The following is a 72,089-nucleotide window of genomic DNA, read 5'->3' as shown; positions in this document are numbered from 1 at the left end:
ACGGGAAGCTACCTTACACAGATTGGGCAAAAGTTATTAGAAAAGCTCTCTCAGAGGAAGTGACAGAGAAAAAGGAAAAGGAAATGGATTTTGCAATGCAAAAGGAAAGAAAAAGAATTCTAACTCAGACAGAACAATCCAAGTAAAATCACAGAGGCTTGAAACAACATGGCAAGTGCAGGGAACTATGATGTGTTTGGACCATAAAGTGCGAAAGGGGGTGGGGGGAGGTGAGCCTAAAGAAAGAGATCCCAGCCTGGCCCCAAAGGCAAGTCATTTCAAAGCCTTTTTGCACCACACTTTTTCTCCCTCCTTTCCTTCTTCCACAAACAAAAGAAAAGTATTTCCCAATGCAGACCGCCAACTGAAATCTGCACTTTAAAGGCTAGATTGGGCCGGGTGCGATGGCTCACGCCTATAATCCCAGCACTTTGGGAGGCTGAGGCAGGTGGATCACTTGAGGTCAGGAGTTCAAGACGAGCCTGACCAACACGGTGAAACCCCATCTCTATTAAAAATACAAAATTTAGCCAGGCGTGGTGGTGTGCACCTATAATCTCAGCTACTTGGAAGGCTGAGGCAGGAGAATGGCCCGAACCCGGGAGGTGGAGGTTGCAGTGAGCTGAGATCACACTATTGCACTGCAGCCTGGGAAACAGAGCGAGACTCCATCTCAGAAAATAAGTAAAATAAACAAAAGGCTAGACTGTGTTGGTTTTCTCCCCCTCTTATTTTCTGAGGTCCTGCTACGTTCTGATCATGGATCCTCTTTTGTTTGAGCGACATCGCGTTTTCCTCTGAAATCCTTTCTGTCTCTCTTCCATCCGGTTGTTTCTTTAACTGAAAAAGGAACCTGCCGGGGAAACATGTTGGGGTCTTGACAGCCTCTAATGTCTGTGTATATTTCAAAACACATAAAAGAGATCCTGAGTCACTGAGGGACATCCTCCTGTTTCTTATGTTTTCTGTTTCAAAGATTGTCTCCAAAGCTCACCTCTCAGTGCTGAGAGTTTTGGGGCTTCTTCATGGAATTGTCTGGAATCTTAAGAAAAAAATATACACTTGTAAATCAGTGCTGTGTTCACAAAGCAAAAGATCACACCCTAAGAACCAGGCTTTCCCTGTTGTTTAGGTCAAATCCCTTTTGACCTAATTCTTAGGGTCCTATAGGTCTGGACTCTTCTGGGCCAGACTTGAACTCTATAGTTTACCCCCTAGAAACACTGGACTTCCTTGTGCATCAGTTCCTGCAGTTGTAAAATGCAAGCATTGAACCAGATCATCCTGGAAGTTCTGTTCCACTCTAATAGCCTAGGATTTTGTAAATTATTTATGATTTAATTAGTACTTCTGCCAAATATATTCCATAAACCTTCACCCAGCTTTTGAAAAACAACAGATCTTTCTAGATTTCACCTTCTTACATGAGTATTACTTAGGCTTTCTACATCGGCACAACCTAGATAATTGGAAAAGAAACGGTGTTAAGAATGCAGGCTCGATGGCTGGACTTGGATCTAATGAATCCTAATATCTCGGAGTGGTGCTTGGGGATCTGTACTCAATAAGCCACTTGGGTGATTCTGATCCACCATTAGTGCATCCGATGTTTCTGCACGTAACACATTGTATTAGTGTCCTATTGCTGCTGTGGAATATTACCATAAACTTTGTGTCTTAAAACAACACAAATCTGTCATGTTTACAGGTCTGTATGTGTTTAGAAGTTCTAAATTATTTTCATCGAGTGAAAATGAAGGTGTCAGCAGGGCCTCCTACTGGAAGAATCCCATTCCTTGCCTTTTCCAGCTTCTAACAGCTGCTCATATTCCTCGGCTTATGGTCCTGCACGGCTCCTATTGGTTTCCTTTGTCTCATCCCTTTCACTGACTCTGAATCTAACTCTCCTGCTTCCCTCTTTTAAAGGCCCCTGTGATTACTGTGAGCACTCTCGGATAATCCAGGATAATCTCCCTGTCTCAAGATTCTTAACTCCATCGTGTCTGCAAAGCCACTTTTGCCATGTAGGTAGCATATTCATAGGTCTAGGTATTAAGGTAAAGACATCCTTTGGATGCCCTTATTCAGCCTATATCCCATACTGCCTTGATTTTGCTGAAGCTGATACAAGGGGCCCCAGAATTTGTTGCTGCAAATTTTCTCTTATAAAATCCAATAAACTGACTCTAGGAGATGTCACTGAAACACTTGCTAAAAATAATCTATGTTCTACCAGCTCATCTGCAATCACCTGCATCATTAAGAACCCTCCATTTCATCATACAATTAATTTTTATATATGTATATACTTGCATTATTCACCTGTTAACTCCATAACATGCCAGTCATGAGCTAGTTTGCAGCAGTTACATACATCCCCTTGATCACGGCTGCATGAGGATGTGATTAACTGGAAAACAGGGAGACCAGAGACATGACCAGAAACGACGTCATGCAGCCCATGCCATCGCAATACAATTGTCAGGTTCACTGGCGGTTTGGTAAAGCTGATTCAGTTCTATTCCATTTGTCAGGGATTCCCACGTGTGTGAAAATTGGACCAACAGTGGTGGGGTTCCATTTCCTGTGTTCTTCTCAGAAGATAGAATACTGTCTATTAAGACAAGATGGCTTAGGAGGTGGACTGACCTGAATTCACATTCTGCCTTGGCCACTTACTAGCTGCATTGGGTTTGGCACGTTAATTAACCTCTGTGTGCCTCAGTTTTATAATCTGAAAAATGGGATCTCATAGCTATTAACTAGCAGCAAAGACTAGACCCCTAGGCCTACCTCTTCTCATTCCTGCACCCATGTTTTTCTTGGTGTGAGGTGTAGTGGGCTTTTTTATTCTCTAAAATGCCTTAATTTGTTTTGAGCCTCAATTCTAATATGCAGAGAAAACAAGGCTTGGGCTATTTAGGGTTTTTATTCTCTCTTTTCTCAAGCGGTTCAGGCTAAGTTCTGGTGCATGTGGAGTGACATCATGCTGAAGACGTCATTAGCAGTCGGTGCCAGCTCCTCCTGAGAACTGCTCTATTTCATCTGGTCAAAACCAGGACCACTCCAGGCCTCAGTCACTCTTGGCCTCTTTTGATTACAGGAAATATTTGGTAGCTCTTTCTCTAGGCTTGGGGAACAGGGAGAGAATGCACTCCCCACTGTGTCAGCGTGCAGCTTGCTGGTCACTCAGAACCTTGAGGTTCCTGGCGCATCTATCCCAGAACAACTGGTCAGGGCAACCCCACTTTCATTTTTCCTCTGCTATTCCCTAATGACACAGGAGGGGGCATGCTAGGGTCTTGCCATTTTTCACCTGTGCTTTTTCTACCACATGATGTTTTGCACCCTCTGGAGCAAACCATATCAGCCTCTCATCCAAGCTGCTTTGGAAGCTTTCTTTCATAGGCAGCCAGAAATAAGGGGCTGAGAATGGCGCAAGAAAACCACCAAGAGTAGAGCTCCTAAAACCAGTGATCCCTTTGCTAGAAGACAAGCTATATGTGCGTCCATCCCCTGCAAATCACTCCTTGGCAGAAGAAACTCAGAAGGCGGTGGAGGGGTTGTAGACAGGATAAAACACTTATGTTTCATTGCCTTGGGAGGGTCAGAAACAAGTCTCTGTTCAGTTTTGTCAAGCTAATTTGTTAGAAAAGAATGTGCTCAGCATATAAACAAAAGCCTTTTTTCTATAAGCAATTAGGAACCACCCTAATCTTACTCATTTAAACACACACCCAACCACAAAGCTGGAAAGACACCAAAGAGTTGGAAAGACACCAGAGTTGGGGCTGAACAACCGCTTTTGCTAAGCTTCAAACCTTTGCAATTAAAGAGTGATCTTCCTTTCTGAAAAGCTTCTAGTCTTTGCGAACCCCTGAGCATTCATTTCCAATTTGTTTTTGGCCAGGCAGTATTCTCTGTGTACTTTATTTACATGATTTAGAATTTTCATGACATTCTTGCATTTTTCCCCATCACCCAAGTATTTATCATATTTATCATTTCTATATGTTGGGTACATTGAAGGTCTTCTAGCTATCTGGAAAAAGTACAACTCTTTTTGTTAACTATAGTCACTCTGCTGTGCTAGCAAACATTACAACGTACTCCTTCCATCTGACTGCATGTTTTACTCATTCACTTTTAACTTTAGCAGTGATGGTGTCAGGCTGTCCTCAACCGTGCTGTAGAGGTGCATCCCGTCTGCTTCCACTACAGCCTCCTGTCCTTTCTCCGTCTCACATTCACACGCTGTGTTGTAACTGACAGCTTATGTATCTCTGCCCTGTAAACACTGTGAGACCAGTCTTATGTCTACCACTGTGTCCTCAGTGCCTTGTACCATGCCCGGCACATAGATGCTACTGGGTAAATTATTGTTAAGTAAATGAATGAATGAATGAGTGAATGCCTTCTCTGGGAGGGAAGGTCAAAGGTGTCAGAGGTCATGGCCACGGTGATGAGGATCTGCAAATCTGCAAAGCAAATAACACTGAAAAAGGAAGCTATCTTTCCCCCAAATTTCTATGAAATTGAGTGTCAAAATTGAAGTGGAAATGAATCACAAGATGGTAGATCTCTCATTAAGAGAGATCTCATTAGGAGATCTTATACATACTTTGATTGAATAATCAGGGCCAATATTTTTTGAACACTTATCACATGCCAACCACTGACACAGCACTCTTTATATGCATTCCTTCCTCCTTTGGGTACTTGAGCTGAATGTCTTCCACTGGCCCTTCCAGATCCACATCTGTGCTTTTTCCATCCCTGCCCTGGTGCTGGAATGCTAACCTGTACAGACTGACTAGGTCCTCTTGCTCTCCAGCTTCTAGATGGATTCAACCATCAGGAGGCATCAGCAGAAGTCAGAGAAGAGGGTAAAATGCAGTCCGGGTATTTAGTCTGCTGGCTCTTTCCCTGCCAAGTCAACCTGGGTGAGTTAACGGTATCTACTGAAGACCATAGTGCCTGTCTTGCAGCCTTCTCCATACAATTGCCTTTTCTGGATGCCAGTAACCACCTCTTCCTCTTGCCCTTGCAGGCTTAGAGACGTATCAGCTGCCTTTTGTGATTACCCCAGAGGTATTCACCATGCCATGCGGGTTTCCTTAAATCCTGTCACCCTTTTCTCATAACAACAGTATGTCATTAATAGCTCCATTTTAAAGAGAGGACACTAAGTCTTAAAGAGATTAAGAGACATTTCGAGGCCAGGTGTGGTGGCTCATGCCTGTAATCCTAGCACTTTGGGAGGCTGAGGCAGGAGGATCACTGGAGCCCAGGAGTTCAAGACCAGCCTGAGCAACATGGCAAGACCCCATCTCTACAGAAAAGTAAAAAATTTAGCTGGGTGTGGTGGCACATGCTTGTAGTCCCAGCTACTCAGAAGGTTGAGGCAGGAGAACCACTTGTGCCCAGGAAGTCAAGCCTGCAACGAGCCCTTTTCATGCCACTGCATTCCAGCCTTGGCAACAGAGCAAGATCCTGTCGCTAAAAAAAAAAGAAAAAAAAAGAGAGAGACATGTCCAAGGTCACAGAGTCAGTAGGAGCAGATCCTCCAACCTAGATCTGTCTAACTCTACTGCTCATGCTTCCCTTCTGTGATATTTAAGGGGAGAGAGTGGCTGGCGCCCCAAGGCTTAGATGTAACTCGGAGAAAAACTCACTGGAGCAATGTTTACTGGGAGCCAAGAGCAGAATTCTCATTTCAGACCTCCGCTTCCACAGATGGGCACTTAGAGTTTGGCCCTGAGGGGTGGTGGTGGTTCACGGAGAGTTCAAACCCCATCACAGACACATGTGGGTGAATAAAGTGGCAGGGTCTTTGCTTTTTCCAAGTGCCTATCGATACAGGCTTGCAGATGCGTGGGGGTGTGAACAAGAGAGCCTCAAGTGGATTTCACTCTTGGATGTAGCCTATAAATATGTATGTTGGGCACCATGAATCATTTAGGGCTGGAATGGTTGCAGTTTTTCATTTTTTAAGGGATGGTTTCGTGACTCAGAGATACTGGCATGCACCCCCGAGGCCAGAGTGGAACCAAACACTTTACAGAAATTGGAAGGAAACAAAATATTTGCTGCCTAGCTTTATTCTGAGAACTTTTTCTAAGTTTGAAAAGATACAAGGGAGCAGAGAGTGGGTCACAAATGAGCTTCATTCAGGGTTGTAGTGTTTTGATATATATTTTACTGGGTTTTGATCGCAATCCATGGCTCATAGCTTCCATAGCCATTTTCCAGTCTTTTTTTAGAATGTCAGGTGTGCCAGGCCTCAGGAAACAGAAGCTCTCTGACTTTTCCCAGCCTTCCTCTCACTCTAATCCTTCCCCGGTCTTTCTGAGTGTGGGTCTTAAGACCAACCATCCCCAGAGAGAGTCCTGCCTTATATCCTGGGGAAAGGAATGCTGAGGTCATGAATCTTCCCTAAAATCACAAGAGAACTGGGTCCAGAGATCTTCTGGATAACTGAACATGTGGAGGTTTCTGAAGGGTGGTCCCCAGGGAGAGCATGGAAGCTCTGTGTCCCTTCTCCCAAACCTCACCCTACACGTCTCTTCATCTGGATCCTTTGCAATATCTTTCACAATAAACTGATAAGTGCATTTCCCTGAGTTCTGTGAGATGCTCCAGTAAATTAATTGGATTCAAGGAGGGATTCTTGGGAACCCCAGTTTGAAGCCAGTCAGAAATTGCAGAGGCCTAGACTCACGACTGGTGTCTGGGGTAGGGGTGAGGGGGCAGTCTTAGGAACTGAGCCCTCAGTCAGTGGCATCTGATGCTATCTCCAGGTAGATGGTGTCAGAATCGAATTAGAGGACACCCAGCTGGTGTTCCCTGCTTGGCGTGTGGAGGAAAAAAACCCACATATTTGGTCACAGAAGCCTTCCATGTTGATGATTGTTGTTGTGGTGGTGTGAGACTAGAGGAGAAACACGGTTTGAGAGTTTTTCCGAAACAAGTGTGATAAAAGCTTTGGAAATTGTACAGCTTTTATAATGTTTTTCACCACTTGTACAATTGTAACTTCACCTCTCTGAGCCTCAGTTCCCACATCAGCACAATGGGCATAAGAGCTCAACGAGATGTGTGCTTCTAAAGCACCAGTACAGGACATGGACTTCACATGCATAACTGGTGGTCTTCCTCCTCTTCCTCTCATGTGGCTCCAACTCACAGCCAAATCTGAGTGCCTAGCTTGCTTCCAGCCAGCCCTCAGAAATCAGCAATTGTTAATTGGTGAATGTTGCCTCTCTGGTTGTATAGTAAGTGTATTAGTCCATTCTCGCATTGCTGTAAAAAACTATCTGAGATTGGGTAATTTATAAAGAAAAGGGATTTAATTGGCTCACAGTGTGGCAGGTTGTACACGAAGCATGGCTGGGGAGCCCTCAGAAAACTTACAATCATGGTGGAAGGTGAAGAGGAAGGAGACAGGTCTTACATGGCTGGATGAGCAGGAAGAGTGGGGAAGAGTTGCTATACACTTAAACAACCAGATCTCAGGAGAACTCACCTGCTATCACAGGAACAGCGGCAAGGGGGACGTCCACTCCCATGATCGAATCACCTCCCACCAGGCTCCTCCTCCAACACTGGGACCTATAATTCGACATGAGATTTGGGCAGGGACACAGAGGCAAACCATAGCAGTAAGCTCCTGCATGGTATGTGTATCAGTCAAGTGATGCTGCAGTAACAACACTAAGCCTCTTGTTCTTTTTTTTTTCTCAACTTTAAGTTCTGGGATACATGTGCAAAATGTGCATGTTTGTTACATAGGTATACATGTGCCATGGTAGTTTGCTGCACCTATCAACCCGTCATCTAGGTTTTAAGCCGCACATGCATTAGGTATTTGTCCTAATGCTCTCCCTCCCCTTGCCCCGCACCCCCTGACAGGCCCCGGTGTGTGATGTTCCCCTCCCTGTGTCCATGTGTTCTTATTGTTCAACTCCCACTTATGAGTGAGAACATGCAGTGTTTGCTTTTCTGTTCCTGTGTTAGTTTGCTGAGAAGGATGGCTTCCAGCTTCATCCATGTCCCTGCAAAGGACATGAACTCGTTCTTTTTTATGGCCGCATAGTATTCCATGGTGTATATATGCCACATTTTCTTTATCCAGTCTATCATTGAGGGTAAGCCCTTGTTCTCATACCATATTGCTTCCCTTTTTCCTTTTTTATTGATATATAACAGTTGTACATATTTTAATGGTACTTGTGGTATTTCAATACCTGTATAAAATGTGTAATTATGAAACGAGGGTAAATAGAACATTCATCACCTCAAACTTTTATCTGTTCTTTGTGTTGGGAACACTACAATTCTTCTCTTCTAGCAATATACAATAAGTTATTGTTAACTATAATTTCCCTATGTGCTATCAAATACTAAAACATTGCTTCTGTGTTTTCATACCCCATAACCAACTTTTCTTCATCTCTACACACTCCCTTTTCTTCCAGTCCTCTGGTAACCAGCATTTTACTCTCTATCTCTATGAGATCCACTTTTTAAGCTCCTGTATATGAGTGAGAATCTGAGATGTTTATCTCTCTTTACCTGACTTACTTCACGTAACATAATGATCTTTCGTTCCATCCATATTGCTGCAAATGACAGAATTTTGTTATTTTTTATGGTTGAATAATATTCTATTGTTTCACTCCCATACTGTCTGCCTAGACACCCTTTCTCCACTTCATCCAGAGGGTTACCCTAGAGGCTTCCATGTTAGAAACAGGGGACCCCATTCCTGCACGGAGTTGATTCCAGATGGTTCATGGATGGGCATCTGATCCAGGCAGAGTCCATCCCTGACAATGGGGATCTAGAACTCAGAAAGAGACTTGGAACATGTTGGTATCTATGTATGCTTTCACATGGACCAGCGAAATGGTGAAAGCTAGACTGGGTAGAGAGATTGAAAATAAAACAGCCCTTAAGATAAGAGAAGGATTGAGAGAAGAGATTTTCATGAGAGCACTCAGAAGTCCTTGATTCCGATTAGACTTGAGGCCCAGCCACATTACTTTCTTGGCTTCCAGGAATAATCCTAGTACCCTAATTCTCTGAAAATCCTTCAGTTTCTGTCAATTGCAACCAAGAGTCCGCATCCAGGTGGCAGACTAACATCTATCAACTTGGTTTAACTTATTATTTTGAAATAATTTTAGACTTCTTGCCGACACATTTTTACTCCATATCATTTCTGATTTCATTTTGCCCACTTATAAAATGGAAATAAATATTTCCTGGAACCATTCTTTTTTTTAGTAGAATGCATATAAAAATCTACTTTAGAGCCTAGCATAGCAAATGCTCAGTGGGGATCCGCAATAATCCTCTCTATACCTTCTTTCTCTTTTTTTTTTTTTTTTTTTTTGAGATGGATTTTTGCTCTTGTTGCCCAGGCTGGAGTGGAATGGCATGATCTCAGCTCACCGCAACCTCCATCTCCCAGGTTCATGTGATTCTCCTGCCTCAGTCTCCCGAGTAACTGGGATTACAGGCATGCACCACCACACCCAGCTAATTTTGTATTTTTAGTAGAGATGGGGTTTCTCCATGTTAGTCAGGCTGGTCATGAACTCCCGATCTCAGGTGATCCACCTGCCTTGGCCTCCCAAAGTGCTGGGATTACAGGCTTGAGCCACCGCACCCAGCCCACTTCTTTCCCTTAAAGATATTTGCTTCTTGGTTCTGCACCAGGCTAGGCTAAATAGTTGCCAGCCCATTTTTCTGGTTCCTTTACTGAATGAATGATTTCCACCTCTTTCTTCATTGCTTGTACAGTCATCCCTTGTTATCTGAGAGGGATTTGTTCCAGGACCCTGGCAGATACCAAAATCTGCAGATGCTCAAGTCGCATATATGAAATGACATAATATTTGCATATAACCTATACATATCTCTGTGTATTAGGCCATTCTTGCATTGCTACAAAGAAATACCTGAGACTAGGTAATTTATAAAGAAAAGAACTTTAATTGGCTCACAGTTCTGTAGGGCATACAGGAAGCATCACATAGGCATCTGCTTCTGGTGAAGCCTCAGGAAGCTTACAATCATGGCAGAAAATGAAGGGGGAGCAGGTGTCTCACGTGGTGGGAGCAGGAAGGAGGCAGGGGCTGCCATAAACTTTTAAATGGCCAGATCTTTCAAGAACTCAGACAGAGAGCTCACTTATCACCAAGGGGACGGCCCAAGCCATTCATGACGGATCTGCCCCCATGATCAAAAAAGCTGCCACCAGACCCCATCTCCAACATTTGGGATTACAATTCAACATGAGATTTGAGTGGGACATCCAAACTTTATCACTCCATATACTTTAAATCATCTCTAGATTACTTATAATACTAATATAATGTAAATGCTACGTAAATAGCTACTATACTGCATTGTTTTTAAGTTTCCATTATTTTCATTGTTATATTGTTATCTGTTTTTCCCGGATATTTGCTACTGTGGTTGGTTGAATCTGCAACATGTAACCCTTGGATACAGAGGACTGGCTCCATGTGCATTTGGGCCAAGACAGTTTGGGTTGGGCCAATGCAATTATTTGGGAAAGTGCTGGATGGCAGGGACTTTGGAATCAGAAAGGAGAATCTCTTTTAAAGCAAGGGATCTCACTCAATGAGACCAAAGAGAACTTTTAACAAGGTCAATACTTGAACTTGACTGACATCCAAAGTAATAAATGCTAGTGCTCATTCAAACCCTTTCATCTGATGTTTCAGGAAGATAATGCACCACCAGGGAGGTTTGTTAGCCAGTGAACTTGGCCTCCACAGTCATCCTTCCCCGCTCTTCCCACCTGAGCCCCTAGTGGCTTTACCTCCCAACCATTCTTCCCTCCAAATTAAGTATATATGGTCAAAGGGTATCAAAATTCCTCAAAATGAAAAAAAATAAGGAATTAGTTATAATTTTATGTCAAAGAATGTGAAATGTCTATTTAAGGACAGTGTTTTAGTTATTAATTATAAACTGTTATTGACCCACTGTCATACTTCAACATAAATGCTGCATTTTTCTCTATCATCTGGGAAGCTTTCATATGAAGTCTTCTTTATTCTCACGACTAATAGCTGATCTTATAAGTACCCTCTTACATATACATTACTGTTGCATATACAACATTCCCATAAGATTATAATATTCTCTTTTTACTGTACTTTTTCTATGTTTAGATATGTCTAGATACACAAATACTTACCATTGTTACAGCTGCCTACAGTATTTCATATGGCAACATGCTATACAGATTTGTAGTCTAGGAGTAACAGGCTGTACCATATATCCTGAGTATGTAGTAGGTGATATCATCTAAGTTTGTGTATGTAAAAGTTACAGTGTTTGCACAATGATCCAATCACTTAACAATGCATTCTTATTTATTTATTTTTAATTTATTTTTTTTTTTGAGACGGAGGCTCGCTCTGTTGCCCAGGCTGGAGTGCAGTGGTGCGATCTCAGCTCACTGCAAGCTCCGCCTCCTGTGCTCACGCCATTGTCCTGCCTCAGCCTCCTGAGTAGCTGGGACTACAGGCACCTGCCACCACACCTGGCTAATTTTTTGTATTTTTAGTAAAGACTGGGTTTCACCATGTTAGCCAGGATGGTCTCCATCTCCTGACCTCGTGATCTGCCCGCCTCAGCCTCCCAAAGTGCTGGGATTACAGGTTTATTTTTTTTGAGGCAGAGTTTCACTCTTGTCACCTAGGCTGGAGTATAATGGCACTATCTCAGCTCACTACAACTTCTGCCTCTTGGGTTCAAGCGATTCTCCTGCCTAGGCCTCCTGAAGTAGCTGGGATTACAAGCACATGCCACCACACCCGGCTAATTTTTTTGTATTTTTAGTTGAAGCAGGGTCTCACCATGTTGGCCAGCCTGGTCTTGAACTCCTGACCTCAGGTGATTCACCCACCTCAGCCTCTCAAAGTGCTGGGATTACAGGCATGAGCCACTGTGCTCTGCCTAACAATGCATTCTTTAGACTGTATCTCTGTTGTTAAGCGATGTATGACTGTGTGTGTATATTTTTTTTTTCTCACTTGATCCCTGATATAGCTTGGCTGTGTCCCCGCTCAAATCTCATCTTGAATTGTAGCTCCCATAATTCCCACATGTTGTGAGAGGGATCCAGTGGGAGATAATTGAATCATGGGTGCAGTTTCCCCCATACTGTTCTCGTGGTAGCGAATAAGTCTCACGAGATCTGATGATGTTATAAGTGGTTTCCCCTTTTGCTTGGCTCTCATTCATTCCTTGCCTTCCACCATGATTGTGAGACATCCCCAGACATGCGGAACTGTGAGTCAATTAAACCTGTTTCCTTTCTAAATTACCCAGTCTCAGGTATGTCTTTATTAGCAGAGTGAGAACAAACAAATACAATCCCCCGTGAATACTATGAGATAGATTCTATTATCTGCATTACATAAATGGGGAAACTGAGGCACAGAGTGGTTAAGTAACATTCCCAAGGTCACAGTGCAGGTAAGTAGCAAATCTGGGATTGAAACAAGGAAGTCAGACTCCAGAGCCTACATATGTACACCATTGCCTGTGTCGACACTGCAGTGCACAGTGTAAAAAGAAGCGTGCATGGGATACTGGAGGTCTGGTTAAATCGAATGACATTGGCAATATTCAACCACTTTAACCTAAAAGATGTCAATTTCATATGGTAGGAATATAGTAGACATACAAGATAGTAAGTCAAAAAGGGCATCCCTGGGAGATGTTTGGCTGCAGCTGAGTTTGTGAAGATAAAGAGGCAAAGAAGGTTTAGGAACAGACGATGTTGGCAGAAGCCATAGCAGGAGCAGTTACTGGGGCATGGAAGAGCACAACACAATATTCTGGCTGGAATGTTGGGTGTTTGTCGAACAATAGTGGGAAATGAGGGCCAGGCACAATGACACACACCTGTAATCCCAGCACTTTGGGAGGCTGAGGCGGGCGGATTGCCTGAGACCAGCCTGGGTGACATGGAGAGACCCTATTTCTACAAAACAAACAAACAAACAACAACAACAACAACAAAAAACAGAAAAATTAACCAGATGTGGTGGTGTGCACCTGTAGTCTCAGCTCCTTGGGAGGATGACGTGGGAAGATCACTTGAGCCCATGAGGTCAAGGCTGCAGTGAGCCATGATTGTGCCACTGCACCCCAGCCTGGGCAACAGAGCAAGAGCCTGTCTCAAAAATAAATAAAGCAAATGACGACAGAACCTGAAGGCCCTTTGGGTAAACTAAGTCTTAGTCTTTCATCTGGAAACTACAGGCTTTCTGATTCTCTGCCCAATTTTCTTCTTGGTGTGATGTATGTATTGATCCACTCAAGCTCTTTGGGACGTTCTGTGTCTTCTTCCCTTCTGTAGTGTGCCAGGCAAAGCATTTAGTACTTAGAAGGTACTGATCGGCCAACTGACTGCCCAACACTATACTGTGCTGATGACAATATTACATGGCAAAGAAACCAACCAAAGGTTAACTTTATTTCAAACAAGTTGTAATATATTCTCTGCTTTTCACTTTTTGGGAGAGGGAAATGTTCTTATTTTTTCTTTAATTATAAAGGCCCTTTCAAGTTTTAGCAGTGGAAGCAGCCCTAAAATCAAAGGCTATATTGCTGCAAGATGTATATTGAAGTTCAGGTTCAACTAATTTGTGTTAAGCACTTATAATACACCCAATACTTTCATGTAACTATGTTCACTGAATCTTAAAAACCCTGAAAAACAGACTGTATTGTCTCCATTATTTACATCAAGAAACTGAGAAAGATGCATTAACAGACTTGCTTATAAACGGTGAATTCAGAATTTGAACTCTGCTCTCTTTGTTCTTTGCCATGGCTTTTCCCTCTACAAAGATGCTACTGGGAATCCATTGGTGATAATGATGATAACGATGATGATGATGGTAATGAGGATGATGGTGCCGGTAGCCACAAAACTAGAAAACACTGATTACCATGTCGTGTAACAGATATTGTCCTAAGCACCTCAAGGAATACTTATTTACTTTTCAGAACCTTTTTTTTTTTTTTTAACCTTTAGGAGACTTTCCTGATAGTGAAACTGAGGCTAACAAGTGTTAAGTAACCTGTTGAGATTACGTAGCTTACTCATAAGAGGGCTGGATTGTTTGTTGTTGTTGAGACTGAATCTCACTCTGTCACCGAGGCTTGAGTGAAGTGGCACCATCTCAGCTGCTACAATCTCCACCTCTGGCGTTCAAGCAATTATCCTGCCTCAGCCTCCCAAGTAGCTAGGATTACAGGGGCACGCCAGCAGGCCTGGTTCATTTTTTGTATTCTTTTTTTTTTTTTTTTCATTTTTTGTATTCTTAGTAGAGTTGGGGTTTCATCATATTGGCCAGGCTAGTCTCAAACTCCTGATCTCAAGAGATCCACCTGCCTTGGCCTCCCAAAGTGCTGGGATTATAAGCATGAGCTACTGCACCTGGCCTGGGATTTTTAAATATTTATTTATGTACTTTTTTTTTTTTTAAGAGATAGGGGTCTCTCTATGTTGCCCAGGCTGGTCTTGAACTCCTGGGCTCAAGCAGTCCTCCTGCCTCAGCCTCCCAAAGTACTGAGATAACAAGCATGAGCCACCATGTCCAGCTAAGGGCTGGGATTTTAAACCAGAGCTAGTGACCTTTTGAATAGAAGTATCTGCCTGTTTTAGATTGCAGACCCCACCTTTGTCCCTACCCACCTCACTCCTCCTGCACCAAGAAGGAAAAACAAAGAAAACCTTCCCTTGGAGCATGAGGCAAGGCTCTCTGTTCTGGTGTCACCATGATAACCAGCCCTAGTCAATTTCCTCACAAGGAAGGGAAAAGTAAATGTCAAATACAGCTTCCCCAGCAACATTCTGTGGGCGAGCACTGGGGAAAATGTGCTGGAGCCTCTGTGTTCTCACTTAAATAAGGTGAATCACTCCTGGAATTGGAGCTGGGAAGCAGGCCATGTTCCTAAACAGGTGAGGTTAATGGTGTTCTTAGAGAGCCTCTGGGTCACTTTGAAAATTAATCCTTTTTACTTCAGAATCTGAGCTCCTAAATGAGCAGATTAGAAATCAAAGCGGGGAAATAAATGGGTGTTCTCGGCAAGGGATTTTTAGAGCATTAGAGCATCCTTTTTAGGCTGACATCATCTTATCTCACCTCTACTGCCCACCTTTTGCTGAGGTCTTATCTGTTTGAAGACTGTCAGCTACCAAAAGCATGTAGACTCCAAGAAGCCGGGGCCATGTAAGCCATTCACCACTGTGTCCACAGTATCTAACATAGCACCTGACTCAGAGTGGGAAACTTACTAATTATTGTTCAACTAATGGACTGATTGCAGCTATCACAAACAGTACTTTCGTTGGGGCAAAATGCTTTTGTTTCCAATATTTGATCATTTAAAGCAGAATATTTTGACCTTTCTGGCAGGAGACATTTAAGCTGAGATTTGAATGACATGAAACAGTGAGTTATATGAATATGAAAAAAGAGCATTGCAGGGTAAAGGAATAGCAGGTTCTGGGGTTGGAAGGAGTTTAGTATGTTTGAGAAATAGCCAGAGGCCTCTGTGGCTAGAGAGAAGTGGAGAATGAACAGAGTGTGCAGAGATGAGATTGGAGAGATAGAAAGGGCCAGCTCCTGCTGCAAGAGGATAGATCTGAATTATTTTTCTAAGTGTTATGTAAAGCTATTGGAGAGTTTTAAGGGGGAAAAGTGGAGGAGAGGGGAATGTGTCATTCACTCTGTGTCCTATTGCTTGGCACATAACAGGTGCTCAGAAACTGGATGAATGAGCTGAGATAATGCATATAAAGTGCTTTTGAAACAATGAAGTGTTTCAGAAATGACACTCATCATCAGTCGGAGGAGAATAAGACACTGCCCCCAATACCATTCTTTTAGATCACAAAGCTATTACAGATTTCTGAGTAATGAGGGTGGAAATCTAGAGGCACCTGATTTTTTATAGTGCCTTATTTCTGTTAAAATAATTTCAACCACAACAAGATGCAGGATTGCAATAGCACTGGCCAGACACCAGACAAAATTCCTGTGAAGATTTCACTCTTGGCTACCTGAGGCAGAACAGCGAAATCAGGAAGGGAAAAGGTAATGGTTTTTCATGACCCCTGATATCTGAGACACATGGGGCTCTGATAGGTAGGAGGTACATTCTAATGAGGTCATGGCTCTTTTATTGACCCAATGTCCCAAATACTGTGTTTCTTACTACTTTTCACTTGGAGACTGTGATGGCTGGAGTTGTGACATGGTGGAGGATGCAAGAGAAAGAGAAAACAGTGGATGCTTATTGCAACCTGAGAACCAAGATGTGAGAACTAAGTGGGAGGAATGAAGAAGAGAGAAGGAGTGGTAGAAACAGTGTTCCCTGGGTAAGATTTAATGCACCCCTATGTGGTAAGTGCTTTGCCTGGCACATTATAGAAGGGAAGAAGACACGGAAGGTCTCAAAGGGCTTCAGTGGATCAATACATACATTACACCAGGAATATAATTGGGCAGAGAATCAGAAGAGCTCATAGATCCCAGGTGAAAGTTCCAGACTCAGTTTACCCCAAGGGCCTTCAGGTTCTGGTCTCTGGTCTGGAGATTCTGATGGCTGGAGTTGTGACATGGTGGAGGATGCAACAGAAAGAGTAAACAGTGGATGCTTATCAGAACCTGAGATGCAAGATGTGAGAACTGAAGTGGGAAGAAAGAAGGATAGAGAAATAGTGGTAGGAACAGTGTACTCTGAGTAAGATTTAATGTGCTGGTGCTGATGAGACAAGAGCTAGACACATGTTAAACAATCCATAAATAAATTCCCACTGTATCATCAGTGGGGCAACTATTTCTCCTCTGCCCACACTCAATACATAGCCAGCAGGCTTCAGAAGTCTGGCCAACAGCAGAATAGATTAATCAACCTTTCATCAAAGGTCTGAGGGATGAGGATGCAACAGGATACAGGTGAACAATTAGGGACACTAAAAAAACCCCAAAAACCCAAAAGTCTACCCAATGTGTTGATAGACAAACACCAAGACTGCCTAAATGTTTTCTTATCTTTAAAAAGAAGGAAAAAATTAAAATAAAAAACCAACAACCTGGAATCTGAGAAACAACTTCCAATCATAAATGAAAAGGAATATTGCACTCAAAATGCATAGAAAGTACACCCATTTTAAAGAATTCGTTATGAGAAAGAGAAGAAAATTCTACAAAGCATCTGGTATGCTGCCAGTAAAATTAAAGAAAACATGAACTTATAGGGGAATGGTTAAATGAATTGAGATACATCCATATGGCAGAATATTTTACAGCCATTATAAACCACGTTTTCAGAAACTAAGTAATGACATAGAAACATGCTTACAATAGAATGCTATATTTTAAAAGGGGAATTTAAAACCAGTGAATACCAGAAAATCCCTGTCTGTGCATGAATGTTCATAGAAGCTTTATTCACAATAGCAAAAAACTGAGAACAATCCAAATGTCCTTTAATAGGTCAATGGTTATATAAACTCTGTTCTGTCTATACACTGATACATGCAACACCCTGCATGAATGTCCAGGATGTTGCGCCTTGCAAAATAAGTCAATCTAACAAGATTACATACTGTATGATTCCATTTATGTAACATTCTTGAAACGACAAAGCTATACAGAGGAGACATATTATTAGTTGTTGCCAAGGTATAAAGACAGGGTGGAAATATAAAGGGGTAACATGGGGTACCTTTATGATGATGAAATAGCTCTGTATTTTGAGCGTCGTCGTGATTCCATGAATCTCTATATGGGATAAAATTGCACAGAATGATACACATATGCACACATGTGGTAATACATGCATGTAAAAATTGGTGAAAACTGAGTAAGATCTGTAGTGTAGAAAACAGTATTTTAGTAGTGGTCAATTTCCTAGTTTTGATATTCTGCTAAAGTTACACTGGATGGTACCTGAGGAAGCTAGGTGAAATAGACATTAAACTCTATGTTGTATTTTTGCAATTTCCTATAATTATTTCAAAATAAAAATTAAGAAAGATAACATATACCAAAGAATCCCAATTTCGTTTAAGAACTATAAAGAAAGAAATCCAAATTTTGACTAGAAGAAAATACTCCATTATATTGGCAGTGACTTTTCTTTTCTGGTTAACAGGATAATGGTCATTTTTATATTCTTCTATGTATTTTTCTGTACTTCCAAAACTTTCTGTAGTAATATATGTTACTTTTGTAATCTGAAAAGAACTTATAAGTTCTGATTTTAAATATTTGGTGAATGTAAAAAGTAAACATTTAAAGGAAAAAGTATATAATAATATTATAAAAGGGAATTGAGAAAAAGAAGGGCAAAAAAGAAAATGACTTGGTAAGATATGAAAACATGGCAAGGAAATACAAAATGTAATAGCAAAGTTAAATCATACATTGAAACAGTACAAAACACTTTAGAAACTAAACCAATGGTATGTAGGACAAACACACAAACCCTGCCCAGAATGCAGAGTCAAAGATCAAAGACATGAAATAGAGACAAAATAAAAGATGTGGATAACCAATCATAAAGATTCAGCATAGCACTAGCTGGTGTTTCTAAAAAAGCTGTCCTAAAAAATAGGACAAAAGCAATAATCACAGAGACAAAATAGCAAAACACTGTCCAGATTTATGGATGACCTGAATTTGTAATTCAAATAGATATACTAAATGCCACTGTCTGGAAATATACATGATAAGGTTTCAGAATTTCAAAGATCAACTTTTATATTCTGCATGTAGCCAGGCAGAAAACAAAACAAAACAACTCAAAAAATGTTTTACCTGGAAAGATGAAAACATCAAACTGGTCTCATTTTTTTTTTCCTCCATAACATCAAGTTTTGAGAAAGAATGACTATGACCTAAGCATCTCCACCAAATTTCCAAGTTATTACAATAATAATAAAGTAATGAGGTAATCATAATTGTTACTTATGATTAAGTAACAATAAGGCACTTGATAACTCAACCGTCATAACTAATTAAAATTTAGTACAACTAGAATAAGATGAAAGTGCCTCAACATAATTATTTAGCCATCTCAAGTCAATGGTCAACATCATATAAAGAGAGTTTTCATTTATTAATAAGATAAGGAAACCACTATTATTTATTACCATTATGGATTTTCTAGTAAATCCAATAGGTCACGAGAAAAAAATAAGGATGTTCATCACTACTTCCATAAGACATGATTGCTTACTTAGAAACAAAATGAGCTGGAAAAAAATTGGAAATAATAATTATGGTCTGGAGGTGATGAGTTACAAAATCAGTATGTCTACATTTTTCCTGTGTAGTATTTGACATAAAGCAATTAGAAAATACAAAAAAAAAAATCCATTCGCAGTAGAAATAATGAAATAAAAATAAAACATCCAGAACTAAAGGACAAAATACACACACACAATCTTGGCCAAGGGATGAAGATATATCAATATCTATCTATCTATATATAAAGATTTGAAGAGCTCAATATGCCATTTTCCTAAATAGGAAAATTTAGTATTATTAAAATGTCACTTCTTCCAAAGTTAATTAATGCATTTAATTCAATGCTAACCAGAATTCTAAAAAGGATTGCTTCAAAGCTTAATACAATTATTCTGAAGTTTATTTGAAAATATAAGCAGGTAAGACTGATCAAGAGATATGAGGAAAAACAGGACAAGTAAAAGGAACATCTTGTCCTGCCAGATATTACAATTTTTGTTGTTATTCATCTTTTTTAAAATTTTATTTTTAATTGACAAATAATAATTGTATATATTTATGGGGTACAGTGTGATAGTTTGATACATGTTTACAATGTGGAATGATTAAATCTGTCTAACAAATATGGAAGCAACCCAGGTATCCATCATCATATGAATCAATAAAGAAAAGGAGAGGGGCTGGACGTGGTGGCTAACACCTGTAATCCCAGCACTTTGGGATGCTGAGGCAGGAGGATCACAAGGTCAGGATTTCAAGACCAGCCTGGCCAGCATGGTGAAATCCCATCTCTACAAAAAATACAAAAAATTAGCTGGGCATGGTGGCACATGCCTGTAGTCCCAGCTACTCAGGAGGCTGAGGCAGGAGAATTGCTTGAACTCGGCAGGCAGAGGTTGCAGTGAACCGAGATTGCGCCACCACGCTCCAGCCTGGGTGACAGAGTGACACTCCATCTCCAAAAAAAAAGAAAGAAAGAAAAGAAAAGAAAAAAAAGAAAGGGACAAATTAAAATTTTAATTTTAATAAGATACTACATAAAATATCCTAGCAGACAAGTTGACAGACAGATACATGAAACATAAAAGATGCACCAGTTACCAGTGAAAGAAAAGATAAATGGTGCTGGGACAATTAACTATCTATTTGTTACAGGAGAAAACAAGCTTTAAATACCAAAATAAATTCCAATCAGATTAAAGTAAGTGCAAAAACGTGAATAAAATCTTAAAACATTAAAGATTTTGCATCTGAAGAGGAAGAAATTTGTGAGCAATAAAAAAAAAATCACAAAGCAAACACTCAACAAATTTGACAATATAGACTCTATTTAAATTACAAACAAAATAAAACAACAAATTAAAAAATATCAGATAAAAGTTTAATGTATTTAGCATATGAATCCATGGGAAAATATTAACATTCAGCAGAAAAAATAGACAAAGGATGTGAACAGACAATGTAGAGGAAAAGGATCCTAAATGACAAACTGACACCAAAAAAATCAGTTGCATTATTATTCAGATAAGCAAAAATTTTTTTAAAAGGCTGCCTTTAAAAATCAAATAGAAGGAAAGCTTTAAATTGTTACCCCTCAATGCTAGTGTAAAGACAGTGACATGGTCAACTACACACATTGCCGTTGGAGTAAACTTTGCAGTAAACAAGTTGGAACTAAGTTTCAAAAGTCTTAAAAATATTCAATTTCCTTTACACAGTAATTCTTCCAGAAATTTACCTTAAGAAAGTAGTCACGGCTGGGCGCGGTGTCTCACACCTGTAATCCCAGCACTTTGGGAGGCCGAAGTGGGAGGATCACCTGAGGTCAGGAGGTTGAGACCACCCTGACGGACAAGGTAAAACCCCATCTCTACTAAAAATACAAAAATTAGCCGAGTATGGTGGCGGGCACCTGTAATCCCAGCTACTTGGGAGGCTGAGGCAGGAGAATCACTTGAACCTGGGAGGTGGAGGTTGCAGTGAGCCAAGATCACACCATTGCACTCCAGCCTGGGTGACAGAGTGAGACTCCATCTCAAAAAAAAGAAAAGAAAGTAGTCACGGATTTGTTTTCGAAGATGTCCAATGTAGTAAGATGGAAGACATCCACCAGGGTATTACTCCTTGGTTGTGCCAAGGAAAGGGGAAAGGTCAGTCTGGTTTGTGAATTTAGCAGACACTGATCTGGCCTGTCCTGCCTTCTTTTTCCACCTCCTTTTGGAAAGAATCTGCCTTCTTGCTGAGAGGATACCTACGGGTCTGTTCTCCAGACATAAGGTGAGAGGTCTGCCCCTGAGCAGGAGGCCTGAGGTTTGCCAGCAATGCTCATGCCTTCCCTGGATAAACCTGTGCACTTCTGGGGTACAGTGTCAGAGAACTCTGTTTCCCCACCTATGCAGCATCCTCTAAAGTAGAAACCAATCAGTAACCAATCAGTAACTAAGTTGACAGTTTGATCTCCACCTGTCTGAATTTCCTGGGTCTAAACCTCATTGTGCTCTGAAGTTGGGCAGGAACAAGAAAAGTGTTATTTTATCACCACCCACCAAAAATAGGAAAATGACATAGTTTTGGCAAAGAAAGAGATGGATTAAATCAACATTATCTTACCTATAAGGTGGAATAGTATGCAGATTCTAAAAGCGGTGCTCTGTAAGAATACACAAAGGAAAATGAGTGTTATTTAAGATTAAATGAGGGAAAGCATGTAACAAAAATAGTATGTAAATAAATACCTCTACAAATTGTGAGTACATAGAGAGAAAAAGATCAAAAGAAAGTACTTCAAAAAGCCAGCATTTGTCTCTGGGTTCTGGGGTTATGGGTGATTCTTATATTCTTCTTAATGCCTTTTTGTATTATATAAATTCTCTATAATATATTTCTACTGTTTTATAATGAAAAAACATTTATTTTTGAAGAAAGCAGAATCTCAAAGGTCACAGTGACTTTGTACTGTTTGTCCTCTGCACATCAGGAAGAATAAACTCTTTGATTTGGGCCCAAGGCACTTTGAACATATGAGTGCGAACCCACGAAAGGTTTGTTCTGAGACAATTCAGCACATTTTCTCTGAGTCATGGAGAACGATTCTCAAACCTTTTGTCCTTGCACAGGGGCAGTGCATCTATCCGTCTACTTACCCAAACGAAGAACAGTGGCTGAGCAGGAACTATGTGCCTGGTACTGTGCTCATCTTCACACATGCAGCCCTCAGAGGCTTGATCCTCACCCCAAAGGAGTGCTGCATGGTAGGGACACAGACGAGCAAACAAATATAGCAGTGTGGTGTGATAGATGCTTGATGTGGCTTGGCTGTGTCCCCACCCAAATCTCATCTTGAATTGTAATCCTCAGGTATTGAGGGAGAGACCTGGTGAGAGGTGATTGGATCATGGGGACGGTTTCCCCCATGCTGTTCTTGTGATAGTGAGTGAGTTCTAACAAGAGCTGATGGTTTCACAAGGGGCTCTTCCCCCTTTACTGCTCACTTTTCTCTCTCTTGCCGCCATGTGAGACGGTCCATGCTTGCTTTCCCTTGACCTTTCACCATGATTTTAAGTTTCCTGAAGCCTTCCCAGGCATATGGAACTGTAAGTCAATTTAACCTCTTTCGTTTATAAATTACCCAGTCTCAGGTATGTCTTCATAGCAGTGTGAGAATGGACTAAAGCAGTGCTGCTCTCGAGGAATGTACACAGCCCCATAGGGAAAATAGAAGAACCAGCGTAAAATTTCTGGAATATTAATGGAAGGAAATAGCAATTAATCTGGGTCTTGTAGGATGATGGGCTTGGTGAATGGTAGGATTTTCCAGGCACAGCAATGGAAGTGAGAGAAAGAGCAATAGAGAGGAAGGAAAAAGACAGAGTGGAGTGTGGTGGGAGGCAGCGGGAGAGCGAGAGAAGGAGTGGCAGGGGGTAGGGGGAGAGAGAGACCAGAGACAAAAACACATGGATTATGTAACTACTGGTATCTTAAAGAATTGTAAAACATGTAGGAGGATGTTCCAGTTAGTTATTCTTTGGTCATAAATCATAGAAACTGACTCTAACTAACTAAGGGAGAAAGGAAGCTTACTGGATTAATATAGGGCAGCTCTAAGAAGCACCAAGACAGGTGAACTAGAACTCACAATGTGCAGTTTCAGGAAGCTTTAGGTAACTAGATTCCTCTGGAAGTTGCAGGAGGATGGATCACCTGTTTTCAATCCAACGTTTTACCCAAGAATAAATTCCAGAGAGGGAGCACTATAGGAGCCTAATGTCAGTCACGCAGCCACCCCCTGGCTGGAGGACGGGCGCACTTTCATTGACAGTAGAGAGTGCTCAACAAGGACAGGATAACCTTCCCAATGCCAAACCCCATGCTCTTAACCTAGAACTGTAGTTTTCAACCAAGGGTGCATTTGCCTCCCAGGAAACATTTGGGAATTTCTGCAGATATTTTTGCTTGTCACAAATTGAGGGTGGGGAGAAGTGCAACTGGCATCTAGTGGGAAGAGGAAAGGAGACTGCAAACATTCTATGATGCTCAGGACACCCCCTACGACAAATAATTACTTAGCCCTGAGGTTGAAAAACTCTGATCTAGAGGTGAAAATAAGTGTGAAAACAGAAACAACAAAAGTCATTTAGGAAAGAGAGAAAAAGGGAGGATGGAGCCATGAAAGGACTATAAGAAAGATAAATTTTATGCCAAGGGCAATGGGAGGGTCTTTGAAAGGCATTTAAGCCGGAAACAGGTGTGATATATTCATGGCAAGCGTGAGTATGTCAGTACATATGACAGCACCCTCTTCACCAATTTTACAGCAATATTCTCCATTTGTAATTACATACTTTTAACATTTTTGTTTGTCTTTTCATGGCCAGCCACACATCAGTAATCTTCATTAGGGACAGGACCACATCTGCTTTATTTACTATTGTATGCTTGCGCCTCGAATGGTGCCCGGCACATAAAAGAGGCTCAATAAATATTTGCTGAAAGAGGGTGGGCACGGTGGCTCACGCCTGTAATCCCAGCACTTTGGGAGGCTGAGGAGGGTGGATCACCTGAGGTCAGGAGTTGGAGACCAGCCTGGCCAATGTGGTGAAACACCGTCTCTACTAAAAATACAAAAATTAGCTGGGCATGGTGGCACATGCTTGTAATCCCAGCTATTCCGGAGGCTGAGGCAGGAGAATCACTTGAACCCAGGAGGTGGAGGTTGCAGTGAGCCAAGATCGCACCATTGCACTGCAGCCTGGGCAACAAAGCGAAACTCCATATCAAAAAAAATTGCTGAAAGAATGAACAAATAAATGAACAGATGGATGAATGGATGGATGGAAGGATGGATATATAGATAAATGAATGGGTGGATGAAATAAAGGCATATATTTTAAAATACTTTGTATAGCAGAGAGTATAATATTTTTAGGTCATATCTGTAAAGATTGCCTACGTAGCTGTCAGATTCCCACCTACAAAATAAACCAAAGCAAGCAAGTATTTGGACAAAAAGAAAGGAATCCAGATGATTCACACCCATGATCTCTGCATTTTACAAGTTCTGGCTGAGAACATATCATGCAGGATCCCACACTAACATCTGCCTAATGTGCAAAGGGAGAAAAATGTCCACGTGCCAGATGTAGCCTTCACCTATGAAGGCAGAGATATAGCACTAGAATAACTTTAAGGCAACCTATTAACAGGGGATGGAATGCATGGCATACCAATCATTTATTTATTCAACAAATACATTTACTGTATACCTACCATGCGTCTAGGCACAGTACTAGATACAAAATATCCATTGTTTAAAAAGGCAGACTTGGTCTTTACCATTGTGGTATTTAAAATGTATTGGGAAAGACAGGCCGGGCGCGGTGGCTCACACCTGTAATCCCAACACTTTGGGAGGCCGAGGCAGATGGATTATTTGAGGTCAGGAGCTCAAGACAAGCCTGGCCAACATGGTGAAACCCCATCTCTACTAAAAATACAAAACAATTAGCCAGGTGTGGTGGCACGCACCTGTAATCCCAGCTACTCGGGAGGCTGAGACATAAGAATCGCTTGAACCCAGGAGGCAGAGGTTGTAGTGAGCTGAGATCACGCCACCACATTCCAGCCTGGGTGACAGAGTAAGACCTGGCTCGAAAAAAATAAGTAAATAAAAAATAAAATAAAATAAATCTATTGGGAAAGACAGATAATGAGTCAACAGAGAAATATGCAATTGCAAATTATAACAGTGGTAGTAATAAAACAATCAGAATACAGTGATAAATTAAAAAACAGAGTTTGGTGGCTGACTTAACAGGGACAACATGGCAGTTTTCAAAAGGAAGGATATTTAAGCCAGAAGGATGAATAAAAACCTGCCATACTAGGAATAAAGAAAATAATGTCTCAGGTAGTTGGAATGATAAAGCAAAAGTCTTGAATCAAGAAAGGGTTGGTGTGTTTAAGATTCTGTAAGGAGCCTAGTTTGCTGGGAGCATAGTGAGTAATATGGAAAATGGCATGACACTAGTATAGCGATATAGCCAGTGCTCAGATTATGCAGGGTCTTGAAGTCCATGATAAGCTTTTGGATTTTGTTTTGGTTATCTATTGCTGAGTAACAGATCACACCAAAACTTAAGGGCTTGAAACAATAATAATTTATTTTTTCATGATTCTTGAATTGCTTAGGTGGTTCTTTTGTTAGCATTACCTGGGCTCTGTCATGCTGCTGCATTCACCTGGATATTGGATGGATTTGGAATGTTTAAGACATGGCTAACTTGGGCTTCCTCCCAGCATGGCAGCTGGATTCTAAGAAGGAACATTCCGAAGAGGCATATCTTAAGGCCCAGCTTTAGATGGGCCACTACCACGTTTTTGGGCTACATTGTACTGATCAAAATAAGTCACAGGGCCAGCATTCTTGATGGAAGGAGTGACAAAAAAAAAATTGTAACTATATTTAACCCAACACAGATTCATCCTAAATGAAATGGAAAGTCATTGAAGATTTTAAGATGTGGATGTAATATAATGAGATTTATGTTTTCCAGATGTTCACAGTAAAGCTACTATGGGAATAATGAATTGCAGACGGGCAAGAATGGAATAAGGGATGTAGCTTTACATGTTGGAAAGAGCCCACGATAGAATAAACAGGGAAGGTAAGTTAGAATAAACCTTGAAATCCAAGCACAATATAAATGATCAAAAAGAAGGAAGCCTCCCCCTCAGATGGCATATATTCCTTAATCAAATACTCGCAAAGTAGATATTAAAAATCATCAGAGCAAATTTGCAGAAGCAGTCTAGTTTGTCAAAATGAGCATTGGCTTTAGAGTGCAACATATTCAGGTTTGAATCCTGGTCTTGCTGCCTACTAGTTTCCTGATTTGTAAAGCGAAGACCTTTACCTTTATCCCTTGGAGTTTTGATGAGGAGTTGCATAATTCACATAAAGCATTACATTGCAATACCCAAGTTGCAGTAAGATCAACACGTAAGGTTTCATTAAGATATACAAGAGAGAATTTACAAGCAGAAAGCATACACCATTTACGCGTCATTTAACTGAAATGACCACAACTAACTGATTCTCTTTTCAGAGATTTCCAAAACCCATATGGTCCCTGTAAAGAAAGTGGCCTCACTTGGAAAATGCGGGCCAGCATCACTCAAGCTCCTGGGAACACTGCTCCAAGCCAAAGCCAAAAATAATCCCATTAGTCACATTCGAAGTGCTAAGCAGAAACAAAAAGAAATCAAAATTAATTTCAATACTTACAGTGACAGCAGCAATTAAGGTGACAAGATTATGGAAATCATCACCATCACCAGAGATCTTTGCCTAAGGGAGAAAAATAACCAGTAATATAAAGGGCTAAGAAACAGAGGAATTTGAGTTCTGTTCACAACATTTGAACCATCAGCCCTCAGAGGATTTTGATTGGGCATTGCTCCATGCAATAATAATGTATTCTGTACCCATTATATATCAACATCTTAAAGTAATTACCTCTAGTACTCACATCATCCCTATAAGAAGTATTATTGTTCTTGTCTGTGATTCAAGAAACTGAGTCACAGAACGGTTAAACAAATTACTCAAGATCAAGTTGATGAAAAGTATCTAAGGTCATCCTCATTTGGGACCCCACTTCCATCCCACTGCCCTATCTTTGTAGATAACAGCCTCAGGCCCCAAAGGAAGTGGAATTCTTTCAGCTCCCTCTTATCTGTGACTACGTGCCACGAATTAGAGAAAGGCTGCTTGGTGTGGTTTGAATGCCCCATAGGTTGTCCATTTTTTCCTCTTTCTGCTTTCTTGTTTGTCTCACTGCAAGTGATTGCTAACGAATTCCAGTACGGTTATCTGAAAAAGACCCAAGCACGAGAGGGGAGTATCCTGTTCTGAAATACCAGAAAAGATAGATTGCACCTTGCTATGCAGAATGGCAAAAACAATCATTAAAGTCAAGTGGGCCTGGCATAAGGAAGCCCAAGCAGTGCAAAGAAGCTTTTTGTGGCTCTGCCCTCTGGTCCTCTCTCCTGGGAATGGTGCCCTTCTGGGGGCTTCGTATATTCTTATTGATCACCTCCATGGAGACCTGGGGTAATGGAGAAAGAAAGCTGGTCTTATATCCAGATTAACAAGCGGCTGATGTGGGCTAATCATATCACTCAGTCCAATTTGGAGCAAATTGGAAGGTCTTCAGAGCAAAGAAGTAGCAACAGTTACCAAGATCTTCAAGTGTATCGGTGAGGACAAATAATAGCAATAGCAGTAATTAAAATACCAACACCACCCATTGCTGAGATGTGGAGTGGTTCACAGTCTACAATACTTCCCCTTTATTTACATTTTTATTTGTGAGTCAGTAGTTCTGTTTTCTGAGGTTCTTCAGGGGGACCTGGAAAGGGCAGAGATTCAGAAATGGTTTTACTTACTTGGGAAATTATGTTAACCTCATGAGGTCAAGAGGCTTCTTGGGTGAGATGACTGTGATTGTTAAAGCTTGTCTTAACAGAACAAATCATGGCCTCCTGGGTCTGGGTTGGTTGCAGAAAGCTTTGTCCCCCCATGTCTTTGGGAAGGGAGCTGTTGACCCATCTTTTTCTGAGGCATTCCATTGTTGTTGTTTTTCATAAACAATATTCATCAAAAATCGTTGCCCATTGGCCCACTGGTGAACAGTCATCTGTACCTATCTCTGTCATCTGTACCTATATCTAGGTCCCTCTCAGAGATACAAAGCCTTTTTTGGTAAGAAGAATAGAGGAGATTAATAGGGATTTCTAAAGAATTAGCTAAACCCCAGGTAAAACAAGAAGCAAATAAGTAAATCCTTGAACATTCAAGTCATTCTGCCTTAAGTAACTATCAATCTCCCTAGTAAATAAGGGAGTGGAGAAGATTTGTCAAGTACTTTTTCATTCCTTCACCCAGGCATTTACTCAACAACTATATCCTGAGTATCTGCCACATGCCAGGCACAGTTTAAGGGGCTTGGGGACATCAGAGAACAACAAAAAGACAACGACTCCTAGATTTGTGTGGTTTCCATCCCAACAGAGGTGTGTGGGAGGTGGGGGCAACAACAGTAAGGATGATACAGAGGTAATTATATAGCATATTAGCAGGTGAAAGTGCAATAGAAAATTAAGAAAAGCAGGGGAGGAGAGACTAGGAGCATGATGAGAAGGAAGGGGTTGAAATTTCAAAGACGACGGTTGCATGGAAAAGATAACTTGAGCAAAAGACATGATGGAATTAGACATGCGGATATCCAGGCAGAGGGAGCAGCCAATTCAAGTGCCTTATGTTGAGAGTGTGTCTGGCATGTTTAAGCAAAAACAAAGAGGATGGAGTGCCTGCATGAAGTGAGAGAAAGGGGATTAGAAGATGGTGTCAGACAGCTCATGGGAAAAGAGAAAGTGGGTCATATAGGATCTGCACACCATCTTAAAGATCTGGCTTGAGACACTGGGCATGATGCTATAATCCTAGCACTTTGGGAGGCTGAGGCAGCAGGAGCCCTTGAGGCCAGGAGTTTGAGACCAGCCTGTGAAACATAGCTATTAAAAATGTTATTAACAAAAAATTAGCCGGGCATGGTGGTGTGTGCCTGTAGTCCCAGCTACTTGGGAGGCTGAAGCAGGAGGATCACTTGAGTCTGGAAGGTCGAAGCTGCAGTGAGCTATGATTGTACCACTGCACTCCCTGCTGGATAACAGAACAAGATCCTGTCTCAAAACAACAACAGCAACAACCACCATATATATATATATATATATATATATATATATATATACACACACACACACACACATATATACACATATATATACACATATATACACATATATACACACATATATATATACACATATATATACACACATTATATATACACATATATATACACATATGTATATACACATATATATATAAAATCTGACTTGACGACTCATTGATCGTTTCACACTTACATTTCAGGCAAGAGTAACTTTGGCTTTTGTTCTATAGGGTAGATCCAACCATAATAATAATATTTTTTATATTACTATTATTGTTATTACTCCCATTTCAGAGATAAGAACAATGAGACTCAGAGAGTGAAAGTAGTTTCCCAAAGTCAAGGTCATCCCAAATGGCGAGGAACACAGTCAGGATATTAGTAGGAAGTTGCTGACCTGATGTGATTAGAGGCATTTTGGGCGCCCAGATATCTGCCCTGTAGAATTTCTCACTGGATTAAGCATTGACTTCTTTCTTTTCTTTCTGTTAGTGGTACAGTCCCCTGGAGCAGTGATTGTCTAACATTAGTGTAGACAAGAATCACCCGGAGCTCTTGTTCCAGATGCAGACTTCCCAGCCTCATCTTGTTTTGGGAGGTCTGAAAGGCCCAAGAATTGATGTTATTAAGAAGGAACCCAGGTGATTCCAATGCCAGGGGTTCCTGGACCATGCTTTTAAGAAATACTGCAATTAGTGCCAAAACTCTGACTGTGGTTGAATTTACCAGATGCTTTGTTTTGCAACAGGAAATCAAACACAGGGAGAGGAGACAGTTGTACAGAGACTGCCAGCCCCGATTCAGGTTGGGCATATCTGTGTCTGAACAACCTCTACCCAGAGGCCAGAGCAGCCAAGCAAGATTGTGCTCAAGTTTGCTTGTTTGAAGGGTAGAACCGGGGTAGTAAATTCTGCTTCAGGTAGCCCAGCTCAAAAAAAAGTTATTTTCCAAAGCCGTCCGTGCCTTAGGTGCACAGACTATTTTAATGATATTTCTTCTTTTCTGATTGCAACTGTAATGCATACTTATGGTGGAAACTACCACCAAGCATAAAGAAAACACAATTGTTTCTGGTTCCCACTTCTCCATGGTAACCACCAATAAATTTTGTGTCTTTCCATCTAGCATTTTTTCTCTCTCTCTTTCTCTTGCTCTCTATCTCTCATCTAAATTCTCTGAGCCTTTGTTTCCTTTTCTGTAATATGGGAATAAAAGCACCTACCTTTTAGAGTTACATAATGGATGCTTAATAAATTACATTACACTTATTATTCAACTATGATTGTGTTTATTTTTTCCACTTGACATTCTATAATGAACATTTTCCATGTGTCATTAACCACTCTTCAAAAACATGACTTTTAATAGCTGCATAATGCACCATCACTTAATGAACCATAATTTATTTAACTATTCTCCTATTATTGAGCTTTGAAGTGTTTTCTAATATTTTGCTATTGGATAACACTGAGTACTTAAATCTTTTTTTTTTTAATGTCTGAATTTTTTCTTAGGATAGATTTCCAAAAGAGAAATGACAAGGACAAAGAGTTTAAACATTTTAAGGCTTTTTATGCATGTTGTTAGATTATCTTTCCAGGGTGGGGTGGGAAGTGTATACTTCCAATAGCATTGCCAGCATTAAAAATTACTTAAACACATGTCAAAGATGTACATGTGTCAGCATATAAATTAATGCGAATGGTGAAAAGATAAAATTCGTTGTAGATTTCAAAATCCATTAAGCCTTTTGGGTATATACAACGCATTAAACTCTTTAAGAGAAGAGACTCAGAAATGTGGATGTATTTTCTAACTACTGTTCACTTGCTAAGAAACTTTCATGAGGAGAAAGACATAATTTCTTATTGGCAGGTTGCTGATATTACTCCATATCTTGAAAAACCTTCCACTCTTCTGGTTCCTATTGCTAAATTCCAATCATCCTGAAGGGGATTGATAATTGCGGCAATTGCACAAAATGATTGCTACCTGTAGAGGCAATCACTTCCGTCTCCTGCAGAACTGATGAGCAATTCATTATCAAGGATTTAATTGCTATAAACCTGTGAGGAAAAGGGATTTCTCATATGATTTCCAGGATTTTGTGCATCCGACCCTCCTTGGCTCCAAATTAGCTTTCGTGAATAGGAATTTGAAATCAGGCTGTGGCAGGAGGGTAATCACACAATGGAGGTGCTGTGGAAATATTTGCATAATCTGTCTTGAACTTATGATATTACCTTTAAATAGGATGTTGCACCCATGAGTGGGGTGGAATCTTCTTGAATAATTATGACAATTCCGGCAGCAAGCCCACAGTTGGCTTCAGTCAGAAATGCAAAAAAAAAAAAAAAAAAAAATTAATTAAAAATAAGGCATATTAAGAGCTATGATGATGCTTGGAGGCTTACTGGTTAGAGCCAGAACTCTGGACTGAGACTGCCTGGATTCAAAGCCTGCCTCCATTTCCCAGCTCTTACTAGATGAACCTGAATAAGGCAGACATGTCCTGCACAATTCTCAGTAGGAATGGTGCTGATAACAGTGCCTGCCTCACATAATTGCTGCAAAGATTATCTTAGAATACCCATGTAAAGCCTCAGGCATGGAGCCCACATAAAGCAATATTATTCCTAAGGTATCTTGAAAGTTTCCTTCATTTTCTGAATTTGAATTTGCCCACGGATCTCAAGTATTTTCACCAGTAAAAACTATATTTTTAAAATTATCAGGTCTCTCTGCATGGACTCCTTGTTTTCAGAGACTGCAATGAGAAAATAGGGAATATCACTTATTAATGACCCACTGTGTGTCAGAAACAATATATTATGACATTTAATTTTTACTGACTACTTTTTAAGATAGGTGTCATGTTGTCTATTTTTATGTGATACTGTTGTGAGCCAAGCTTCAAATCCTGGTTCTCTATTGATTACCCACGTGATTTAGGGCAAGTGACCTCTCTAAGCTTCATTTTCCTCATCTATGAAATGGGAATAATAGTAGCCTCCACCTCACCTTACAATGGTGGCTGGCACACAGTAAGTGCTGAGATGATGTCAGATCTTATTATTATTTATTGGTAAAAAACTGAGACTAGCCTCAGTGGCTCACACCTGTAATCCCAGCACTTTGGGAGGCCAAGGTGGGCAGATTGCCTGAGGTCAGGAGTTCAAGACCAGGCTGGCTAACATGGTGAAATCCCGTCTCTACTAAAAATACAAAAAAATTAGCTGGGCATGGTGGCAGGCACCTGTAATCCCAGCTACATGGGAGGCCGAGGAAGCAGAATCGCTTGAATACGGGAGGTAGAGGTTGCAGTGAGCCGAGACTGTGCCACTACACACCAGCCTGGGCGATAAGAGTGAGACTCCGGCTCAAAAAACAAACAAACTGAGGCTCATTCAGATAAGCGAAGTAATATTCTCAAGATCACAAAACTAATTAGTGGCTGAGCCGAGATTTGAATCCACATCTGTCTGATCCCAAAATGATCTATTTTACTATATCACATTAACAAACTCTACTGTGGTAGAGAAACATCCATAATAAGTAATAATTCATTCATCCTCATAATCTTAACATCTAGTAAAATTGTAAATGCCAAATATTTTCTTACTGGTCCATTACAACCAGTGTTTTCACATTGTGCTGAAAACAGTGACTCACTTTTCTCACTTGAAAAGAGTAGGTAATAATACTTTCCTTGCAGTTTTTTCCAGGCTTAGAAGTGACTATTAAAAAATAATATTTTCTTACTAACTAGTAGCCATTATTTTTGTTTTATAATTCCATCCTATAGAAATAATGATAAATGACGCTTTAGTTATTCTGTGTAGTTTATTGTTGATAAATGTGAATTTTCTGGTTTTTTGTAAAATATAGATAATAGACTAAGAATTGTCATCTCTGCAATCAAGGACCCTTGTCATCTATGTACTTTAGCTTGGGAACCACTGTAGTAAAAACTGTTAGTAATTATGTATTAGAACTATGCCTGCAATTTGTGTATTTGCCAATAGGTGGCAAATGTCTCTTCCTGCTTAGGCCAATTACCATTTCTCCAGGCACAGGTAACTAGAGAAAACAAAATTTAGCGCATGCTCCAGTTTGGACATTCATCACTACATTAGCCTTGTATCTTGGCTAAAGACCAAATATGACTAATTTTTATAAATCAAGAGTAACTACTAATAAATCAATTAATTAAGCAGATTGTAGTTGCACCCAAATAAAGTCATTCATAAGTAGAAATAAGACCCTTGTACTTCTCTATAAATTATTTGGGGAAATTAGTCACTGAGGTGAGACTGTATTGCTATATATAGGGAATTCACACATAGTTGTGATATTCAAAACATTATTTCAAACAAAGAAGCGGAAATACCCAGAATAAATAGAGACCTCAGCTTAAGATCAGAAATACAACATGAGGAGAAGTAAATGAATATTGTTTACCTATTTCCTGGCTGCATTCGGCATTTTTCACATACGTATTTTAAATTTAACTCTCATAACAGAGACTGTTGCTTGAAACCAAGATGAAATAACAGGGATCAGATTTACTCCTCTACCTGAAACAACTTAAAAATGGGGTACAATAAAGGTAACATGTGTTTTCCAATATTGGACATCAGGGAGTACAAGTCAGTGATCACTGAAAGAAAGAAACAAAATCAGATAAGCCCCACAAATTGCCTCTACTTATTACTGGAAGAGTTTTCAAGTTACAATATAGGGAGGGAGGGGGGATTCAGGCAAAGTCCAGTAATTTCTCTGAATTGAGATAGAATTGGAAGTTCAGAGAGACCAAGATAACTGCAGTTCACAGGGAAGAGTACAAAAAAGGAGAAGGTGAGGGTGGGGGCAGAGAGAGAGAGAGAAATCTGAAGAAATCCCTCTCAAGTCCTAGACTGAATACTGACCACCACATTAATGTGAAAAAACTATCCAAGTCTAGGACTTTTCCTAGACACCTGAGAGTGGCAGAGGGAACAATCCTAAGAGTTCAAAAGAGCCAGGAAAAGTTCCTATTCCTGCCAGCCAGAGCAAAAAACTTCATAAAACACAGGGCACTGGGGAGAGTACTTAGAAGGGAATTGCCTGGAGAGTGGTGCAAAATTAGCCCTAGATTAAGGCCTGCTCTGGTCTCCATAACAAAGCATAAAAGCAAGCCTCAAAAGATTAAAATGTTTCCAAGTAACCTAATTGCGTCTTAGAACAAAGCTCAAGAATATTTATAGAAATACAAAATTATCCAACACCCAACAAGCTAAAATCACAATATCTGATACCTAAACAAAAATTACCAGGAATGCAAATTCCTGTTAATTGCTGCAAAAAGAATAAAATACCTAGGAACACAGCTAACAAGGGACATGAAGGACCTTTTCAAGAAAAACTACAAACCACTGCTCAAGGAGCTAAGAGAGGACACAAACAAATGGAAAAATATTCCATCCTCATAGATAGAAAGAATCAATATAATGAAAATGGCCATACTGCCCAAAGCAATTTATAGATTCAATGCTATTCCCATCAAACTACCATTGACATTCTTCACAGAATTAGAAAAAACTACTTTAAATTTCATATGGAACCAAAAAAAAAAAAAGAGCCTGTATAGCCAGGACAATCCTAAGCAAAAAGAACGAAGCTGGAGGCATCATGCTACCTGACTTCAAGCTATACTACAAGGCAACAGTAACCAAAACAGCATGGTACTGGTACCAAAACAGACATATAGACCAATGCAACAGAACAGAGACCTCAGAAATAACACCACACATCTACAACCATCTGATCTTCGACAAACCTGACAAAAACAAGCAATGGGAAAAGGATTCCCTATTTAATAAATGGTGTTGGGAAAACTGGCTAGCCATATGCAGAAAATTGAAACTGGACCCCTTCCTTATACATTATTAAAAAATTAACTCAAGATGTATTAAAAACTTAAATGTAAAACCCAAAACCATAAAAAACCCTAGAAGAAAACCTAGGCAATACCATTCAGGACACAGGCATGGGCAAAGACTTCATAATGGAAACACCAAAAGCAATTGCAACAAAAGCCAAAATTGACAAATGGGACCTAATTAAACTAAAGAGCTGCTGCACAGCAAAAGAAACTAGCATCAGAGTGAATAGGCAACCTACAGAATGGGAGAAATATTTGCAATATACCCATCTGACAAAGATCTGATATCCAGAATCTACAAGGAACTTAAACAAATTTACAAGAAATAACCAAACAATCCCATCAAAAGTGGGCAAAGGATATGAAAAGACACTTCTCAAAAGAACATTTATGCAGCCAACAAACATATGAGAAAAAGCTCAACATCACTGATCATTAGAGAAATGCAAATCAAAACCACAAGTCAGAATGGCAATTATTAAAAAGTCAAGAAACAATAGATGCTGGCAAGGCTGTGGAGAAATAGGAATGTTTTTACACTGTTGGTGGGAATGTAAATTAGTTCAACCATTGTCAAAGAGAGTGCAGCAAATCCTCAAGGATCTAGAACCAGAAATACCATTGACCCAGCAATCCCATTATTGGGTATATACCCCAAAAATATAAATCATTCTACTATAAAGACATACGCACATGTATGTTTATTGCAGCAGTATTTACAATAGGAAAGACCTGGAACCAACCCAAATGCCCATCAATGATAGACTGGATAAAGAAAATGTGGTACATACACACCACGGAATACTATGCAGCTATAAAAAAGAATGAGATCATGTCCTTTGCAAGGACATGGATGAAGGTAGAAGCCATCATCCTCAGCAAACTGACACAGGAACAGAAAACCAAACACCGCATGTTCTTGCTCATAAGTGGAAGTTGAAAAATGAAAACACATGGACACAGGGAGGAGGACAATACACACCAGGGCCTGTTGGGGCAAAGGGAGGAAGAGTATTAGGACAAATACCTAACGCATGCAGGGCTTAAAACTTAGAAGATGGGTTGATAGGTGCAGCCAACCACCATGGCACAGGTATACCTATGTAACAAACCTGCATGTTCTGCACATACATACCAGAATGTAAAGTAAAATAAAATAAAATAATTTTTTTTGACAAAGTCATGCTCTATCACCCAGGCTGGATGCAGTGGCATGATCTCGGCTCACTGCAACCTCTGCCTCCTGGGTTCAAGTGATTCTCCTCCCTCAGCCTCCTGAGTAGCTGGGATTACAGGCAGGTGCCACCACACTCAGCTAATTTTTGTATTTTTAGTAGAGATGGGGTTTCATCATGCTGTTCAGGCTGGTCTTGAACTCCTGACCTCGTGATCTGCCTGCCTAGGCCTCCCGAAGTGCTGGGATTATAGGCTTGAGCCACTGCACCCAGCCAATTAAGTTAAATTTAAAAAAAGAAAAAAGTTAACAGGAATGCAAAGAATCAGGAAAACATAATCAATAAGAGAATAAACAATCAATCAAAGCAGACTCAGAAATGACATATATAGTAGAATTATTTAGACAAGGATGTTAAAAGAATATTATAAGTGTTCAGAATGTGGAAGGAAAGTTGAGTACATTAAATAGAGACATGGAAGATATATAAAAGACCTAACCTGAACTTCCAGAGGTTAAAATTACACAGGAGGGGATCAACAGAAGATGAGATATTACAAAAGAAGATTAGCAAATTGGATGACAGGAATAGAAACCTTCCACAGAGGCAAAAAAGAAAGAATAAAAGCAAAAGAGCATCAGCGAGTTGTGGTCAACTTTAATTGGCCTAATACATGTGTGATTAGAGGCCCCAGAGAATGGGTAACAGAAAAATATTTAATGACCAAAAATTTTATGCTAACTATAAACCCATTGATCCAAGAAAAATGAAGAAAACCGCATCAATACACGTCATAACTAAATTGCTTAAAACCAGTGAAAAAGAGGAAATTATAGAAGCAGCTGGAGGAAAAAACTACACATTATGTAAAAAGGAGCAAAAACAAGAACAACAAAGACAATTTTTAAAAAAATCTGATGATCAGGTATGGGGAAAATTTTTAAAATAATTATCGCAATCTTGTGAGAAACAATGCAAGCAAAAAGATTAGTGGGTAGCATTTTTAAAGTACTAAAGAAAAAAGTCTGTCAACCTAGAGTTCTATACTCAGTGAGAATATCTTTCAAAAGTGAAGGTGATGGAGCAAGAAGGATATGGGAAATGTCTGTACCCCCTGCTCAATGTTGTTGTGAAACTACAACTGCTCTAAAAAATAAAGTCTAGTAATAAGAAAAGGGTGAAATAAAGAACTTTCCAGACATACAAAATCTAATAAAATCTAAATAATTCAGCAGAAGTAGAATGACACTAAAATAAATGTTAAAGGAATTTCCTCAGGCAGAAGAAAAATGGTCTCAGAAACTTAAGGCTACATGAAAGAATGAAGAGGAGTACCAGAAATGGTAACTACGTAAGGTAACTACATGGGTGTATATACATGATTTTTTCTTATATTTTAAATTTATTTAAAATGTAATTGACATTTTAAAGCAAAGCTAATACTACTCACAAAGATTTGTTATGTGGGTACCATTATCCCCATTTTAGACCTAAGAAAACTAAGACTCATACAAGTGTCATACTTACCCAGGGTCACAGATATGTTTGACAGAAAAGTCCTTGCCTCTCAAACAAGTTATATATGACCCTAACAGTGAAATTCGTCAACTTTCCCCATTATACACCAAGGTCTTATAGATAGGAAGCCTTGTCTTATCTATTTTAAATCTTCTTCCCTGTAGTACTTAATATAGAAACACACCATAATAAATACTTGTTTAATAAGTTAATTAAGAAGAAAATATATTAGTCTCTAGGGAATAATTTACCACCTTATTTTGGAAACATGACACAAAAAACAATTCGAGAAAAATCCAAGATTAGGAATATTAAAAACAGCTATAATATACTGAGATTGTCAAATGTCAGGCACTGAACTTAGCATGTTTCACACATTGTCATTTAATCCTCATAAAAACTCTATGAGAAGAGAAAGTATACCATAGATTAGATACACAACACCTTTAATGGACTGGATAACCTACGTCTTTCCATATTCCATCAGTTGCCTGTGACTTATCTTACCTTCCAATTGCGTGGTATGCTGCTCAAAAACCTTTCAAAGTTCTGCATGTTCTGCCTGGAGACATCCCCTTCTGCAGAGGAAGTGTCTTGTCCAAGCTAATCTTCAACCCAGATAAACCACAGAGCTAATGGAGGGTCAGTAGGTGTGAACAAGGCTTTGGCTTCTTACAGTGAAGCAAGATGGAAAATAAATGGCCTCCATGTTTGCACACGGGCAGTATTCCTGTCTTCGTCAACAAATACGAGGAGAGGCAGAATGAAGGTTCATAATCACCCTGGACCTAGAAGCAGAAAGAACATGTTTTTAAATTTTTTTCGTAAGATTGAAACCACATTTTTGGAGAAAACCCCTACAGAAGAAGGAAAGAAGTTGGAGATTCAGGTCCTTGGTAATCAGGACCGAAGAGAGTATTTTGGTCCAAGATGAACTGAAAAGGTATTTGTGGGATGAATGGAAGAATTATAGGGCAGGCGGCTGGGAGCAGTGGCTCACGCCTGTAATCCCAGCACTTTGGGAGGCTGAGGTGGGTGGATTGCCTGAGGTCAGGAGTTCGAGACCACCCTGGCCAACATGGTGAAACCCCATCTCTACTAAAAATACAAAAATTAGCTGGGCATGGTGGCAGGCACCTGTAATCCCAGCTACTCAGGAGGCTGAGGCAGGAGAATTGCTTGAACCCGAGGCAGAGGTTGCAGTGAGCCAAGACTGTGCCACTGCACTCCAGCCTGGGAAACAGAGCGAGACTTCATCTCAAAAAAAAAAAAAAAAATTACAGGGAAGGAGACAAAGTCGTAACTGATCACACACATCCATTCTTTCATTTAGTTCAATAAATACATGCTGGGACATAGTCTGTGTGAGTTTCAAATATAGTCAATAAAACTGACCTGTTCACTGTCCTCATAGAATTTATAGGGTAATGAGTAGGAAATAAATATGTATTGCTGATGTGGTGATTTGATGGTATCCCCCACATAGTCATATCTATCCACAAATTTAGAATGTCTGCAGATATAATTAGTTTAGTTGGGGTCATACTGGTGAGCCTTAAATCCAGTAGCTGGTATCTTTCTAAGAAGAGAAGAGGACATGCAGAGACACACATAGAGAAGAAGGCCACAAAGAAAAAAGCAGAGAGTGGAGTGATGCATCTACAAGCCCAGGGTCACACAGGATTGCTGGTAACCATCGGAAGCTAAGAGACACGCACGAAATTGACTCTCCTTCAGCGGGTCCAAAAGGAACCACCCTGAAGATAGCTTGATTTCAGACTTCTGGCCTCCTAAACCATGAGAGAACAAATTATTCTAAGCCATCCAATTTGTGGTGATTTCTGGTGGCCACCCTAGGAAACGAATATGGTTAGGTCACAAATGTGCACATTATAACCAGGTTTCAAAGAAAGTGCACCACTTGTATTTCCTGAATTAGCCTGAAAATCCTCACAAATCCTGGTCCTGAGGGGTAGTGGTGAAAATTCAAATTCAGTTTAATCAAGTTAACTCAGTATGATCCAATACTTTAAACCATCCCTGAAGGCAACTCAGTTTCTTTCCAGCGTTCCCAGTTTTCTCCCCCTCTCCTTATACGTCCTGTTCATTGAGTATCTGGATGGGGATCTGGAGGTGGAAGTACATGGCATTATGGCGGCAGAAAAGAGAAGGACCTCAGATTCTATATTATCTCACAATTACATGGCAGGCTGCCCAAAAACCTTTCAAAGATCTGCATGGAGACATCCCCTCCTGCAGAGGAGGTGTCTTGTCTAAGCTAATCCTCAACCCAGATAAACAACAGAACTAATGGAAGGTTAGTGAGTGTGAACAGGGCTTTGGCCTCTTCCCACCAGGCAAGGTGGAGAATAAATGTCCTCCATGTTTCCACCCAGGCAGGCACCATTTACAGAATCCCTGCTCTTCTGGTCTCCATGGCAATGCCCCTTATTGCCGGGTTGCTGAGCAGCTGCTGGCAGTCAAGGAGGAAGCCAGTGTCTGGTGAATTCTGCTCTGTGCTCTCTCAGCCCTGTCAGGACCTGTGATATGTCTCTCCCTGTTTCTCCCCAAGCTGTATATCCCTCTGACGCTGACCACTCCCACTTAGCTCCTAGGCCAGGGGAGCTGCCCTGCAACACACTACCATAGATCGCGCTTTGCCTCTGGTGCAGCAACCCCTAAGGCAAACTTCCTAGCCATTGTCAGCTAACCTCCAAATGCTCTCAGTGGTTCAGAAAAATTCTGGCTCTTTCCATTCCCCACAAGAGCCAAAGGAGGCTCAATATGCTATCTCAGACTAGCTAGACTTTACAACAGTGTGCCGCCGACCTGAGGCAGTCACCCCATGTTGACACAAGGGAGACATCTTACAAATCCCTCTCCTCTCAGATGCCAAATAGGAAACAGGACCAGAAAAACCTCTTTTTTCGCTATCATCTTTTTCCTCAATCTATCTTGCTGATTTCCCCTCCCTGCACTTCATCCCAGAGAGTTTGATTAAGATGCATGTGTTTTATTACCTGCTCCATCTAGCTGCTAACTTGTTCCTTCCCAACCCACCTGAAATGACAGAAATGGGACTTCAGCTGCTTCTTCCTCTCTCTCCCCAGGATGATCCCCATTCTACACCCTTCTGTTTCCCAAAGTAGCATCTTTCTTTCCTCTTCCTCTAAAGATGTATTGAAATAACACTCTTAGTCCAGTTTATGTTGCTATAACAGAAACAACAGACTGCGCAATTTATAATGAACAGAAATTTATTTCTCACAGTTCGAGGTTAGGAAGTCCAAGATCAAAGGGCCAGCCTGTGGCAAGGGCCTTCTCACTGCATCATTCCATGGTGGGAGGTGGAAGGGTAAGAGAGGATAAGAGAGAGAAAAAAAGGGGCTGAACTTTCATAGGAAACCCACTTCCACAATAATCCCTTCATGAGAGCAGAGCACTCATGGGCTAATCACCTCTCATTAGGCCCCACCTCCCTAAACTGTTGCACTGGGGATTAAGTTTCCAATATATGCTTTTGTGGAGACAAATTCACATTATAGCAATTATTATTTATCACAAAAAAAGAGAAAAAAAAATCTAAATTTTTCAAAATATCCTAATTACATGAGTAAACAAAGATGCAAGTAAAACATTTGATGAGTATTAAGAATAACGCTCATCAAATAAAACAGAGTGTAAATGGCAGAAAATAATCAAAGATTTCTTAAAATAGTTAACATATTGAAAGCATAGTAAGCCTCAATAACTTCTTTTAATTATTGTAGTTGTAGCATTCATTGTAGCATTGTTATGGGTAATTCCACCATGAACCATAGCAATTGATGAGATGTGAATTGATGAATGAGCCTGTTCACAACTCAGCGGGTGATGGGTAGATGGCTTCACTGGTGCTTCAAGAAGTATTTCCAAACATAAATGCCGTTGCCAAAATGCCCACCACATCTTCAAAATCTGCACCAAGCACCATGTCTTTATAAATTGTATTTCAGTAGCTACAGCTGTAGCTATCTTTGTTTTTATCAGTTATAACATATGTATGAGTCCGTTCTCACACTGCTATGAAGAAACACCCGAGACTGGGTAATTTATAAAGGAAAGAGATTTAATTGACTCATAGTTCCACAGGGCTGGGGAGGCCTCAGAAAACTTACAGTCATGACAGAAGAGAAAGAATACACGTCCTTCTTCACATGGCAGCCGGAGAGAAAAATGACATGCAAAAGGGGGAAGAGCCCTTATGAAACCATTAGATTTTGTGAGAACTCACTCAGTATCATGAGAACAGCATGAAGGTAACTGCCTCCATGATTCAATTACCTCCTGCCGGGTCCCCACCCCCCCCACGACACTTGGGGATTATGTGAACTACAATTCCAGATGAGATTTGGATGGGGACACTCAAATCATATCAACACCCCTTCATGAAAATTTACTGCAACCTAAAAAACAGTAAGCTCTCTTGTCTCAGTCCATGGCACCTATCCAGATGGAAGAAGGCCCAGAAACTCCAGGGCCATGAGAACCACAGCAAGAGCCATATCTGCAAGAACCAGGAGTAACTGGATGCTGGGATAATGCTGGTGACAGGCATCAAAACAAATGTCACCCACGTGATGTGGGAAGGTTGGTATGAGGCAACCCACATCAAGAGGAAACAGAAGCTTCTGCCCCACTGCTAATTTTACAAACCTTGGTCAGTGAGCACACAGATCAATGGTACCAAAACAAAGCTAGAGCTGCCATCATTGATCGTGATTGGGCACATAAAAAGTTCTAGGGAGCCAGGCGCGGTGGCTCACGCCTGTAATCCCAGCACTTTGGGAGGCCAAGACGGTTGGATCACGAGGTCAAGAGATCAAGACCACCCTTGCCAACATGGTGAAACTCCGTCTCTACTAAAAATACAAAAAAAATTTAGCCAGGCATGGTGGCAGGTGCCTGTAATCCCAGCTACTTGGGAGGCTGAGGCAGGAGGATCACCTGAACCTGGGAGGTGGAGGTTGCAGTGAGCTGAGATGGTGCCATTGCACTCCAGCCTGGGCAAAAAGAGTGAAACTCTGTCTCAAAAAAAAAAAAAAAAAAGTTACAGGGGAGGGAAAGCCCCTAAAGCAGTCCATCATCACAAAGACAAAATTCTTCAGCAGAAGAGCCAAGGAGAAGAGTAAAGGCATATGTATGTGGAGGGGAAGGGGTCTGTGTCCTGCTGGATTGAAGCCACAAGAAGTCAACTAAGTGATAATAAAAGCTTTGAAAGATATTACCAGTGCAAGAGATTAGCTGTTTTCCAATGCCCTGTCACACCTTGTTTTTTACTGACATATAATAATTGCACATTTTTATGGGGTACAGTGTGATGTTCTGACACATGCATACATTGTACAATGATCAAATCATTGTAATTAGCACATTCATTACCTTAAACATTTATCATTTCATTGTCGTGAGAACACTCAGAATACTCTCCTGTTAACCTAGGAAGGTCAGCTCTGTGCATGTTCTGCTCTCCACCTCTCAGTTTCAATTCTCTGAGCTCCATTGGTTAGCCACTGATGTCTCATCAGTGAAGAGCAGCTTCCAGGTTAGGTGTGATCATTCTGTACAAACTGTTCCACACCTGATCATTACTGGGTGGAAAATTTCCAGCATCTTCCTGATCTTTCTCTAATTAGGTGCAGAGCATGTGAGCTTTCTTCTCCCTTGAATCTTCTTCCCTGCTCACCATGTTGGTAAAATCCTATATCTTCTTCAAAATTATTCTGACATCATCTCTTCCCTGAAACATTCTCTCATCCTCCCAAGGAAAATTAGTCATTCTATTTTCTCCAAAACCCCTATACTTTATACAGTACACATTACCGTTTGCATCTAATGCCCTGTATCACACATATTTATTTACACAATTGATTCCGCTTGTTTTCTTGAGGGAGCCAATTTTATCCTATTCAACTCTGTCACTTTAGGTCAGTGGTTCTCCGCCGTGAATTCACAATGAAATCACCTGGGGAGGTTTAAGAAATGCGGATGCCTTGAAGAAACCCCAGGGGTTCTGGCTTCATTAGTCAAGGGTTTGGCATTAGAGTAGGTTTTTAAAAATAGATAGCTTTTGAACGTGACAGATAATCCTAATACATAACCAAGGTTGAGAGTCACTGCCCTTTTTCCTAGCACAGGACTTGATGTATTAGATTCTTTGCCATGTAACTGTTTCATGTGTCTTACGTTCAATGCTCTTAACATTTAGCAAATTTTCCCCTAGAACTGTTATTAGGATGAGTCACCAAAATATCACTTGTCCCTGAAAAATTTAACAAACCTCTGAAATGGAAGTCACCATCCATCAGTGCTGTAGGGTCATAACAACACTTAAGAAATAGCTCCTCCTGAAGTTAACTTCATTATTTAACTGTTAACTTTATTATTTTTTCATGAAGCTCACACATACCCTGAAAGATACTCTGTGGTCCAGAAACGGAACTCTAAAACAACAACAACGAACTTGACAGGCACTTCCTGGAAAGTTCAAATTCCCCACACTCTGTCCCCACCAGCCATGGAATCCTAAGACTGTTCAAACTGCTTTCCTGTAATCCCACATAAGAGGAGATCATTGTTAGCAAGAGAGCTGCACTGGTATCTGTGTGAGATTTCCCCTTTTGTTTGGTTTTGACTTGGAGAAGATTTTCCATTGTGATGCTCAGATGTGAAGGCAGAAAGAAGCTTTTACATCAGGTGGAGGATGGTATAAGCTGGAAGCCTGTTGGGAGACCTTTGGCATATTTCTGAGTTAACATGGAAGAAAAAGAACTTTGAACAGTTTTCAACCTAATGACATGTTCAGAGTTTCCCAATCAGCCCCTCCCCCTCCGTGGTTTGACCATCTGGAAACAAATTGAGGATGCTTTGCTATTAATGATGTTGACCTCATTTGCTTCCTGACCATCAGTGAGGAGTCCCACCCTGATTTCCTTTTCCCTAGTTTGACCTGGAGGCCAGCTGTCATTCCACCTGTGCCTATTTCTACATATTTTAATATTCAGGCAAGGGTTAGACTTAATAAGAGCAGACAGATTCTGATTCTCCCTCTTTATTATTTTGAAAGCCATATTAACCTAGTCTAGGCTGACCTTATAAAAGCTGCAGTGAGAGCCTTATAATGTAGGCCACAGCCATCCCTTCCTTGAAAATGTCTTCCCTGATGCTAATAACCCATCACTTTAAATTAGTTCTTTAGGATTTAGGGCAGCTAGTTTACAGCCAGACACCTGCCTCATCCCCATTGGTAATAGCATCCACCGTCTAGGGTCAGAATGAAGTCCTAGAAACAGGGGGAATATGATGCAATTCAGCACCTGTTATATTACAGGTATGGACAGAGAAAGGGCTAATTATGGTTAAGCAACATGGAGTATCAGCTTCGGGGAGGAATGTGGAGACCAGTGCTCCCCAAAGAACTGGGTATCAACGGTTCTTCTTGAGCATTAAGGGGATAGACTTGTCATTTAAAAAAATGGAAGACCCAGGCCAGGCTCGGTAGCTCACACCTGCAATCCCGGCACTGTGGGAGGCCAAGGCGGGCAGATCACCTGACGTCAGGAGTTTGAAACCAGCCTGGCCAACATGGTGAAACCCGATCTCTACTAAAAAAATACAAAAATTAGCCAGGCATGGTGGCAGGCATGTGTATTCCCAGCTACTCAGGAGGCTGAGGCATGAGAATCACTTGAACCTGGGAGGTGGAGGTTGCAGTGAGCCGAGGTCCTGCCACTGCACTGCAGCCTGGGCAACAGAGTAAGACTCCCTCTCAAATAAATACAATACAATACAATAAAATAAAATAAAATAAAATAAAATAAATGATGGAAGACCCAAAGAGACAATACAGAGTATTAATAGTGTATTTGGCCATTTTTGCATTGCTACAAAGAAATACCTGAGACTGGGTAATTTATAAGAAAAGAGACTTAATCGGTTCATAGTTCTGCAGGAACTATGTACAGGAAGCATAGCAGCATCTGCTTCTGGGGAGGCCTCAGGAAACTTACAAACATGGTGGAAAGTGATGGAGGAGCAGGCACGTCACATGGAAAAGCAGGAGCAAAAGAGAGCAACGGGGGAGGTGCTACGCACTTTTGAACGATCAGATCTCACAAGAACTCACTCACTATTGTGAGGACCACACCAAGGGGGATAGTGCTAAGCCATTTATGAGAAACCACCCCCATGATCCATGATCCAGTCACCTCCCACCAGGACTCACCTCCAACACTGGGGATTACAATTCAATATGAGATCTAGGTGCGGATGCACATCCAAACCATATCGAATAGTAGTTAAAAGTAGCAGATGGCAAACATTTTCCATGGCTCTTGGACTGCTTTAGGAGCTCTATATGCATTGTCCTCTTTGATCCTCATAACAATATTAAGAAGAAAGTACTACTATTATTATCACCCTGATATACAGATGGGGCAACTGAGGCTCAGGAAAGTGCAGAATTTACCTAGAGTCACACAGTCGAGAAATGGTGAAGCTGGGATTTGATGCCAAGGAATTTGACCCCCTCCCACCCCAAATGATGCTGTTAACCATTATGCTATACTGCCTTATTAACATGAATCTGGTTATGCATTCTTTTCTTGAAAGGTGGAATCTTAGCATCCAGGACACAGTTTGAAGTCCTGAGTGCAAAGAGAGGTAAGGTAGGTTGCAACAAACACAAGCCTCACACATTGCCCCTGGCTGTCCTGGTTTCTGGGGCTGGACTCTACCATCACCATCTGACCATAATTTGATATCCATTTTAGGAATCATAAATATGGCCAAGAGTAGACTGGAGAAGATGTTTGCCCACCGGCCATATATGTCTGAGCACTGACAAATAAAAAGTATGCAACTCAGTCAATCAGAGGCAAAAGTAAGCAGCGATTTCAAGACTGCTTTCAGCCTCTTGAAGATAGCTCCATTGGCTGCACCACCATGCTAATCAAGCCAAGATTAATTAGTTTGGTGTAGTGTTTCTCAACCTCAGGACAATTGTCATTTTGGGCTGGGTCAAAAAATTTTTTTGAAACAGTCTTGGTTTGTCACCCAGACTGGAGTGTAGTAGTGTGAGCATAGCTCACTACAGCCTCAAACTCGTGGGCTCAAGCAATCCTCCTACCCCAGCCTCCTGAGTAGCAGGGACTACAGGTGAGTACTACCATGCCCAGCTAATTTTTTAATTTTTTTTTTTTTTTAGAGATAGGGTCTTGCTATGTTGCCAAGGCTGGTTTCGAACTCCTAGCCTCAAGCAATTCTCCTACCTTGGCCTCCCAAAGTGGGCGGGATAATTCTTTATTACGCAGAGTTGTCCTGTGCCTTTCCATATGCTCAGCAGCATCTCTGGACTCCAATTACTAAATGCCCATAGCACCCTCTGGCCCAGTTGGGACAACCCAAAATGTTTCCAGACGTTGCTAAACGTCTCCTGGGTGGGGTGGTAGGGTATCAACACCCCAGTGAGAACCACAATATAGTTCTCAAACTATCTCAAACTTTAGTGTGCATCAAAATTATACCAGGGGTTGATAAAACAGACGTTTCTGGCCCTATCCCCATAGTTTCCAAGACATTGGTTTTAGGTCAGTTCTAAGAATTTGCATTTCTAGTAAGTTTCATGTGGTGCTGATGATGCTAGCCTGGGAACCACCCTTTGAGAACCACTGAGCTAATCCATTTTGTTAGGTAGTCAGAGCTACACATATTATTAATCCTGGAAAGGGACAGTAGAGACAGTGTGAATGACTCGGATGCCATCTCTCACTTGCTAGGAAAAGAAAGGCTCTGTCTTAGACTTTCTGTTGAAGAGTCCAGGAGTGGAAAAAAGCTGCAGTTACATTAAAAAGACACGAATTTAAGCCCACACAAAAAAACTCAAACCCTCAATTTCCTAACCTATGAAATAGAGCTAAGAACAAGTGACATTTTATTTACACTGGATTGTTGGTGGCTCAAAGAAATAATGAAATAACAATCCCAAACTTTGATCACCCTCAAAACACATTACAATTTCTTACCACATCCACCCATCACTTGAAATTAATACTTTAAACTAATTCACTAAAGTAAGTGGGAAAAAAATCTTAATTATCTAATTTATTATAAGAAATATCTGTAAAAATCATCATTTTCACTTGCTAATTATGTTTTCCCTAATATGCATTAAAGTAACTATTAAAAATTTCCATGTATCAGCTAAAGTTATCTATATCTCCTGTGGTTCACGTTCCACACTTTAGAGGACACTGAGATATTTATGAGGGAGATTTAGATATTGCAAAGTGTGGTACAAATTCAAGGTGTGGTCATCAACCTTGCTTGGGCAGGGCAGATGTTGTAATTGTCTAGAAAGTGAGCAAATGGTGACATCAATGTGGCCCTCCCTGGTGTAAACTAGTGCAGCAAGCATATGTTTTCCTTCTGCTCTTGAAGCTTGGCTCTATATCAGAATGAGCCACTTGAACCTGTTATCCTATCACTTTTGGTCTTTGAGAGCTATTCCTAATACACTTTGATACCATTTCAAATGGGAAACAGTGAATTAAAAGGGGAGAGCAAACTGGAGCCAGTAGGAGTGTACTTAACACTAACAAGATCCACCTGAGTTTCAGTTATTTCTCTTGTAGTTATCAAAACAGGTCTTCATCCAGAAGAGAACCATCAATGACTTTAGCACAATACCTCCTGAGGACTTCACCCCAGAGCTTTGTCAATGTTGGCAAACTTAGCCTTCTGTGTCTGCCTGTGGTCATGCGGCTTTTTAGCCTCATGTCTTCCTGGAATTGGCTCAGGTCCTCAGCCAACTGCTTCTCATTTTATTTTTTACTTTTTGGGACGAGTCTTGCTCTGTTGCCCAGGCAAGAGTGCAGTGACGTGATCTCAGCTCACTGCAACCTCTGCCTCCTTGGTTCAAGCGATTTTCCTGCTTCAGCCTCCTGAGTAGCTGGGATTACAGGTGTGCACCACCACACCTGGCTAATTTTTGTATTTTTTTTAGTAGAGACGGGGCTTCACCATGTTGGCCAGGCTGGTCTCGAACCCCTGATCTCAAGTGATCTGCCTGCCTCGGCCTCCCAAACTGCTGGGATTACAGGCATGAACTACCACTCCCAGCCTGCTTTTCATTTTAAATCTGTGGTTCTCCCCTCTACTCATATTAGACTCACCTTAGAATATTTTTGAAAAATTAATGCATGGGCCCTACCCCGACTGATTAATGCATGGAGTCCACCCCTGAAGATAGAACCTAAACATAAGTATTTTTAAAGCACCTCAGGTGATCCAAACGTATATCCATGGTGAAGAACACTGCTTTAAAGGAAGGAGAAAAAGTCCCCAGATACTTGAGCTTCCTGTAACCGAATGACTTCTTTTTTTAGAGACAAACAAGCACCAATTTTAGTTCTAAGAAGAAGGAAATGCCCTTTACCCTTTGACCTCATACACTTTCTCCGCCCCAAATGGCAACCCATCCTTTTCCACATCTAGGCTCAAAGAAAGGAACAAACGAAGCTTGTTGAGTACCTAATACTATAACCTGCCCCAGGTTATGAAGTGTTTACTTCAACAAACACGGTTCTAAGGGTTTTACATGAAATTCACTGGATCCTCATCATGAGTAAATATTACTATAAATTTTCTTATAAAGGAGAGCTATTAGGTTGTCCATCCAGCACAACCACAACTTCTGGAATCTCCCTCAGTGTTTTTGGAGAACGCCTCCCTCCCTCCATCTACAAGGTTCTAGCGGGAGCCGCCATTTTGGTACAACACCACTGCCAGTCTTTAGACGCAGATAATTGGGCTAGAAATAAATGCACAAGATTTAGTCAGGCTAATTAACTTCTTCACTGAGAGCCTAGAGTTGAGAGGGGCAGAGAGAGAAAACAAGAAAGAGATAGGAGAAAGTGAGAGAGAAAAGATCTGCATAGTCATGTGACTAGTCTAGTTAAATACAAGGTAGTGGTGTCAGCAGTCAGTATTTTTCTTGTATGTATAGGTAGTAAAGGAAGCTAGTCTGCAGTGAGCAAGAAGAATGAAGCAAACACACTCAGAGAAGTTCATATAACAGATAAAGTCCACACAGAATTCAAGTTCCTAGTTATCCCTGTTTGCCCCTGACACTCAGATCTGCTCTTGGGCTTGGTGAGAAATCTCAGTATCTTATAATAAATTCCCCCTTTTTGCTTAAACAAGCCTGAGCGGGTTTCTGTTACTGGCAACCAAAGGAACTTAAATTAATATGACCATATGTAGGGTATGGGGAAGGAGTTCAAAAAAGTATAAGACTTTGGCAGATGCTCTATAGGAATGGAATATACAATTCAGGAAATGTGATAGAAAAATCTAAGATTTGGAGTCAGACACAAGGCAGCTCCAAACTCTCACTCAATAGACTGTGTCATCTTGGATAGTTATTTTACCTCTGCGAACCACAGGCTTTTCATTTGCACAAAGGATACCAATATTTCATGTGGCTGTTGGGAAAATTAAACACTAGTATACTGCCTGGCACTTCAGGGGGGCCTCAATTAATCAGAATTCCTTTCCCTGTCTTAAAACTAGATCCCCGGGAACAAAGAGAAGAGGCTTCTGAGAGCTTGCCCAGCAAGATCATAGACCCAAGCATGAATGGGTTTTATGTGATCATCATCCCCTCACCTTTCCCCTTGCTCAGGAGAAGAGGAGACACACCATCATATAACCTAAAGAGTCCATTTCCACACTTCTGACTCCCTGCAACCCAAAGAGCATCAGAGCAGCCAATTAAGATGTTTTATTTTAAAAGTTCTCAGTGAAGGAAAGTGCAAAGAAGAGGTCACAGAACTTGGAGTTCAAAAAAAAAATAAGAAAAAAATTCACTGGAGCATGTACTCTGAACGTGTCTTATTCTAAAATAAAAATTATTTTAAAAACTGGGTTACTGAATTGAAATTCATCAGGATGCTCATTAAAAGTATGACTTTTCCTCATATGAATCCCAAAAAGAAAGAAAGGCATTTTTTTGGAGGTCATAGAAAAAAAATTGGGGCTTTGGAGCCAGACAGATTCTGGGTTTAAATTTTGGCTTTGCCTCTTGTTAGATGAGTGACCTGCAGCAAGCCACGTCCCCTGTTCCAGCACCAGTTAATCTCCCCACTATAACATAGACCTAAAATGCCTAATTAATTGAGTTGATAAAGGAATTAAATAAGATTCTTGTAATGTGCCTACATAGTGTCTAGCACTCAGCATATGCTCAATAAAAGTCATCACAGCTCCTTTCCATACCCCATAAAGTTTTAGTATGGACCTAAAGAACATGTACGTGATGATCAGACACAGTCAGGGGCAAGTTCCACTTCTGATTTGATGACCCTGTGAAACTTACTTTTTAGACCTCCAGTTTTGTAAATAAAATATAAAATCCTAAGCTTCCCAGCTGACTGAACAGACTCCCTCTTGGCCAAGAGGACCCCAGAGAAAACCTGAAAAACTGAGTTCCCAGCATGACAGAACAGGAGGTCAAACATGCCTCATGACAGCCCCTCTGTTTTGCAGCTTGGACACAACAATTAACCGTAGTGAATGTTTAAATAGCAATCATAAAACTGATAGAATGGATTATTTGTGGCAATAGATATCAAAATATAAACAGGACCTAAATCCATGCCAGACAAAAGTTAAGTCACACACCCCAAAAAGTCAATCTGGATTGTACTGTGTCTTGCTCTTGCAACCCAACCCTGGCATAGCATGCCATGATGATTAGCTGACTTTATCTCAACTTAAACATTCCTTTCTGCTGACTCCAAGTTTTTAGACAAAGCTTTGTTCCTTTAATCATGTGCAAATTAAAGGATCTCTAAACCCACCTATGACCTGTAAACCTCCACTTCAAGATATCCAACCATTCTGGGGCCGATGCATAATCTCCATGCCTTGATTTATGACTTTGCTTGTAACTTCTGCTTCCCTGAAATGTATAACACAAAGTTACAGTCCAATTGCCTTGGGACCACTTACTCAAGGCTACTTTGGTTTGTGTTTTCCCTGGGCTGCAGTCATGCATATTGGCTCAGAATAAACCTCCTTGCAATATGTGACAGAGTTTGTTTTTTTCCACCAAAAGTTTTCTTCTTTGTTAAACAGAAAAAACAACACCAACCTATAAGGCATCCTGTGTTTGCCCACCCATATCCACTTCCCTTTCTTTCTTCCTCATAGAAGTATGATTTTCTTCAGGCAGCGCCTTGTTCCCTGGTAGGCAGATGCTTGTGAGAGGCCAACCCCACCCACAGCTCCAGGTAACCTGATTGATCTGGAGAAAATCCTATTCTCTTGATTGGTTCAGGAATGGGCATGTGACATAACTACAGCCAATGAGATAAGAGCAGAAGCTTACTACAGACTTTTGGGAGTCTAGTGCTTGGCTGCCTGGGTTTAAATATCACCTTCCAACGGGGTGCAGTGGCATACACCTGTAATCCCAACACTTTGGGAGGCCAAGGCGGGTGGACCACTTGAGGTCAGGAGTTCGAGGCCACCCTGGCCAACATGGTGAAATCTCGTCTGTACTAAAAATACAAAAAAATTAGCCAGGCGTGGTGGTGCACACCTGTAGTCCCAGCTACTCAGGAGGCTGAAGCAGGAGAATCACCTAAACTCGGGAGGCAGAGGTTGCAGTGAGCCGAGATCACGGCACTGTACTCCAGCCTGGGTGACAGAGTGAGACTCCATCTCAAAAAATAAAAATAAATAAATAAATAAATAAATAAATAAATAAATATCACCTACCAGCTCTGTGTCCTTAGGGAGATTACTTGATCTCCCTGAACTTCATTTTCCCCATATGTAAGATTGAGATGATTATAACTTCTGTTTTATGGGGTTATTGTGTGGATTAAATAATTTAAATATGGTAAGCACTTAAGACTGTGTCTGACACATACGAAGTGTTAGCTGTTGCTTTTATAGTGGCTGTTGTTGTTTCTATCATTGTTGGTAGCAATGACAATAAGTATGATGGCATCCGTGATAAGAGCTAATGATTTTTTTGTGCCCTTACTGGGATACTTGGGTTGACTGTGACACCACCACCTACCTATAGTGTACCCTAGGCACCTTGTTTTTGCCCGCCCAGAACCACTTCCCTTTCTTCCTTCCTTACAGAAGAAGCATGATTTCCTTCAGGCAGCACCATTCCCAGGTCGGCAGACGCTTGCGGGAGGCCAACCCGACCCTTAGCTCCAAGGGTGACCTGATTGGTCTGGAGAAAATCCCATTCCTTCCATTGGTTCAGGAATGGTCATGTGACACAACTGTAGCCAATGAGACAAGAACAGGCGCTTGCTAGAGACTTCTGGGAAAAGTTTTCTCCAGGAATCTCTTTTCCATTTCTGAATGTTGTCTGATCTCCACATGATGCCTGGGACTATTTCACCCACTTCATGACCAGCCTATGGGTAAAGCCAACAGTGAGTAAAGCAGAGAAGAAAGATAAAAAGGAGCTTCCTGGAGCCCTGTATTATCATCGATGCCCTGAATCAACCTCCATTGAAACTTGCCTTACCTGTGAGTTTCCTGTTGAAGGCAGTAATGAATAACCTCTCATTTAAATCAGCTGGGGTTGCAATTTCAATTATTGTATCCAAAAGTATCCTAAGTGATGAGAGTTAATTAAGTTACCACATGTAAATCGCTTGTCCCAGTCAAACCTGGGACCCCAGTAAGGGCACCAAAAATGATTAGCTCTTAACACAAATGCCATCACACCAGCAATAATAAAAACAACAGCAGCCACAATAAAAGTAACAGCTAACACTTCCTATGTGCCAGGCACATATCTTAAGTGCTTACCGTATTTAAATTATTTAATTTTCACAATAACTCCCCCAATCTTACAGAGGGGGAAAACGTAGTTCAGAGAGGTCAAGTAATCTTTCTGAGGTCACACAGCTGGTAGGTGATGTTTAAACCCAGGCAGCCAAGTACTAGAGTCCATGATACGAAAAAGAAGAAGATCACAAAGAAATTTGATTTGACCTTCTGTTTTGGCCTCCCTTTCTCCCTCTAGCTGCTAAACAAAGTCAAGGCAATTTAGCAGGGTCCCTGAGGAGCGATCACCATGAGGTGGAGAGGGGACTGATTTTGAAGTCAGAGATGTATAAGCAATCTCAAGTAAGATGCGTAATCCCACCGGGACTGAATTGCTTACCTGTGAAATGGTGGTGGGGGGGCGGGCAGGGAATACTCACCTCTTAAAATTATTATAAGGATTTAGAACAATTCACGTTCAGTGTGTGGCACAGAGCCTAAATGAAAGCTATTAAAGATGAATTATCACAGTACTCGAGCACTTTCATACCTTTCTCCCATTTACCAGCTACCTGCTTTGTCTCATTTAGTGATGACACAAAGAAGAAGAAAGACTTAAGGAGATTGAATACCAACCAAATCAGCAGTTAACACTTGAATTTAAATCCCCTTTTCTGCTCTCCCCTCTAAGGAGTCTGATGATAACTCCCTTCCAGGGCTTCATTTCATAACCTGGGCCAATTTGACGCATTATCTCCCTGTCAGCACGAAGAGAATGAAAACCAGTTGTCATTACCAACTTATCCCTGCTCTGAATAGAATATGAGATGGAAGAGAAGTGAATCCCCTGTATAGGTTGTTAACCCCCAAGAACAAATTCAAGGATTCTGGGACAAGCCCAGCCCTGGATCAGGCTGCAAATGTCCAGAGGCTTCTGGGTAACCTCAGGTGATAACCTTGGTAGGAGGGGGATACAGGGATAAGAGCAGAGGAAACACAGCTGAAGGAAGTAAACTTTGGCAAAACTGAATGGAGCATGGTGTTGACAGCCACAAATCACACCAAACCGGAGCAGAGGTTCCAGACTCAGACTGACCTGGGCTTGAATCCAAGCTGCTGCCCTGTGGCCGTGGGCAGGTTGATCTCACTAAGCCTCAGTTTTCTTGCCAGTATAATGGAATAATACTACGTGTAAGTGTGTGTGTGTGTGTGTATGCTAACTAAAATATGACTATCCTCTGAGACCAGTTATTGTTTTTACCTCATGTGCCAAAAGTTGGGAAAGTGTCCCCCGTGCTTCACGTGGCTGCCTTCTGACAATTTCTTTTCCTTCCAGCTTTGAACATTTCAGTTTCTTTCAAGGCTATGCCAAACCTTCACCATCCACAGATCCTGCTTTGAAAGTCTTCTGCTTATCTCCCAGACACTCACTCTTTCATTCCCTGAAGATTCCAGCACCTGGATCATAGTCTTCCTGTCCACTGCTATTCTTGTCTTCCATCCTTGTGAGTCTAATATCCGCAGAAATTATCCATCCAATCCCCTCGCTTCTCAGGTCTTTTGCCCCCTACCTTCAAAAGTCTGGTTTTCTGCCCCACCTCAGCCCCCCTTACTTACCTCGTTACTCTGTAGGACTTTGAGTGCATCAGATCCAAGATCTCAAACCAAAACATTTCATTCTCCAATTACACCCTTTTATTTTTCTAGCTCATCCTTGTGAGGCCCCTTCATCTGATCGTTCTTCTCCACCAGTGAGACATCTAATCCATGGTCCCCCATGACTACCTCTTTACTCATCATCTCTTGTCTGCTCTTACTTTCTTCCCCACACAGTTTAGATTCAGAGTCAAGAACTATATCATCTTACTTGGGGACACCTTTAATGCTCATATCTCCTCACCGTTTTGTTTCCCCAGGCAAGCCACGTCTAGATTAAACCCAGTACTTCACCTATTCTGTGCCTGAAGCCTAGGCAGCTCAGAATGATTGGAGAAAACTTACACTAAGCTTACTGGCCTCTCCTTACCCTTATGACCACAGTCCTGCTGAAAAGTTCCGCTGTTTCCCTAGAAAGTTTGCCTTTCTATTTTTCCAAATGACTACTTGGTGTCTTCTCCCCCAACCTCCAATGCTTCTCCAATCCTTAGAAAATTGATGACCATCCTCTCGTATAAGGACCTCTTCATCACCCCACCCCCACCACCAAACACACAAGCCTCTGTGGGAACTAATTCTGACCTTTCCTGTTGCATTGGCTGGACTGTCTATCTAAGGCCAACCCCTCCGCTTATGCAAAGCCCCTTCTTCTTCAAGGATATCACTGCTTCAATTGTCCCCCATCTCTTCTGCATCAATTTCCCCCTCTTTGTGGATTATTTCTATAAGTCTATATGCATGCTAAGGTAACTCTCAATTTTTTTTTTTTTTTTTTGAGACAGAGTCTCGCGCTATCACCAAGGCTGGAGTGCAGTGGCGCGATCTCGGCTAACTGCAAACTCCGCCTCCCGGGTTCACGCCGTTCTCCTGCCTCAGCCTCCTGAGTAGCTGGGACTACAGGCGCCTGCCACCGCGCCCGGCTAATTTTTTGTATTTTTAGTAGAGACAGGGTTTCACCGCGTTAGCCAGGCTGGTCTCGATCTCCTGACCTCATGATCTGCCCGCCTCAGCCTCCCAAAGTGCTGGGATTACAGGCGTGAGCCACTGCGCCTGGCCTGGTAACTCATTTTTAAGAACACTTCCCTTAATACCACATCTCCCTCCAACCACCACCCCATTTCTTTTTACCGTTTACAACACAATGCCCCACATTCTAGCATATTCTATCTCCATATGTCTCTTATCCACAGCATTTCACTTTTTTTTTTTTTTTGAGACAAGAGTTTTGCTCTGTTGTCTGAGCTGGAGCGCAGTGGTGCGATCTCAGCTCACTGCAATATTTACCTCCCGGGCTTAAGTGATTCTCATGTCTCAGCCTCCCAAGTAGCTGGGACTATAGGTGTATGCCATCATACCCGGCTAATTTTTGTATTTTTAGTAGAGATGGGGTTTCACCATGTTGGCCAGGCTAGTCTCAAACTCCTGACCTCAGGTGATCCGCCTGCCTTGGCCTCCCAAAGTGCTGGGATTACAGGTGTGAGTCACCACGCCAGGCCCACAGAATCTTGTCTTATCAAGATGGCTAATAAATTCCAAGTTGCCAAAATTAATTATTAATTTTCAACCCTCTTTTTACAAGAATTGTCAGCAATCTTTGACACATTTGACCACATCTCCCTGTGTGAAAACACTGTGCCCCTGACTTTAAAGATGCCCCACTCTTCTTCAGGGGAAACTCTCCTTCAGTCTTTTTTGCTGGATCTTCCTCATATATCAACCTCTAAGTGCTGAAATGTTCCAAGGTGTAGTCATTAGCCTGATCTGTCTTCTCCCCTCTTCTCTTTTCCTTTCCTTTCTCCTCTCCTCTTATCTTTGCCTTCTAAAATCTTTCCCTAGATGACAACATCTATTCTTATTATTTTTAATATCACCTATATGTTGATGATCCCAGAAATAATATTGCTCGCCAACCTTTCCACAATATTCTGCTTCCCGGCTGGGCGCAGTGGCTCACGCTTGTAATCCCAGCACCTTCGGAGGCCGAGGCAGATGGATCACTTGAGGTCAGGAGTTTGAGGTCAGCCTGACCAACATGGTAAAACCCCCCTCTCTACTGAAAATACAAAAATTAGCTCAATATGGTGGTGTGCGCCTGTAATCCCAGCTACTCTGGAGGATGAGGCAGGAGAGAATTGGTTGAACCCAGGAGGCAGAGGTTGCAGTGAGCTTAGATTGTGCCACTGCACTCCAGCCTGGGTAACAGAGTGAGACTCCATCTCAAAAAATAAATAAATAAAATTCTGCTTCCAAATCAACCCTCCAATTCCTAAGTCAAAATCTTCATGTAGACATCTAATGAGCATCTTAAATTTCTTAGGTCAAAAATAGAAATCTTGATTTCTCTGAGAAAACCCACTCCATGTCCAAAATATATGCTCAATCTGACCACTTATTACTCCCTTCATTGTAACTCCTATAGCCTAAGCCAGGGACCCACAAACTATGCTCCTTGAGCCAAAGCCAGCCAGCAACCTGTTCTTGGAAAACAGTCACCCTCGTTCATTTACTTATTCTCTACAGCTGTGTTTATGCTATAACGGCAGGATTGAGTGGTTGTGACAGAAACCATTCGGCTCACAAAGTCTAAAATTCTTACTGTTGGGCTCCTTGCAAAAAAAGTTTGCTGCCCCCTGGTCTGGGCCCCTGTTTTTTCATGCCCATGAGGCTTTCCTGGCCTCCTTCTTCGTAGTCTTTCTTCCATAATTTTCCCTCTGCTGCATCCAGAAGCCAGAATAATGTTCTTAGGACACAAATCATATCTTACAACTCTCTTAATCAAAAAGCTCTAATTGTTCCATCATATTTGCAATAAAATGCCCAGTCTGGTTCACAGCCTGCAAGACCTAAAATAATCTGGATCTGCTAACTACAGCTTCACTTCCTATAACTTTTCTTCTTACTCAGGCATTGAGCCTTTGTACTGTTCCTCCAATAGGCCAAGAACTTTCATCCTTCAGGGACTTTGCATATTTTTTTCTTTTTTTTTTTTTTTTTGGAAACGAAGTCTCACTCTGTCACCTAGGCTGGAGTTCAATGGCGCGGTCTCAGCTCCCCGCAACCTCTGCTTCCCAGGTTTGAGCAATTCTCCTGCCTCAGCCTCCCAAGTAGCTGGTACTACAGGCACGTGCCACCACCCCCAGCTAATTTTTGTATTTTTAGTAGAGATGGGATTTCACTACGTTGGCCAGGCTGGTCTCAAATTCCTGACCTCGTGATGTGTCCATCTCGGAATCCCAAAGTGCCGGGATTACAGGCGTGAGCCACCACACCTGGCCTGCATTTGTTTTTCTATCTGCCTAAATAACTTTTCCTCTACATATCCCTGTGGCTACTTCTTTTCATTATTTAAATCTCTGCTGCAGCATCCTCTCCTCCCCAGTGAGAATGGCATTTCTCCTTTGACAGGCAAATTTTGTCTCTCTCATTGGCTGCCATGTCTATAGTACCCAGAACATTGTAGACTCTCAATATATAATTGTGGAGCATAAGAACAAACGAATAAGCCCTAACATAGAGATAAGCATAAAGAACTGTGAACACACAAAGCAAGGGCACCCAGCACATCTCAGCACTGCGGAATGGTTAAAAAGTCTAGCAAAGAAGAAGACACAGGAAGGGGAAGAAGGTGTTTCAGAAAGAAGAACAAAAATGTACAAAGACAGGAGCCACGAGAGAAGCTTGCACCATGTGCATGTACAAGGCACATAGAATATACCACAGATATAGCTACAGATATAGATCAGGATGTGGGGGTGGAAACAGGCATAGTCAGATAATAAAAGATTTTAACTGTCAAACAGTTACATCTTTTCTGGGGTCATTGAGAAGTTATTAATGGCTAAACAGTGTAGTGGCATGATCAGAAATGCTGGGATCCCACACTAATGTTGTCCTACTACTCAAAATTCCACAGTCTTTCTCCTGTACTAGTTTCTTTGGACTTTCAGCTTCAAGGATCTTAATTTGCTGTCTGGTTCTTGAGTCAAGCTTAACATGTTTCATAACTCTGACATACCAGCTCCACTTCTGGAATCCCATAATAAGGTAATGACCTAAAATCCTGGAAAACATATATACACAAAAATGTTTAACATAGTGTAATTTATACTAGAAAAAAAAATTTAAGGGCCAGGCCTGGTGGCTCATGCCTATAATCCCAGCACCTGGGGAGGCCTACGGGGGCAAATCACTTGAGGTCAGGAGTTGAAGGCCAGCCTGGCCAACATGGTGAAACCCCATCTCTATTAAAAATACAAAAATTAGCCGGGCATGGTGGCAGGTGCCTGTAATCCCAGCTACTCACAAGGCTGAGGCAGAAGAATCACTTAAACTCAGGAGGTGGAGGTTGCAGTGAGTCGAGATCACACCATTGCGCTCCAGCGTAGGTGACAAGAAAGAAACTTCACCTCAAAAAAAAAAAAAAGAAAAAAGAAAAGAAAAAAATTTTTAGAAGAAAAAATTAGAATAAATGGAATATTTTATAGGGGTGTAATGATTTGGAAAATTATGGTGTAACTACTTATTGTTGTATTATGCAGTCATTAACTGATGTATTCCTAGAGGAACAGAAGAAAGATTCGTGGTTACCAGGCATTGAGGATGAAGATGAGAGTTAATCACAAAGGTTTACGAGGGAATTTCTGGCGGCCGTGGGACAATTGTGTATCTTGATTATGGTACACGTTTGTCAAAATTCATAAAACTATGCACCAAAAAGGATGAATTGTACCATATGTAAATTATATCTTAGAAACCTCAAGAAAACTTTAAACCTATGTTTCAGATTATTTTGAATGCTATGGGGAAATTTTGAAATTATGCAGTATGAAACAATATTAAGTAACATAAAAATTATGCAGACAAAAAATGCTAGAAGAAACTATGTCAAAATATTGTACCAATAGTAAATTATCTTTTGGACAGAGGAGAAAAAATGGTGTTTTCTACTTTTTTCATCTTTTCTGTGTTTAATTTTGATGATGATAAAATAAGTCAATTCTGTTTTAAAAATATGTTAGACTGTTGAAGTTTCTCTAAACTTTATTTCAATTGTTTTTGAGTTTACGGTTCTTCAAACACCACAAACTACTTTGCTTCTTATCTGTGATCTACTAGAAAGAGTAGTGAAAACGAAGGACAGCTCCTGAATTTACTGGGGTGGTTTTAGCATGGGCTTGGGATGGGACTAAAAAGCTGTCCCCTCTCATGATCCCATGGCCTCAAAGCAATAGCTCAGGTCAGGAGACAGCTTTTCTCTCAAATTGCTCTGTAATTGCGTGTCCTCTGCTGGCAAAATACACTTTCTAGTCCCTGCTTCCTTTCTCAGGCTTTTATAAACATGAGACATACAGAATACTTGGTAACAGTAAAAGAAAAATGGTATTATTATCCAAACACTTGAAGTAGACAATCTCTTCAAAGCCATTTCATAAATCACATCTTAGACCTTGTCATAAAACACATACAGCAAGGAAAAATAACAATTGTGTCCTTTGGAAAATGGATTTTAAACTTTCAACTAACTTCATCAGAACCTTTTTTCCAAAGGCAATGTATGTTTTTGCTTCCTAGTCTAAATGGTTATGATGGACTGAAGTGTTGGTGAGGAGGCAACATTCTAATGAGGACAAGCAGAGAAACCAAGAAACAAGATGAAAAAGCTATAATAAATTATGGATTTTGATAAATTGCCCCACACTGTAGCATTTCAATTACAGAAACACATAGTTTACACAAGTAATTACTGAAGAAATTACCACAGAAGCACATCCATTCATTGAATTATGAGGCATCAATTCTCTCCCCTTGATTGCATCTTCAGTTCCAAGAATGGCAATCACAGCTCCACACAAAACTTTAATAACACAATCTTTTATGGATTAAAAAAACACTATTGGATGAGAAATACGTAAAGAGATGATAAGAAAAGGATGTAGATTCATATTGAGAAACAGAATGCCTTCAATGAGTTAATTGCAAAGCCAGAACTTTGACGATCGGAAGGTGATCACTTGAGGAGCCTGTTCTGAACATGGGTCCCAATGTTCTCTGAGGGTCTTTGGCATCAAGATGAGGGTCAGAAGAGATTATCTAGTGAGGATAAGGTCCAGCAACAAATGCAGTATTTTTCTATTTTTTTGAAATAAGAGTCTCACTCTGGCACCCAGGCTGGAGTGCAGTGGCATGATCACAGCTCACTGTAGCCTTGACCTCCCAAGCTCAAGTGATCCTCTTACCTCAGCCTCCCAAGTAGCTGGGACCACAGGTGTGTACCACCACACCTGGCTAAATTTTATATATATATATATATATAGACAGGATCTCACTGTGTTGTCCAAGCTGGTCTTGAACTCCTGGCCTCAAGCAAGCCTCCTGTTTCGGCCCTCCCAAAGTTCTGGGACTACAGGTGTGAACCACTATGCTTGGCCCTAACCAATGCATTCTGTTGACATTAGCATGTCATGTGATAAGTCTCACCGGAAATTTGAGGGCTTTTAATCTAATATTTTTTGCTATTATTTTGAATAAAATCATGATTTGGTTTGATTTGACTTTCCAACTTTATTTTAGGTTCAAAGGGTACATGTGCAATCTACATGGGTAAATTGCATATCACAGGGGTTTGATGAACAGATTATTTTGTCACCCAGGTAATAAGCTTGGAAACCAATAGATGGTTTTTGAATCCTCATCCTCCTCCCACCTTCCACCCTGAAGATGGCCCTGGTGTCTATCATTCCCTTCTTTGTGTCCATCTGTACTCAGTGTTTAGGCACTTATAAATGAGAACACGCCGTGTTTGGTTTTCTGTTCTTGTGTTAATTTGCTCAAGATAATGGCCACCAGCTTCATCCACGTTGCTGCAAAGAACATGATCCTACTCTTTTTTATGGCTGCATAGTATTCCATGGTGTATATGTACCATATTTTCTTTATCCAGTCCACTGTTGATGGACATTTTAGGTGGATTCCATGTCTTTGCTATTGTGAATAGAATACTGTGATGAACATACACTTGCATATGTCTGCCTTCATGACAAAGACTCCAAAAGCAACAGTCTTACTTTCAGTCCAGTGCTTACATCCTTTCAACTCAGTGTCTAGTGTATATGTATACACACTATGTGTATGTATACACAGATATATGCACGTGCATACATGCATACACACACACACACACACACACACACAAACCTCCTATAGCAGATCATTCTTGGTGCTCCCTCATTTTCCCTCACTCTTACAACTTCAGTGCAGACCAACCTAATTTGCAACTCCAAATTCAATGCCTGAGGACTTTCTTTGGCACCAAAGGACTTTGTTCACCCATTTGGCAGGCTAGAAGTGCAGCCCTCAGCCAAGGACTATCAGGAGTTGGTATATAAATACCCCAGCTCCCTTTCCCATCACAGGGATAGCTCCAAGGTTTAGTGCCTACACTCTTTCTCAGAAATTTTCCCAGTGAAATTAAGCTTCAGGTGCTCTCCATTGCAATGAGTTTTAAAATGTATACTTTATTTCTACCTCCTCTTTACTGTCTCATTCCCCATTCCCCTACTGATTTTTCCTGGGATCATCTCTAAAATACCTGACTTGAATCCTTAGGATTTTCTTCTGAACCCAAGTATGGGGAACCCAAAGTAAGACATTCCTCATCCTTAAATTTAGGGTAATGATGCTCCCATAGTGAGCACTAAGTGAGAAAAATGCATGTAAAGTGTCAATCACAGTGCCTGGTTCAAGTAGGTGATCATTAATATTTATTATTATTACTGCTACCCCCATTTTTGTTAAAGTATATTTCCTCACTATCTTCTGCTGTTACCAGGTTCTCACCATCTCATTTGCTGTCTCTTTCCAACACTGTGGCTTTCATCCCCAACCACTAAAACGCAGGCTGACCAAAGGAGGACAGTAGCCCTGAAGGTATTCATTGGCATCAATCACTTGTGGCTTCTAAACAGACCTTCTACCCGGGTGTCCAGATTCCTCAGGAATCTTTGGGAAGCAAAATCAATGGGGAACTCAGTGGCAACAAGCTGTGTGTTATTTTTCTGTATTGTAACTTTGCATCTGTGTTTCCCCTCCTGGCTGGAGCAGAAGCAGGAGCCACTTCTTGCTGTTGGGTGCAGGCTCTGGTGATGATGCTCAAAGAGTAAAGGTTATTGGTCCCAGACATGACAGTTTCCTCTCCAGGGGCCATAAACAGTAGTGGCTCCAGAATCCAAGTAAAAAGGTGAATGAGAAAAACAGAGTAATGTCGTACATGATGAGCTGGAGAATGGGAACCCAGCCTAAAGAATTTTAAATTAAGATATTTAAAAACTGTGTGAGAGCCAAGAAATCCATATATAGCCCCACAAAATGTGCACCCCCGCCTTTGCCTGAACCCAGCCTTAACAGTTTACAAAGTTTTGTTGCAGTCTACAAACCATTTATGAAGCATTTGGCCCTCTTTACAATCTTGTGTGGTCAGCCAGAATTTATTATCAGAATCTCCATTTTAGAGTGCAAGGAATTGAAGACCTCAACATTTAAATGACTCTTCTAAGAAAAGAGCACACAGTTAAAATGCATGAAATATCTGATTCTAAATACTGTGTTGTTTCTATGAACACACTCAGAGGTGGGGTCTTCGGGGACAGAATCCCCTTCACAAGGTTGTGGAGGGCTGAATCACCCATGAACTCAACTCTTGTTGAAAAGGGAGAGCCCTCAAAAGAGTGAGTATGATTCATGGGAACTCATCCATGTGAGCAGATCAGTCACTCAAAGAGGATAATAAACTCACAGAATAAAGGACAAGAGGATATTTGACATGAGGTCAGGACTTTTCATTTATCGGGTATACTGGGTCGAATGCTGCCCCTCAAATTCATGTCCACCCAAGACCTCAGAATGTGTCCTTATTTGAAAGTAGGGTGTTTGCTAACATGATTAAGGTAAAGAGTGAGGTGAGATCATATTGGATTTTGGACCCTAAACCCAATGAATATCCTCATAAGAGACAGAAAAAGACACACATGAAGAAGGCCATGTGAAGATGGGGGCAGAGGTTGGAGTGATGCTGCCATAAGCCAAGGGACACCCGGAGCCACCAGAAGCTGGAGGAGGCAAGAATTCTGCCCTTGAGCCTTCAGAGGGAGCATGGCCCTGCTGACGCCTTGGTTTCTCACTTCTGGCCTCCAGAACTGTGAGATAATGTATTTCTGTTGTCTTAAGCCACTGATTTTGTGGTCATTTATCACAGCAGTCCCAGAAAACTATAACATGAGATGATTGCCTAGGTGCAAGGGGATGAGGACTCACCATGCACCGGGCACTGAACTTTCACAACCATCCTAAAATGGAATCATCAGGAAGCTCCTTTAGGACAGGTAACATTGTGTTCATTGTAGAGGTGAGGGAGCTAAGGCTCAGAGAGAGTAAGTGAGTCACTCAAAATCACACAGCCCCTAGAGGGCAGAGCAGGGATAGATCAAGCTCACAGCTGTGTTTTCAATCAGTGCTGAGTTGAAGTGATTGTGGGACTCACAAAGAATAAGTATGCCCCCCCTACTCTATGCTGAATGAGCTATCCTTTCTGCTCTGTTGCCTCACCCCTACTTCCCAGGGACAACAAAATGCACGTGTGTTTCAATCCAGCCTCTTTGGACTACAAGTGGTGTTAAGTTAACTCACTTAAATCAAAATAAGCAACTGAACTCAAAAGGGAGATTTGCTGGATTCATTGACCGATGAAATGAAATTCAAGAAGTATTCCAACATCAGGGATGGAGGTTTTGGGGCTCGAGCAGCATCAACTGAGAGCGTCTCTGTTGCTTTCATCCCATAGGTTGGCTTTACTGACAGGCAGGTTCCAATGGAATCAATGGCCATCAACAGTATTGGGTTTACACACTACCAGCTTAGCAACTCCAATAGTGATTTTAACCTTGGTCTGTCTGATTCCAGAGCTTGCCTTTGCCATTTTTACTGCAGCATACTGATTTCCAACGTTTTCTCCCTTTATTCATTCCACAAATATTTTTTGAGCACCTACATTCTGCCAGGTGCTGTGCAAGATGCTGGAGATACAGCAGAGAACAAGACAGGTGAGGTCTCTGGCCTCCTTGAAAGCAATCTTATGCCTAAAGGTAGATGGGGTGTGGGATGCAGAGAAAAGAAGATAATTATATACAGTACATTGTGGTATAATGTTAGATGGTGATGATATAAACTGTAACAACAGAGGGGTGTGTTTATTCTCAACACAGTGGTCATGGAAGGGCTCTTGAAGAGGGGACGTTGTATTTACACTTGAAGAGTAACTGACACATAGAAGACCTTGAACAAATATTTGAATGACTGCATTTAATTCAATTCTCTGCACAAAACTATGATGTCGGTTCATTATGATATCCATTTCATAGTCCAGTAAACTGAGGTCCAAGGAAGTTAAACAACCCGACAAAGACCACTCAGACAGCCAGCGTAAAACTGGGATTTGACCCGAGAGTCCTTGATCTTGAGCACTGTGATTTTGTTACCTCCCAGGGGCATCACTCCCCACACTCCCAATGCTGTTTCCACCAGTGATGCTCAAGTGTTCACACAGAGAGTCCGTGGCACCAGGGCCCCAGAAGCCCAGGAGTACAGACAAACACCTCAGGCAAAGCTTGTACCAAAATGACTGCACACGCCTCCTTGCCTCCCAAATGCTGCTGCAGAGCCCACAGATAATGCTCGCCTCTGAGTAGCATCGATCCTTCCTTCCCAAAGGCATCCATGGTGTCTACACCCCTGAAAATGCTCCCTGACAGTCACCTAGAAAGCCCTCCAGATTAAGGATGAAACATAATTCAAACATATAGCTCTTTTTCTGGGTAACTCTTGCTCAGGGAATTGCAGGGCTAGGCTTAAAATGTTCTGGCTCCTTGTGCAGCTGAACAAATAGAAACCCAGAAGGGGAAGTCACGTGCCTAGAATTTTACAGGCAGGAAGTAGCAACCCCATGGACATGAAAGTGTTAAGTGTAAAGGGTATGAGATTTAGAGTCAGGCAGTCTCCATTGCAAATTCTAGCTTAACACTTAACACATCTTTGAGCATCTGCTAAGTACCTACTACCTGACTAAGCATATTATCTTACTTAACTCAATCAATAGTATGATGCAGTATTAAATACACATAATAATATATATCTTATCTATATATCTAGATATATTATATATAATATATGTATCTTTATCTCTATATCTTACAGATAAGAAAACCTTAGCCTCAGAAGGGTAAAGTACAAGTTAATTCATGGTACAACCAGAATTTGAACCCCATTCTGACAGACTCCAAAGCTCTTGCTCTTAGTTTTTTGGTTTTTTGGTTTTTGTGAGGTTTTTTTTCTTTTTTTTTTTTTTTTTCCGCTGGGTGTTGTATTTCCACTTTGCACGGACATGACTCTTGAAGTTTTCAGGGAGACTGCACAGCTGAGAAGCCAGATGCAACCTTGTCTGATAAATTACTATCCTGGCTGGGATTTCCCTCACCAATTGCTAAGCAAAAGGAACACATAAATTTTGGAGCAACCACCTTTTTAGGTGTGAGTTTGGAGCCTTTTAGAATAGAAGACTGGGCCAGGTGCAGTGTCTCACACCTGTAATCCCAGCACTTTGGGAGGCCTAGGTGAGCAGATCACTTGAGGTCAGGAGCTCGAGACCAGCCTGGCCAACATGGCGAAACCCTGTCTCTACTAAAAATACAAAAATTAGCTGGGAGTGGTGGGGCGAGCCTGTAATCCCAGCCACTCAGGAGGCTGAGGCAGGAGAATCGCTTGAATGCAGGAGGTGGAGGTTGCAGTGTGCTAAGATCATGCCACTGCACTGCAGCCTGGGTGACAGAGCGAGACTCCGTCTCAAAAAAAATAAAGAATAGAAGACTGATAGTGTCAACAGTTTAGCATTGATCTGGTGACATCATGATCATCATCCTAATTTTCTTCATCATCACAATAACCTCAGAACCACTATTTGTTAAAGGCCTAGCAAATGTCAAATCTTATGCCATGTGCTTTGTATGTACTTTCCAACTTCATCCTCACAATAATTCCGTAATACAGATGACACCTACCCAATTTTTACCATTGAGAAAAGAAAGATCCAGAGAAGCCGAATAATTTGTCCAAGATCGCACACTGGTGAAATGGTACAGATGGAATTCTATTCAAGGTCTTTTTGAATCCACAGCACTGCCAGTTTCACCAAATGGTCTGATTGTTAAGAAACAGGATAAATTTCCCTTTAAACAATATCAAAAAATCAGAGGGAAATGCCAGCATCCAATTAAATGAGAATCCTGTATGGATGATCAAGGAGAGATGAGTGGAGGGACACATATGTCTTTGAACCAGTGAGCTAAACTAAGTGGGGGCTTCCTACAAGGGAGTCTATGGATTTGACTGCTGCCCCTGGCAACAGACACAGGCAATTGGTTGAATAGCCCCTCCACCCCTGATCATGGGAAAGGCTGGTCTTGGAAGCAGCCATTGTTTCAAACATTGCTTCTGCTTGAGGTCTTGCTGTTTGTGAAATAGTTCCCTCTCTCTTCCTGAACATTCCACCTGTTGTGTCCCCTGGCAGGAGCCAGCAGCTTAGCAAAGATGAATCTTCTCTCACGCCATAGGCTGTCACATGGACATCTGGAGTTCTGACCTGCTCAGGATCCTCTCCCTCTTCTTTTGTATCAGAACTCTCCATGATGGCACCACACCGGTCCCGATCCACTTCTACTATCACAGGGTATACAGTCTGGCCAATCAGAGCAGCTCATTCAATGGGCCACAATGATTGGTTCAGGGAGAAACATATGACATAAGCTGGGCCAGTTAGATTCCTTCCTGGGACTTTTAATTTGGATTTGAGGGAGTGATGATTTCTTGCCAAACTGGTAGGACGTAAATTTGGGGCTGCCAGTGACCATCTTGCCTGTCGTGTGGATGGCACCTGAATTAACAATGTAGGAAGGGGGCCCAGAGAACACTAGGCTCACTAATTCAGCCCTCTTGCCTAGAGCCAGACTTGTCTTTGGAGATGTCTTTGTCCTATAGGAAAGGAAATCAATAATCAGAAAAAGGAGTTAGAAATGTGCAACCCGGTCCAACTTTCTACAAACTTCCTCAGTGCTACAACTTTAGTCCGAGCAACCACCATCTCTTACCCAGAAAATAAGATTGTTGTTCTCCCTGCTTCTTCCCACCCTTCCATTTCATTTTCCTCAGCCTACAGAGTGACAATTTTTAAAAATGCAAATCAGTTTTGCATGTTAGTATCATCTTATTTCATACTGAAGAATTCCCATTAGCATTTCTTGGAAGGCAAGTGTAAGGGTGATGAATTCCCTCAGCTTTTGTTTGTCTGGGAAAGAATTTATCTCTCATATTTGAAGAAGAAAAGCTTTGCTGGGTGCAGTATTCTCATCAGTAGTAAGTCATTACCTATCAATAATAACATTAAATGTATATAGACTAAATTCTCCAATTGAAAGACATAAAGTAGCTAAATTGATAACGATGTGAATCAGATTATAAGATTTCCTGATGCCCTGAAGATTAGTAAAAGTCCTTCCCACTGCCTATGAAGCCCTACATCAGAGGTCTGCAAACTGACCTGTGGGCCAAATCCAGCCTAATTCCTGTTTTTGTAAAGACAGTTTTATTGGCACAAAACCATATTCACCCATTTTTACATGTTCATGGCTGCCTTCTCTGTCAATAGAAGATTTGAGTAGTTGAAAAAGAAACCATATGGTCTGTTAAGCCTAAAATATTTGCCTGAGAACCAGGATCTCTGATATACAAGGGCAGAAGATTTATATCCTAGCTCAAGAAGAGAGAGAGAGAGAGAGAATTTGCCATTTTTCTGCATTTGTACTCTATTCAGGCCCTCAATGGATTGGATGATGCTAACTCACATTGATAAGGGGGGATATTCTTTGATTAGTCTACTGATTCAAACTCTAATCTCTTTTGGAAAAACTCTCACTGAAAATTTAAGGGAACACAAATAAATGGAAAGATATCCCATGTTCATGAATTGGAAGAATTAATATTATTAAAATGTTATTATTATTATTATTAAAATGTTAATACTACCTAAAGTGATAAACAGATTTAGTGAATATTTATCAAAGTATCAAAGACATTCTTCACAGAAATAGAAAAAAAATAATAAAATTTGTATAGAACCACAAAAGACCCAGAATAGACAAAACAATTTTGAGCTAAAAGAACGACGCTGGCGGCATCACACTACGTGACTTCAAAATATATTACAAGGCTATAATATCCAAAATAGCATGATACTGGTATAAAAACAGAGACATAGACCAATAGAAGAGAATAGAGAACAAAGAAATAAATCCATGCACTTAAAGCCAGCTAATTTTTGACCAAGGCACCAAGAACACACATATGGGAAAGGATAGTCTCTTCAACAAATGATGCTTGGATAACTAAATATCTACATGGAGAATAAGACTGGACCTTATCTGTCACCATATAAAAAAATCAGCTCAGAATGAATTAAAGATTTGCATGTGAGACTCAAAACAATAACACTACTAGAAGAAAACATAGAAAACACTTTATAATGTTGGTCTGGGCAAGGATATTTTGGATAAGACCTAAAAAGCATAGGCAATGAAAGCAAAAACTGAATAAACAAAACTACATTAAACTAAACAGCTTCTGTACAATGAATGAAACAACAGAGTGAAGAGACAACCTACAGAATGGGAGAAAATATTTGCAAACTATGCATCTGACAAGAGGTTAATATCCAGAATATATAAGGAACTCAACCACCTCAACAGCAAAGTAAGTAAGTATTCTAATTAAAAAGGGGCAAAATACCTGACTAGACATTTCTCAAAACAAGACAAACAAATGGCCACAAATATATTTTTTTAAATGCTCAACATCATTAATTATCAGGGAAATGCAAATCAAAACCACAGTGAAGTATCACTTCACCCCAGTTACAATAGCCATGATCAAAAAGACAAAAAATAACAAACACTGCCATAGATGTGGAGAAAGGAGAACACATACCTTTTTGGTGGGAATGTAAATTAGTACAGCCATTATGGAAAACAGTATTTAGGTTTCTCAGAATATTAAAAGTAGAACTACCATATGATCCAGTAATCCCACAGCTGGGTATACATACAAAGAAAATAAAATGAAGGTATGAAAGATATAGCTGCACTCTCATGTTTATTGCAACACTTTTCACAATAGCCAAGATATAGAATCAACCTGTATCCAACAATGAATGAATGGATAAAGAACATATAATACATTTAGGCAATAAAATACTATTTGGCCACATAAAAAAGAGAGAAAATTCCTGTCATTTGCAGCAACGTGGATGAATCTGGAGGTCACTGTGTTAAGTGAAATAAGCCAGGCACAGAAAGACGAATACCACACAATCTCTCTCATATGCAGAATCTTAAAATGCTGATCTCATACAAGTAGAAAGTAAAATAATTGTTGCCAGAGACTGGGAGTGTAGGAGGTTAGGGAAATGGGGAGATGTAGGTCAGTGGGTACAAAGTTAGATAGCAGGAAAAAGTTCTGGTGTGCTATTGCACAGTAGGATGACTATGGTTAACAATATTTTATACAAGAAATGATAAATGTATTAGGTGATGGATATGGTAAATATGGTAAATATGATTTATTCATTGCACAGTGTATACAGGTGTTGAAACAGCACACTGTACCCCATAAATATGTACAATTATTATGTGTCAATTAAAAACAAACAAAAAATATATTCATCATGGTTTGTGCAAAGTTTAGAGTGTAAGTATAAGATCTTTCAGAAAACTAATAGGTTTCTTTTATATTTAAGAAAAAAAAACTCTAATAGTAATAATTTTTTGCCAGCTATCTGCACACCCCTTAGGTCAGTCAAGTTGACACATAAATTTAACCATTACAGGTTATGAAGACAATAAAACAGGGTGATCTGTTAGGAAATGACTGTAGAAGTGGGGAGTATTTTAGATTGTGTATACAAGGAAGTGTTAATATTAGAGCTGAGGCCAGGTGTGGTGGCTCACACCTGTAATCTCAGCACTTTGGGCAGCCGAGGTAGGCAGATCACAAGGTCAGTGGTTCAAGACTAGCCTGGCCAACACGGTGAAACCACATCTCTACAAAAATGCAAAAAATTAGCCCGGCGTGGTCATAAGTGCCTGTAATCTCAGCTACTTGGGAGGCTGAGGCAGGAGAATCGCTTGAACCCAGGAGGCAGAGGTTGCAGTGAGCCGAGATCGTGCCACTGCACTCCAGCGTGGGCGACAGAGTGAGACTCCGTCTC

The sequence above is a fragment of the Pongo pygmaeus genome, chromosome 18, assembly GCF_028885625.2.
Source record: "Pongo pygmaeus isolate AG05252 chromosome 18, NHGRI_mPonPyg2-v2.0_pri, whole genome shotgun sequence".
In the NCBI taxonomy this organism is placed as follows: domain Eukaryota; kingdom Metazoa; phylum Chordata; class Mammalia; order Primates; family Hominidae; genus Pongo; species Pongo pygmaeus.
Note: the sequence above shows the minus strand (reverse complement) of the source record.